General features: G+C 36.1%; 1 long non-coding RNA gene across 1 annotated transcript; it reads left to right on the top strand.

The window, feature by feature from the left end:
- The first annotated feature begins 35,696 nt into the window (after window positions 1–35,696).
- Window positions 35,697–48,171, top strand: LOC140604144 (uncharacterized). Its single transcript, XR_012007172.1, has 2 exons — window positions 35,697–35,860; window positions 47,880–48,171. It is a non-coding gene; the product is annotated as an uncharacterized lncRNA (long non-coding RNA).
- Window positions 48,172–72,089: the final 23,918 nt, after the last annotated feature.

The raw sequence follows: 72,089 nt of genomic DNA on the forward strand, positions 1-72,089 counted from the left end.
GGCAAAAAGAAAAGAAAAGAAAATATTTACCTCTGTCTAGTGCAGAGAACTCATCAGAAGAATGAGGTTTTAAAAAATCATTAAATTAGATAAAGGACTTTCCTCATTATATTTGGAGCCCATACCTCAAGAGAATCTCTGCACCATAGTTGTAACTCAGTGTTTAGAGCATGGTATCTCCGTACGTGCTAAGTATTTTTTATTATACTGATGTCATGGATAGTCAAACGTCTAAATCTCCAAGTACAGATTTAATTCTACATTGGACTGATGGTAAATACCTTCACTACTCTGCCTCTCAAAACAATGTGATTAACTTTGATGGAAACAATGAATGCTCAACCCTGGAGCAATGTCCACTTTCTTCTACTCTTTCTATGAGAATTATTGGAATGAAGGAAAAGAAATAGCCCAGGAGCCTTTTAAGCATCCTTATTTTTCTCTGTCACATCATTAAAGGTTCAATGAATCTCCAATTAAGTCTCCCTGGCTGCTGTCACCAATTTGATTGATAGATGTCCTTGGCTCACCCTCCACAGGACATGCCAGTACACCAGGCCCCCACCTGCCACCATCAATTATCACTCTCTTGTCATCAGTGCCCTAACTTGTCAATTTATTTGCCACAAAACCAGAGAAGACCTCTAATCAGGGAGAAAAAAGAAAAGGTATTCTTCTTTACTTTTAATGGTGGAATGGAAAGAAGTCTTAACAAACGAGATAGTGTTTAATCATAGAAGAAACTTTGCTTTAGGCTCTTCCTTTTTCATTCTCTTATCATTCACCAAACAAAGAAGCTGAGTGTCACTGGGACTCACTCATAAATGCATTAGAATTCAGTTAACCAAAGGTAATGAGAAGATGGGGGAACTATTAAAAAATATATATCTATAATTTAACTCATAGCTTTTTGACACTCTGAGAATCCACCTAACTCTTGCCAGAGAGAAAAAGAAAAAATAAACTCAATTTCTTCAAAAAAACTGATAGCACAGATTAGAACTGATTTAAAAGGATAAAGCAGTTCTTTGGTTATTGTTGGCAAACCTGGTAAACATGACAAATTTTACTTGTCTCCTGCCCCACCTGTTTAATGTTTAAACGTGAACTGATTGTGGTGCTTGATAACTGATTACCTGTCTAGGACACTGCAATCTTCTGTCTATTGACAGAAAAATATAGCCTCCCCTGGAGTGCCGATATCCATTCCTGCCTTTGACCATGAACTGCTCTGCGCAACCCCCAGGAGGCTCAGGTGCGTCTGACAGGATCTATGAAGGAGAGATTGATTCCATTTGGATGCCTGTTAGATAATGACCTTTAACCCCTGTACCTAAAGTGACAACAAAAAATGCCAACTCTTATTCATCTCATGTCCCCAGAAAGACAATTTATTTTTCTAAAAACAGTTCAGGAGATTTTGTGGGGGTTTTTCTTCTTCCTATTGAAGATGGAAGAGGAAGTAGGAGAGAGGTAAAAGAGAGGACATTTCATGGGATGAGGAAAGTTGATGGATCTTCATACAGGGGAGAATAGGAAGTTATTTTCCTGGTCTAAAGACTTCCCAGAATCACTGATCCTCTCCCTAATGCATCTATTTTGCCACTTTGGGAGCACATTATTTACCATACCATTAAATACATATTCTGAAAAGATGGTTTTTGTTCATTGGAAAAGGGATGAAATGGGCAGGGGAGAGGGGAGATTATCTCTTTATTCTCTATCCTATCTTTAAAATTGTCCCCTCCTGCCATGATCAAATCATAAAAAATGAACAAGCATCAGCAGTGCCAAAATATGTGTGTTGTATTACTAAGTGTCTACATGAGTAAGTAGATAATGAACCGGTATTTAAAGGACTATAGACTGCTACTATTTGATGAATATTATCCTTTGTAGTGCCATTATATCAATTCTTTCAAGGTAAATATTTTCCAAGAAAAAGTGACAATGGCTAATTAAATAGGTTCTAATATTTTTTGCTGTTTTGAAATACACACTTTGTTTTACCTATTCATGACTAGTCTAGGGATTCCCTTTCCAATGCTTTAAAACATTTGTCATCTTAATGGCCCCTATTAAAATGGCATATCCTTAAGAAGAAACATGCACTAAAAGGCAAAATTACCTGTAAATGAAACCAAATTATAAACATCCTTATTATTGAATTTTTCACAATAGCCAATATACTAGCCCTATTTATTCAGTCATAAAATTAGGTCAAGGACGGATGACCATGAAGTTGTTTGGCTTAGTGATTACAAACCTGATTTATAAAGCTCATATTTCACTCCTCACATAGGCATTTCTGGCAAAGAGAGGGAAGATTAATTCATATTTCAGTTGAAGCCTTATCCAGATCATTTGACTGCATGGTGACCAGTAACATTGCCAGTTATGCAAACTGAGTGGTTTAGAAATGGAATAAAATTTCCCTATCAGGACACATTTAATTCACCCCAGATATCCAAAACCACTGATCTTCCAGTTCATAGCTGAATAATTCCAAGGGGTTCTCCTACTTCCCCTGGGGAACTCGGACACTTCATTTGTTAAGTCTTCTCTTTACTATATCAGGCAAAAAATAAGCTATAAAAAAAAATGTAGCTCTCCTTTAACAACACAAATACATTGATTCTATTATGCATGTACTCTATTCTCTTTATCAAGTTTTTAACCACACAGACACACCTGTCATCTGTGATTTTTCCATATTTAATAAGCATTATATTCTGTATAGTTCACACTAGATAAGAAAGCTCATTTAAAAATTTAAAAAGTAATAATTCAAATGACTGTCTCTGTGATTCTATGGCAACACCATCAGCTCTGCTCACATACCTACTTAATGCTGACAGTGAATACTGCAGTCCTCAATCATCAAACCTCTTAATATTCAAGGGTTCACCATTTGCCCCTTAGTTATTGCAAGGACCAATCACTTCTGGTAACTATGCTTTTTAATATTTTAACTACAATAGGAATCCTCCTGTGTAAACAAACAGTTCTGAACCTATATTTAAGCTATACTTTCTAAAAATTACAAGGTTCTTAGAGCAATGCTTCAGAAACTTAATGTGCACATGAATGTCCTGGGCTTCTTATTAAAATGCAGGTTCTAATTCAGTAAATTGAAGGTGAGACCTGAGATTCTACATTTCTAACAAGCTCTGAGCTGATATTGATACTACTAGCCCATGGACCACACTTTGAATTGTTAGGAAATTCACAGTAGGCTTTTTTCACATTTTGCAAGATGACCATCACTCTTTGTCCTAGGTCACTGGTTTGCTTAATTCTCCAGATTAACCTATCTAAACATTAATTACTCAGATCTCAGACTCCTTTTTGACTCCAAACAACAAATAGTAAAATTATTTTCAATGAGAATCTAAGGTTTATATTTTTAAACTAAAATCTCAAAAAATAAAAATAAATAAAAAAATAAACTAAAATCTCTGAAAAAATGTCCAGGTAGCATAATGGCTGATAAATCTATGTTGACAAAATAACTTTTATCTTTTTTTAATCTCAGTAATTATGGGCCTCAAATATTAGTATGCAGAAGAATCTCATGAGGAATTTATCAAAGGTGCATATTACAAGATCCTAAGATTTGGGACTGAAATATTGTCTGTGCTTAGTAAATACCCACACAATTATGATGAATCCTTTTGTTAGCATGGGTAAAAGAAGCCAATAATGTGCAATTTACTATTGTGGATTAGAAAATATGGTGTTGGGTGGCCTGGGTGGCTCAGCGGTTTAAGCGCCTGCCTTCATCCCAGGGCATGATCCTGAATCCTGGGATCGAGTCCCACATCGGGCTCCCTACATGGGGCCTGTTTCTCCCTCTGCCTGTGTCTCTGCCTCTCTCTCTCTCTCTCTCTCTCTGTGTCTATCATGAATAAATAAATAAAGTCTTTAAAAAAAAAAAAAAGAAAATATGGTGCTGTTTTTTAAAGACAGCAGGACTGCTTGAGGGTAGAATAAATACTTCATTTGGCCTCATAACTAAATCTTAAAATTATTAGTTATTCAACCTCAGATTTTATTAAGATATTATAAAAGAAGCTCACAAGAGCCATTGAGCTGAATGCATCAGAGGATGGTTTTGGAAACCTTGTTTTAATTAGAAAATGACAGTCAAATATTATGCTGAAGGATAAATAGCTTACCCAGACTGATTGTTTTCAACTTGTAATGTGTTTTAATTTTATTTCAGGGGAGAAAAGACATGTATAAAAACCATACATAGACTACCTTGAATAATGTCAGCTAAAATACAGGACACTCCTGTTTGTTAGATGAGTCTGGGAGTAGAACAAATAAAGCCAATGATCATCTATTGTGCATGATAATCTAATAAAGAGACTACACTTGAATCCTGAAAGAAAATCATAGAAATAGAGGCAGGAAAATGTTATGAAAATAGTTTACATTAATAACTCATTTATCCAAAGGCCAATTAGTCTAACACTTTAAATATCCAAAATATAGCCAGAAACCCAGAAAAAGTAAAAAGATACCTCTGAGAAGTCAAAAGACCTGATAAATCTACTTGGTATCATTTATACCCTGTATGTGAGAGTGAGAACCTTACATCTGCATCAACATTTATTTATTCTTATTTTAGGAACAACGTTAATAAGCTTATCAGGTTTTCTCAAACTTGTAGATTAGAATTTTTCCACTGAAAATATATTAAGGTCTAAGATATTAGACAGCCTAATGTAGGTACATTATAAGGTACACTTATAATAACTGACCAAGAACAGAAAGGTGTTTAGTTACTAAAAAGATATATATAGATAGGTATATAGATTACATGTATATAATGTTAAATCTGAGCTTCTATATCACTTGCATCCTTTGAACAGGTTTTTGTGAGAATAGGAGTTAAGTTTTTTAAAGATCTTGGAAAGGTGGCTGCTTATCATTATTATTATTTTCATCATTATTTGTATTATGTATGTATTTATTACCTAAAGAGTTAAGCTTTGGCCATCATGTAAATGGGATGATTTTCAGATTCCATTCCATACTAAATGTTTGGCCTTGGGCAAGTTGTTTAACCAACTCTTTAATTCTCTGTTTCCTCCTCTGTAGAATCATAGTATTCACTTCATAGGGTTGTGACAAACTTTAAATATCATAATGCAAACTTCCTAGCCTTGTGCTTGGAACATAAGAAGTACTCAATAATACTTCATTATTATTGTTGTTAGATTTGTGGTTGAGGGGAAGTTATTAAAATCTCATGGTACAGATGAGAAGACCAAGGCTCAAAGATGTTAGATAACACACCCAAATTTATATATATATATATATATATATATATATATATATATATATATATATTAATAGAATGAATCAGGAGACAAATGTAGGTCTGTCAGAGGTCAAGAAGCTCACTCTTTCACTCTATCAGCCAGCCTTTCATCAGTCTCAACTATATTTTTTTAAAATCATTTATTTATCTAACAGAGCAAGAGAATGAGTGAGACAGCATGAGTGGAGGGGGGTTGTACAAAGGGAGAGGAAGAAACATACTCCCCACTGAGCAGGGAGCTCCATGCAGGGCTGGATCCCAAGGACCCTGGGATCATGACCTGAGCTGAAGGAAGATGCTTAACCGACTGAGTCACCCAGGTACTCCTCAACTTCATTTTAAAGACGTAAACTCAGCAATCACTACAGTTCTTAAAGTATAGAATGAACTCAACAAATGTTTGTGGATAAGTCTTAATAAGTAGAACCACACTTAGAAGTCAGCAATAAGCAGGCATGATTTCTGAGACCTCAAAAAACTCCTTCCTCCACAGATAAAATAAAAATTCACACTTCACCAGGGTGCCTGGGTGGCTCAGTTGGCTGAGCAGCCAACTCTTAGTTTTGCTCAGTGGGGAGTCTTCTTGAGATTCTCTCTCATTTGCCCCTCCTCTCATTTGCTCTCTCTCTCTAAAATAAACAAATCTCTTTTTTTCAGATTATTGATTGATTGATTGATTGATTGATTTACGAGAGACACAGGGAGGCACAGACACAGGCAGAGGGAGAAGTAGGCTCCATGCAGGGAGCCCGACGTGGGACTCGATCCCAGGTCTCCAGGATCACACCCTGGGCTGAAGGCGGCGCTAAACCGCTGGGCCACCCAGGCTGCCCCTAAAATAAATAAATCTTTAAGAAAAGAATTCACACTTCACTAAATAAGATAGAGAAAAAAACAAACACCATACAATTTCATTTATATGTGGAATCTAAAAACAAGACAGACAAAAACAAACTTTTAAATACAGAGAATAAACTGGTGATTACCAGAGGGAAGCTGGGTGTGGGAATGGGTAAAATAGGTGAAGGAGATTAAGAGGTACAAACTTCCAATTATAAAATAAGTCATGGACATGAAAAAGTACAGCATAGAAAATATAGTCTATAGTAATTTTGCACAGTGACAGGATGTACACCACTTATTGTGGTGAACACTGGGAATAATATAGAATTGTAGAATTATAATGTCATATATCCAAAACTAATTATAACACTGTATGTCACCCATACTTCATTAATTTTTAAAAAATTCACCCTTCACCAGTACATTATTATCACTATGACATTCCACAATTAGTAATTCTTTCCTTTGTTTCTAAAAAAATACAAGTACCCTCTATGAATCACTTATACTTTCATGTATAATGAGTTTATTATATTTGGGTTGTTTGATTCTTTATTGCTATTATTGTTGTTCTTAATTTATGTTGAATCTGAAAACAGCTTTTGGGTAAGATTCTTAAGACATAGTAGACAGTAGAGAAAGGAGTAATAAATTGAGCCTACACACTTTGATATGATCTATAAGACTCTACACCACAGCTCCTGCTAATTTCGAAAACTTTATCTCTTGCTACTCCTCTCCTTTCACTCTTATTTGGCAGAATGTATATTATTGTTCTCAATTAATCTATGCCTTTCCTTTAAGAAGAATATAACATCCTTGCCTGTTGCCATGGGACTTATAGTGCCATGAGGAGAATACTTCCCTCCTCTGTAATGACTACCTTGGCTACATGCCTGCCTAACCAGTGGAATATGAGCCAATGGGATTGTAATTCAATCATTTCTATCTCTTCCCTCTGTCATGAGAATGTCATGTCCCAATTAGGAATTGTGCCTCCAGCCTTGGCCCTAAAATGGAGACTCAGCGAGGAGCACCACAGCTCAATAGCAGATCACCTGCAATATGCATGAGAAATAAGCCTTGGTAGTAATAATCAACTGAGATAGTGGAGTTGTTACTGCACCATAACAGTGAAAGCTAACTCAACATTCCATCCTTGCTAAACTATTTTTTTAAGATTTATTTATTTGGGGGGGGGGGGAGAAAGAGTGGGGAGGGACAGAAGGAGAGGGAAAGAGAGAATATTCAAGAAGACTCCCTGCTGACTGCAAATCCTAATGCCAGGCTCCATCCCAGGACCCCCGAGATCTATATCTATATCCCCCCGGGAGACTGTTAGCTTCATGAGAGAAAGGACAGCGTCTGTTGTGTCTCTATTGTTCGCTCACTGCCAGGCCTAATTCCTGGCTCACAAGAAATTCGTGGTATAATTTACTGATCATTCAGTAATGAGCAAATGAACAAGTAAAAGAAAGAGAGACAATATGGTAAAAAGGTTAAGCATATAGTCTTTAGATGATCTGGATTCAAGTCCTCGTTCTTTCACTTCGAAGCAGGACCAGCTACACAATTTGTGGACCCCAGGGCAAAATGAAAATCTGGGACCCTTTGTTCAAAATTGATTAAGAATTTCAATACAGCAAAAGCAGACCATTAAATCAAGCATCAGGCCCTTCTAAACATGGTGCCTGTAAAACTACATAGCTGACCTGCCCATGAAGCCAGTCCTGCTGCCTAGCTATATAAACTTGGGCAACTATCCTACCTATGGTTCTGTTTTCTTGTGCGTAAAATGAGATTAAAATAGGATTTTTGTGAGAATGAAGTAAATTAATATATATCAAGACCTTATAATGGTAAATCCTACATAAGAACTATCATTACAGACAGAAGAAACTGTGAATGTCAAAGCAAATTTTAATTATTTCAAATTTGTCTGTCTAAGATTTTCGACAAACTACAGGAGATTATCCAAGCTGACCGACCTAGATCAGGGGTTCTTAACTGGATGTGATTCTGCTGCAGGGGACATTTGACAATATCTGGAGACATTTTTGGTTGTCACAACTGGGAAGTGCTTCTGGTATCTATGGCACAGAGACCAGAGATGCTACTAAAATTTTATAGCGCACAGGACAGTCACTACAACAAAGAATTATCTGGACAAAATGTCAATAACACCAACGTTGAGAAATCCAGGCCTAAAGATTAATTTCTGAGCTTCCAAGGAAAAATTACTGAATTTTTCAGCCTCTCAGTTTCTCCATCTGTAAAAGAGTGCCAGTAACACCTGAGCCTGCCCACTTTGCAAGAATGTTGTAAAGATAAATTTAAGAGCAAAGAGCCCAGCTCTCAAAAGGGAAAGGGTACTATTACAGCCCAAGGTGTTATTATCAAGCTGTGCAGCCACTTTCACTCTTAGGAAGCCAAATGTTCTACTTGGAAATGATAATTTCCCTCCACTAAATGAGCATTTTGCTTCCCAGAGGGAGTAATTTTATTCACCTTTTGCCATCATTGGATAGGACGCGTTATGGCTGTTGTTCTTCCCTTATTTGAAATTTCATAACACACATAACCATAGAACCTCTCCTGAAGGAATGTACAGCCCTGCAGTAACACACCACACACATGTACCCACGTGTAAACAATCTGCTAACCCACCAGCCGTGGGTATTTATAAATACCATCCTTATATCCAAATGTGTTTCAATGAGACTATTCAGTAGAGAAGAAAAAATAATGTTCTTATGAGTCATCATTCACATCAGCCACTCTCCCAAATCCCAATGTGAATTAACAAATAAATGGTAAAGCACAATTCTGATTTTCTATTTATAAAGTGAATGCTTTAGAGACTAATTAGAATGGCAGTAGGTGGTGGAGAGGTAAAGGAACATGAAAGTTCAAACAGGGAAAATAAAGAAAAAAAATCCTAGGGAACCACAAATACACTAGGCCAATACTCTCAAAAGCCTTAAATGTGCAATTAATCAATAGTTTATGCATGAAGATTGCACTGCTTGCATGAAATCAGAATGGAACCACATTACAGCAATTAGAAGAAGCTAATGTCAGTGCATGAGCCCCCAGATGTTCAGATCAGTCGCTTTTTAACAAAATCTGTGTTCACAAAATAATCCCAAGATAGAAAGTACTGACTGGGGAAAGATTTACCTAATATGAGTATTGTGTCAGGGTCCTGCTTTTTTCTCCCCCTTTGTCTGACAGCAGATTAGCAGCACAGCCACATGCATGCTGTGCAAGATGTTGACGGCGAAAGCTGAGAGGAAGAGGGCTGCTGAGAACTATCGAACATGAATCAATTCACCAAGATCTGTCAGTGCCTGTACAGGGAACTCACAGGTATAAGAACCACTTTCTATGGCTTCCTCTGACCGGAAGAGGTAGAGTAGTAGGCAGGCAATGGCAATGATGACAGCAAGCACTATGGAAAGCACTGGGTGCTCTGGGTCAGGAAAAAGGCCTTAGCTTTCCATTTTCCAGTGTTGGCACTGTTTCTGTTTGGATGTTATGAGGATAGGCCACTGTGATGCAATGGAAGTGGAAGAGGGACTGGGTTACCAGGGCCAAAAGGTGGACTCCAATTTTCATCCCTCTCCAGCTCTCTGACCTAGACTAAATACCTGAGTCTCAATTTCTTCCTCTATAAAATGAGGCTGGAAGTTCATATAGGACAAAACAATTGCAAAGATTAAAAGTTTATGAATAGAAAAACTCATAATGCTTCACTTATAGTCGTCACTCAACAGATACTTATTATCCATTCATTTATAAGAAAACCTTTTTTTCCTACTTAGGACTGCCAACAATCCTATGAAATGTTATTTCAAATTTACTCCTTTTCTAAAACTAGCCTCACTGCCTATGAAGTACTCAGAGCTCTCTACCACATTCTGTCATTTGCATGTGTTCCATCTGTGCCACAGCAATGCTGACATCCTGTTGACTGTAACTGACCTTTACCTGTTTTGGAATCATAAACAGGAGGACCTCAATGAATTGCTGTTAATAGTGTCAACTTTTACACGTGAAAGTTTTGCATTTCTTAGCTTGGTTAAGGGAAAAACAAGACTATGGGAGGCCTGGGTGGCTTAACATTCAACTCTTGATCTCAGCTCAGGTCTTGATCTCGGGGTCATGAGTTCAAGCCCCACATTGGGCTCCATGCTGGGTGTGGAGCTTACTTTAAAAAAAAAAAAAAAAAAACTGAATTGGTTCTATCTCATCATAGACCTCTCTCCTGTGAGCTGAGTTTAGAACTTGAGCCATGCTGGTGTAAGGCTAGAGTGAGGAAAGAATAAAGAAACTGAAAGGATTTTGTCAATTTAGATCCCCCCCAATCTATGAATAGCATGTTTATAGCTCTATCATATGTTCTTTTTCCCTCCTTTTGTTGTAATTCATGTTTTAAAAATCCATGGTGCCTTTTAGGTACATTACACTGATTCAATTATAGTAAATTCACTAATTAAGGGCACTTAATTTCGCATCAACTTTCTCATGTACTTAATATGCAAAGCCAAGTAAAAAAATATACAATCCAAAAGAGTGGGAACATTTATTATTTTGCCAAACAAGTAAGACTTACTACTTCTGTCAGATAATTAAGCTAAGCTACCAAGTGGCATTTGAAATTTAAATAGCTGAACACATGATACCAAGTCCTTGATTCATCAATGTAGCCATTTAATATCAATGAGAACCAGCTGAGGAGCCCTTTTTCAGCCCACTATCCCCCCCTTTTTTAAGATTTTATTTTTATTTATTCATGAAAGACATGAAGAGAAAGGCAGAGACATAGGCAGAGGGAAAAGCAGGCTCCCTATAATAGCCTGATGCAGGACTCAATCCCAGGACCCCTGGGATCACACCCTGAGCCAAAGGCAGATGTTCCACCATTGAGCCATCCGGGCACCTAAATCCCACTTTTTTATTTCATGTCTTCAGTGATTAGACTCACTTTTTTATTTGCTTCAGGAATAACACTTAAACATTCCACCCAGCAGTGACCATACCACCATCTCTTAGATGTTGACAATGTTGTTACTGATTCTATTCTGTATTTGAACCAAAATCTTTAAAAATATATAAAAGGAAGAACAGATTTTCAGTCTCATATGTGAGCTGTGCTCAGCTGTTTTCTTGAAGTCTTACTTTTTCGGGAGCCTCCCTATATCTTCTTTCTTCCCCTGTGTTCAGATGTAGAACTGGATAGAAATGCACCAGAAAGCAGCTGCATAATTAGCAGCAATTAACCCTGAATAGAATTCAACAAAGACAACACAATACTCAATTTTGCCCTCTATTCCCAACAATCCAATCAGAATTCTAATTCCGTAATGCCAAGAGATGCTAAAACAGGGACAACCATCAGAACTGACATAGAGAACATTAACAGAGCAAACTTAGATTTGATTCAAGGCTTAGAGCTGGTTGCTATTTCAAAAATGCTCCATCCATTGCTAATAAAAGCAATGCTTCAATGACTTTCCTTGATCAGCTGCCTAATGACAGGATTAAAAATCAAGATTGTAAGGTTATAAAGAAGAGTTGTTATTTATGTTTTTTTTAATCTATCCACCACCATGTCATGTTGATCATAAATGACCAAGTCATCTGAGGCTAATGCTGGACAACAGACAATCAGTGCCAGGCAGGTCCTGCTACTTTCAGGCGGCACTTAGAGCTCACCTGACTCCCCCCAGAGATAACAGCAGTCATATGTTGTCCAGCTGCCCACTTCCAGTTTCTACTCTCACACTCACCACCAAGAGACTGAGTGAGGGTGCTAGAAAAGCTCCCATCCAATCAGCAGAGTCGAGGCCAGATGGCCAGATGGTGAGTTTTGCTGCAGGGAAAGCTAATGGCCTCATATGATAGTGAGATCATCCTCCAGCCTTTCGGGAGAGGAGACAGTGCTATTGAATTAACTTTGCAGAGGATCCTCTTTTAGCTTAATCAACATTTGTGGCAAAAGGAATTAGATTGTACTGTCTGTGGATATGGCTAGCCACCTTTCATAGGCATTGCTGCTCCTGGTCACCACGGAAAGCAGACTTTATTTGTACAGCCAGCTCATATCTGGGAATATATTTATCAGCAATGATGATGGTTCACGTCCAACTCCTAGCATGTTTGCTCTGGGAAAGAAAATAGGTAAAAACCCAAAAAAGTTAAAAGTGAAATTGTCTCCCAAGTGCCGACTCAGCTGTAAGACACAATTGTTCCATTGTTGACCTTTAAATTCTCAGTTGTTGAAATCTGTGGAGTCTGTTGAAATTTGTGAAATCTGTTGAGTTTGCTTTTCTCCTAATCAAAAAATATCTTCAAAGTCTGAGATTGTTTAGCTCAGTTGATTAGAACACAGTATCAGCCCTACGGAGTATTAACTGCCTTTGTTCCATTCCATAGCCATGAATTGCACCTCTATACCTAGCCAGGGAAGGTCCCATTGCTATTCATAAATAGTATGGCTCAAACAGCTCAAAACTGTAGTTACCTCTAGGAGAAAAAAAAAAAAAAAATACAATGCTAAGTAACTGCTCTGCCATAAACAGCAGCTTTGGGTTTTGTGTACAATAAAGTACTTTATTATACTAAATAAAAAGTACTGAATCCATTTGAGATCCTGAAAGATTGATTTTAAAACATCTTAACTGAATTCTGATTTTCAAGTGAAAATATCCACACATAAAAAGGATTTAATAAATGTGTGTTGAGTAAATGAGAAAAAGAATTTGGCAGCTCTATTCAAAATCATGGAGAAAAAAAAAGGAGACATGTTTTGTTTAAACATACCTATTGGGCAGCCCCGGTGGCTCAGCAGTTTAGTGCCGCCTTCAGTCCAGGGTGTGATCCTGGAGTTCTGGGATCGAGTCCCATGTCGGGCTCCCTGCATGGAGCCTGTTTCTCCTTCTGCCTCTCTCTCTCTCTGTCTCTCATGAATAAATAAATAAAATCTTTTTTAAAAATAAATAAAAATAAACATACCTATCATATAAATATAGCACAACTGGCACAACTGAAGTATATGGTATTAAATGTAGATATTTGGAACTATTTTTAAGGCCCTTAGTTTTTTGTTTTTTGTTTTTTGTTTTTTTATTTAGTCATGAGACACAGAGGGAGAGAAGCAGAGACACATTCAGAGGGAGAAGCAGGCTCCCTGTGAGGAGCCCGATGTAAGTCTCAATCCCAGGATCATGACCTGAGCCAAAAGCAGACAGACACTCAACCACTGAGCCACCCAGGCATCCCAAGATCACTTAGTCTTAAAGAGAAGTATAATATTCTTTCCACAGCAGGATTTATCCCCTTGAAAAGCAGGGTAAGTCAATTTTTGCTAACGGACATTTTAAATCTGAATCAAAATCACATTTTGTAAAGATTTTATTTGTTATTTTATTTATTTATTATTATTTTATTTATTATTATTTTATTTATCTATTATTTATTTATATATGTATGTATGTATTTGGAAAGGGAGAGAGATAGAGAGAGAAAGCATGAGTAGGGGAGAGCAGAGGGACAAGTGGACTCCCCAATGACTACAGAGGTCTACACAGGGCTAGATCTCAAGCCCCTGAGACCATGATCTGAGCCAAAGTCTGACACTTAACTGACTGAGCCACCCAGGCATGCCCCAGAATCACATTTTTATTTTCTCCTTCCAGTAATTCATCTCCATACACTGCAGCCAAGGAAGCAGGGGCCACACCCCCAGACCTCATGTGGACCTGGTGAACTGCACTCAGACCTTCATCTTCATCATTACCCATCTTTCCTTCAGTTTGTCCTACTACTTCCCACACTTTAAATGAATGGAGACAAATGAACACTAATTCCTGACACAGGTTGAAAAACGTAGAGAACTTAGTAGAATGGGGATTTAGAAAATTCCAAATCCCAGAAAGTGTGAATTATGTTAAAGAACATTTAAAAGCCTTTTAATAAGGTGAGAGGGATTTCGTTTTCAGTAAAATTCAAGGTACTTAATTTCTTCCCAGTCTCTGCAGTATACAATGATAAATGTTAGCAAGATATAAATGAGCAAATATGCAGACAGAAAATTCACAAAGAATTCAGAACTAAGACTGAAACACAGCTAATATTTTAAATAGTTATCTACTAAGTCAAAATGAAAAGAGAATACTTTTTCTTATGTAGCCTATTATTGCTTTCCTTAAAATCTAAATTAGTAAAAATTATAAGACACTGGCTACTTTAAATTATGATACTGTTAGAATTAAACTGTTCACTTCAGGCTCTTATTTCAGATAAAAACATATATACCTGTAACATTTATCTAATTTCATTGAACAGAGATATTTAAGATACTTTATATATATATATATATATATATATATATATATATATTCATTATTTAGTCATCTTCACTTATTACCTTTCATTACAATTGAAGGTATATGAAAAAAGAGAAGTGTAGCCTCACATCATCCTTGTCATATTTATCATCATAGGCATCAATGATTGTCATCATCATCATAAAAGTCAATGTTTATCTAGCGTTTTGTAAGCACCAAGCACGATGATTATAAAATCCCTATATGTTAGGGATCATTATTATTGCAACTGACCCAGAGTCACCGAACTTGTTAGTACAGAGTTGGAATTTAATTCAAGTCCATTACACTCCAAAACCCATGTATATACTGATAATTAAAATTTACAGTGTACTTTAAAATGCAAGATAATGTATTACACAATACATTAATAATGTATTAAGATGAAAGGAAAATATATTCTTTATATAAAATAGTAACACAATAATAAAGCCAACAATTCAATAGAAAGGTAATTGGTTTTCCAATTGATGTGTACTAAAATTAGATAATTGGAAGCAATTTCTGTCATTTAGTTCTAAATAAATAAAATCTATTCCCTATTAAGAGTTTGATAATATTCAAATGGTCTTTGCCAGTGGTCCTTGTATTCAAAAATATTCATTATAACTAACTGAGTCTCCTTTGGTGTTAGACCCACTGGGTTACCACTTCCCTCCTCTAGACTTATCCCTGGATAAGCTATATGTGTAAAAGAAAACCATGAAGATCTGAAAAACCAAAGATCCTGAGGCATCCCTGGAGAGACAGAAGGTTATCGTGACAAAGTGTGGAGAGGAAAATGAAGTCTGGAGCAGATGGGGTATGGATGTCATATGAGAGGGATAGGCACAATGACAGAAAACAAACTAAGCAATCTAAACTAAATTTAACACAAACATTAAAAATGTAAAGTGAGAATAAACACACTATAAAAGATTTAAGGAAGAATAAGATCAGCCTGAAGCAGCATGAAATTGTTATAAAAACAAAAGAAACTGGAATTACAGGCAGGAAAAGGGTTACCTATAGACAGAAGAAATATAGTGAAATGATCAGAGACAGAAGATGGACCTAAGTATACCTTGCTGTACCTACTTGGTTTTGACATGATGTACACAATCATGTGTACATGATTTTATTATTTACACCCTAAATAATAAAAATGCAATCTAGAAATTTTAAGGCAAAATTACAAAAATGTACCTAAACATATATCCAGTTCATGACATAATCAGAATGAGAGGAGCCCTTCTTAATGACACTAAAACAAAGAAATTTTATTATACATTCTAGGAGCAATATATCATAAAAACAAAAGGACTGAAAATAATTTTCAGTAGTCATACTTTACATGGTAGTATTGATAATCAATAATTGTAGTAATATTGAAAATAAAGCAAATAAATTTTATTAATGTAAAGATACTAGAATTAGAAGCATGGGAAAAGGAGAAAATCAATGTAAATGGATGAGCTTAACTAGAAGCTCTATAGTCCTTAATTTAAGTTGGAAAAATAAATATTAATTCATAATATATTTATCTAAAAATATATGTTTTCCCTAGGTATAATAAAGACCAACCTAGTAGCAGCAAGCTCCCTTGGTGCCCATCTCATTACTGAACCAAATGATCTCTAAATATCATTTTTCACTAAAAAGAACTACAGCTTCTTAAAGAAATACATAATTTGAGGTCTGGACTAGGAATTGTATAAAATGAAGCTGAAATATCATATCAGTCACTAAACAAGGAAGTTATCAAAGACTTCCAAGAGTGAGCCAAAAAGACTTAGCAGCCAATTGAAAGGCTCTCCCTGGGCAAATATAGAGCAATATGAACTTCCAGAAAAACTGCAATGTATTTAAAGACATCAACTATTTTTAAATCCATGTGTGTATAATGATATTTAGAACAAAACAAAACAAAACAAAATGAAAACAAGCTCATTCATGACTTTAGGAAGATGCCAGGTTTTGAAATCATTGCTTAGAAAAGTGGCAAACAAATGAAAAGAATCAAGCAGATAGTCTTCCTTTCCAATGTTGACTAAGAGTTGATCAGGGAAAATTTTTACCTGTAGACCTTTAATTTCTGAGGCTTGCCGTAAAAAAATTATAACAGAGTAGTGTAAAAACATAAGAAATTTACTCTACAAAAGTTCTGGAGGCCAGAAAATCAAAGTCAAGATATCTGTAAAGCTATGTTCCCTTTGAGAACCTCTAAAGGCAGATCCTTGTCTCTACCAGATTCTGGTAGCCCCAGGTATTCTTTGACTTGTAGCACCATAACTCCAATCTGTTTCTTCTTCACATAGACCTCCATCAGTGTCTGTGCCTATGTCTAAATTTTCCTCGTCTTAAAGAAACATGCCACATCAGATTAAGGGCCAACCTTAACAAAGTCATCTTAACTTGACTACATATGCAAAGTTGCTACTTCCAAATAAGATCACATTTACAGGTACAGGGATAAGGACTCAATATGTGTTTTGAGGGATACAATTCGACCCATAACATAGAGTATTCCAGCAAATAGATGAGAATAAATGAGAAAATATCGTCATTTTGCAACTCTTAATGAAACAATGAACCTAAACAATGATGATTAATGACTGGCATCATCTAAAAACTAAAAAGGCCATTATGGTACTGATAAAAGTATCCACCCATTGAGAAATTTTGTCCAAAATTCTAAACTGTTTCTTGCTACTAATTTGCAGCAAATACAGGCATCATAGAAACAATTTTAAAGAACACCACAGGGATGCAATCAACAATATTCAGACTCTAGGAAACTATACAAAACAAATAACTGATTTTTCCAATAAATACATTAAGGAAGACCTATAGATTTAAGATATGGAAGAGAAACTCAAGCAATTGCAACATATGCTCCAGATTTCAATACTAATTTTACCAAATAAACTATAAAAGATAATAAATAAAAGATTTAAATGATCACTAAATTATTATTTAAAAGATTAAACTATAAGAGATTAAATAAATTACTAGATGTAAATGCCAATTTTTAAGTATTTTAAGTATTGATCAGATATTTATTAATGTTGAGGAATTAATGTTAAGTTTTCAGAAAAGGTGATGGTTTATGTTTTTGCTTGGAATTGAATAATTCAGATCTCTAGTGACACATGCAAAAATATTTACAGATGAAATGTCATGAGAGTATTAGTTTACTTTAAAATAATTTGAAGGGAAAGAGAAGTAGGTAAGTATAAAAATAAGATTGGCCATGAGTTGATCATTTTTTTAAAGATTGTATTTATTTATTCATGAGAGAGAGAGGCGGAGACACAGGCAGAGGAAGAAGCAGGCTCCCTGTGGGGAGCCCAATGCAGGACTCGATCCCAGGACCCTGGGATCATGCCCTGGGCCAAAGGCAGACGCTCAACCACTGAGCCACCCAGGTGCCCCAAGTTGATAAATTTTTAAGCCAGTGATAAATTCTTGGTGGTCTATTTTTCCATTTTGCCTACATTTGTGCATGTCTGGTATGTTTCAAAAGGAAATATTTTTATGTATAAAATATATATAAAATATATACATATATGTATATATATGTTATATATATTATATATATATAAAATATATGAACCATAAATTCAACAATGAGGATAAAAAGATAACCAATAAAAACCAAAAACAAATTAGTGGCTTACAGATCAGATTGAGGAACTCTTCAGAATACACTGAGAAGAAAGAAAGTGACACAAAATAGAAAAGAAATGTTGAGAGGTATGGAGGATGGAAGAATTTTCAGCATTTATATACAGATGTCCCAAGGGTAAAGACAAAATAACTGAAAGGAAGAAGATATTTGAATAAATAATGACTATGAACTAAAGAAAGATGTGAAACATCAAATTTAAAAAGAAAAATGGAGTGCCAAACAGGAGAGATTATCAAACAAATTTTCAAACAACAACAACAACAACAACAAAAAAAAAAAACAGTACTAAAGTGAAAGAAAAAAATTGAAAAGCTTTTAGAGAAAGAAAGATCACTCATAAAAGATAATTATGAGATCATTAAATGTTTCAAGAATAATGGTAAATATAAGACTTGAGCAATATGTTAAAGTTCTGAAAGAAAATAAATTTCAACATAAAATTTTATATTCTACTTAAACTATTATTTAAATTTTATGTCTATAGAGTTGTCTCAATCTCTACTGACTTTTTTTTTTCACTTAGCAAAATATTTTCGAGGTCCATCCATGTTTTAGTATAGCTCAGTATTTTATTTCTTTGTATGGCCAAATAACATTCCACTGTGTAGATACACACCATATTTTGTTTATCCATTCATTAGTTGATGAACATTGGGTTGTTTCCACATTTTGGCTATTATAAATAATAAAAGGACACCATAATTACATATCATTTATTAGGGCACTATAATTACATATTATTTATTATATTATAAATGCTGCTATAGACAATTATATTCAAGTTTTTGTGTGGATATAGGTTTCCCTTTGCTTGGATATATGCCACAAAGTTGAATTTCTAAGTCAAATGGAAACTCTATGTTTAACTTTTTGAGGAACTCACATGTTTTTCCAAGTGATAGCACCATTTTACATTCCTACCAGTCATGGTATGATGGTTTCAATTTCTCCACATCCTGATCAATACTTGATACTCTCTTTTTCAATTATAACCATCCTAGTGGGTTTGAGGTGATATCTCACTATGGTTTTAATTTCCAATTCCCTGATAATTAATGATACTCACCATTTTTTCATGTATTTATTGGTCACATATATCTTCTTCAAGAAATTTCTAAACAAATGTTTTAGGTTTTTTTTAAATGTAGCATTTGTCTTTACTGAGTTCTAAGAGTTCTTTATACATTTTGGAGATAAGTCTTTATCAGTTACAATATTTTCAAATATTTCCCCCCATTCTATAAGGCGTCTTTTCATGTTCATGGATCCCCTCACATAAAATTTTAATTTTAACAAAGTTCAATTTAACTATTTTTTCTTTTATGGCTTGTATTTTTGCTGTCATATCTAAAAGCCATTGCCAAATCTAAAGTCATAAAGATTTACACCTATATTTTTCTTCTAAGAATTTTATAATTTTAATTCTTACATTTAAGTCTATAATCCAATTTTAGTCAATTTTTGCATTTAATATGAAGTAAAGTCCAATTTCATTCTTTTGCATATGGATAGCCATTTGTCCCAGGACTATTTATTGAAAACTCTATTCATCCTCCTCTGAATTGTTTAGGCACCATACTTGAAATTTAATTGACCTTAAACATAAGCATTTGCTTTTAGACTCTAAATTCTATTCCACTAATATGAATGTCTAACGTTATGCTACTACCACACTGTATTTTTTGTTATTTATTTATTTATTTATTTATTTATTTATTTATTTATTTATGACATAGAGAGAGACAGAGACATAGGCAGAGGAAGAGGCAGGCTCCCTGGAGAGAGCCTGATGTGGGGCTCAATCCCAGGACCCCAGGATCACAACCTGAGCCAAAGGCAGAAACTCAATCACTGAGCCACTCAGGCACCCCTACCACACTGTATTGTTTACTGTTGTTTTGTAGTAAGTTTTGGAATCAGTAATATAAGTCCACTAAATTTGCTCCTATTTTCCAAGATCATTTTATCTCTGGATCCTTGAATTTCAAAATGAGTTTTGTAGAAACAAAAAATAAAGTTGAGATTCTGACTGAAATTGCATTGAATCTGTAGATCAATTTAGAGAGTATTTTCATCATAAGAATATTAATCCTATAAACATGAGATGTATTTCCATTTACTTTAGATGTTCTTTAATTTCTTTCAGCAATGTTTTATTATTTTCAGAGTATAAAATTTCTTCTTTTAAATTTATTCATAAGTATTTCAACTTCTCTATGTTATGCTAAGTTCACCACAAGTATGGCTATCATTTGTCACCATATAATGCTACTACAATAGTACTGACCACATTCCCTATGCTGTTAATACCTATTTTCCTCAAACTATTCCAAAAAATAGAAGAGAAAGGAAAGTTTCCAAATAAATTCTATTTGGCCAGCATTACTCTGACACCAAAACCAGACAAAGATATCACAAAAAAATAAAACTATAAGCCAATATCCTTGATGAACATTGTTGCAAAAATCCTCAACAAAATATTAGCTTGCTGCATTAAATGATGCACTAAAAGGATCACTGGGACACCTGGATGGCTCAGTAGTTGAATATCTGCCTTTGGCTCAGGGTGTGATCCTGGAATCTTGGGATTGAGTCTTACATCAGGCTCCCTGCAGGGAACCTGTTTCTTCCTCTTCCTATGTCTCTGCTTCTCTCTGTGTGTCACTCACGAATAAATAAACAAAATCTTAAAAAATAAAAAAATAAAAGGATCATTCACCAAGATTAGGTGTGATTTATTCCAGAGATGCAAGGATGGTTTAATATTCACAAATCAATGTAGTATGCCACATCAACAAAACAAAGGATAAAAATCATATGATCACCTCAATACATGCAGAAAAAGCATTTAACAAAATTCAACATCCATTCACGTTAAATATTCTCAACAAAGTGTGCTTAGAGGAAACATAATAAAGGCCATATATGGATAACTCGTAGCTAATATCATACTCAATGGTGAAAAACTGAAAGCATTTCCTCTAAGATCAAGAACAAAGCAAGGATGTCCATTCTCACAACTTCTATTCAACATAGAACTGGATGTCCTATCCACTGCAATCAGACAAGAAAAATAAATAAGAGGCATCCATACTAGTAATGAAGTAGTTAAACTATCACTATTTGCAGATGACATGATACTAAACTTAAAAAAACAGTAAAGACTCCACCAAAATTCTATTAAAAGTAACAAATGAAATCAGTAAAGTTTCATGATACAAAATTAATACCCAACAATTGGTAGTGTTTCTATACACTTATAATGAAGTAGCACAAAGAGAAATTAAGAAAACAATTCCATTTACAATTGCATCCACTAGGATAAAATACCTAGCAATAAACTTAACTGAAGAAGTAAAAGACCTGTACTCTGAAAATTATATGTTATTTTAAGTAAAATTGGGTTATTAATTTCATTTTTGGATCATTGATTGCTGGTGTACAGAAATACAGTTGACTTTTCTATATTGATCTTGAATTTTATAACCTTGCTGGACTCATTTATTGCTGCTAAAAGTTTTAATGGATTAAATGCAAGATCATGTCATCTTTGAATAGGGATAATTTTACTTCTCCCTTTCCAATTTGAGTGCCTATCATTTCATTTTATTGTCTAAAATTTCTCTGCTAAAATCTCCAGTACAATATTGAATAGAAGTGTCAAGAGCATATATCTTTGTCTTATTCCTTATCTAAGGGGAAAGTATCAGTCTTTTACCATTATGTATGATATTAGCTGTAGTTTTTCATAGATAGCCTTTATCAGGTTAAGGAAGTTCCCTTATATTCCTAGTTTGTTGAAGATTCTTATGAAATGGTATTGAGAAATGTTTTTTTCTGGATATATTAAAATTATCACGTAGTTTTTTATTCTTTATCTGCTGATATGATGTATTACATTCAGATGCTAAACCAACTTTGCTTTCTTGGGATAAATCCCACTTGGTCTTGGTGTGTAATTAGTTTTTCTATATTTCCAGACTCTTTTGCTGGCATTTTGTTGAGCATTTTTCATCTATATTCAAAGGAGATATTGATCTGTAGTTTTCTTTTTGTTGTTGTTGCTTTTAAATGTTTTCTTATCAGAACAACTTACATTCTTAATATAAAATTTTAGATGCCTTTCCTTTAAGATAAGGAAAATATCATATGTCCATAAATACCATTACTATTTAAACATAATATTGGAGGGCCTAGCCAATTTTTTGTTGTAATAAAAGGGTAAAAGAGTTTTATGAACTAAAAGAGAATAAATTAAACTTCCATTTTTTGCAGATGTTATCATCATTTACATAGACACTGAATGTACAGCCTCTTAAAACTAATATGAATACTTAATAATACTGCAAGATGCAAGTCCAATTTAAAAAATGAATACTATTCCTCTATGCCTGTAGCAGCTAACTGGAAAATCTTGTGCAATCTGAAATATCATCCAAAATAGCAATACAAAATTTAAATAATCTAATAATTGCCCAATAACCTTTTAAATCAGTTACAACTCATTTCAAATGCATGAAATTAGACTATATTTTGTTTGTTTTAAAAAAGCATAAAGGAAGATTTGAAAAACTAGAGATACACATACATGGAGAGAATGATTTAACACATATTAAGTCAATAATCACAGATTAATTCACATATTCAATGCAATTTAGATCCGTATTATAGTCAGATCTTTTGAAGAACTTGAAAAACCTATTCTCAAATTTAAATGGAAGGATAAACACCATTGAATGATTAAGTCAACTTAGAGAAAGAAAAAAACTTAAAAAAGAAAAATACAGAGATGAAACATTTTACCAAATATCAAGGCATACAACAAATGCCACAATATTATGATGCTTACGATGCTTACTCAAGAACAAACAAAACAAACAATGGTACAAAATAAGGCTTAGAAATAGAATCATAATTTTTACTTCTACATTTAGATCTTTAATCGAACTGGAAGATTATATTTATGGTGCCAAGTAGGCATTTAGCTTTATTTCTCTACATTTGTTGAGAAGGTTTTCCCTACACCATCCATCAAACAATCTGTCCTTCACCTACTGACAACTGTATTATATATCAGACTTTTATATACACATGGAATATTAAAATATAATCAATTTATAAATATATTAAAAGACAGAAACATTTGTAAGGAAATCACAATTTACCTGGGATCTGATATCTTTACTTCAAGGTCTCTGTCTCTTTATTAAAACTTTATTAAAATGTTCAGGTGTGTAAAATATGAGCAGAGGAACTGAATAGACATTTTTCAAAAGAAGACATACAAATGGCCAGGTATATAAAAGGTGGTCAACATCACTAAACAGGGAAATACAAATCAAGACCACAGTGAGTTATCTCTTCACATTTGTTAGAAGGGTTATTGTCAATAAGACAAGAGAAAACAAGTATTGGTGAGGATGTAGAGAAGAGAGAATACTTGTGGACCACGGCGGGCGGGCGGGGGGTTGGGGGAGACATAATTAGTGCAGTCATTATGGAAACCAGTATGGAGATTCATCAAAAAATTGAAATTAGAACTACTATATGATCCAGCTATTCCACTTCTGGATATATATTCAAAAGATACAAAAATAAGATATCAAAGACATATCTATACCTTTGTATTCGCTGCATTATTTATAATAGACAAGATATAGAAGCAATCTATGTACCTATCGATGGATAAAAATATATATGTAGACATCATATCTTTTATACACACACAAAAAAAATGAAATATCATTCAGCCATGAGAAAAAAAAGAGATCTTGCCATTTGTGACAACATGGATAGATCTTGGAGGCATTATGCTAAATGAAATAAGCCAGACAGGAAAAGATAAATACTGCCTCGTATCACTTATATGTAGAATCTTAAAAAACAACAAATGTCAAACTCTTAGAAACAGTAGTTGCCAGAGACTGGGACCTGAAGAAAATAGAAGTTAGTAAAGGGTACAAATTTTCAGCTCTCAGATAAATAAGATCTAAGGACCTAATATAAAACATGGTGACTATAATTGATAACACTGTATTATATACTTGAAATTTTCTGAGAGTAGAACTTAAATATTCTCACCAAAAATAAATAAATAAATAAATAAATAAACAAACAAACAAATAATGAGGTGATGGATATGTTAATTAAATAGATGGTTGGAATCCTTTCACAGTATATCACAATTCAGGTCACCATTGCACATTTTAAATATCTTACAATTTTATTTGTCGGTGATACCTCAATAAAGCTGGGGAAAAAATGTTCAAGTGTGAATACCATTAGGATGATAGACAAAAAAATCAAGGTAAAATGATATAAGGAACACCAAAAATAATATTGTTAGAAGGTGGAGGAGGGACAGTAAAAACTGAGAAGGCAGTTTGAGACCAGAAAATGAAGAAGACTTCTCTAAACAGTTAACACTACATGTGTTTTTTTTCAGGGTACCTGATGGGGGGCAATCAGACAGAGGATAATCCACAGTAACTGCATAGTTATTCTTCACAAAGTCCAGATCTTAGTCCATAGATTTTACAGAGTGAAGCGACATGTAGAAGAACACTGTAGTGAGATCAAGGGGTCCACATGCACTCAAAGGTCTTGCATACACCTAAGTGACAGCTAACCTTTAATTAGATCTTGTGGCACCACCTGTGCATCAGGAAGGGGAAAGACTACATTATCTTTAACAGATTCATGGGAGGCCAAAAAAAAAGCCTCCTTTGTCCCAGCCTTGGAAGGCATATATATTAATCTTCAAAGGCCCTGGAACACATAGCCCCAAGAGAAGTCATCAAGCAAACATGAACAAGATAGAGGGCCAAAGACGGAGTCAGTATTGTCAGCACTCCTACAATCATCAGAAGAGTATTTCCAATTCATTTATTTATAGTTCTTGTTAAGGAAAACTATATATAAACTAGGTGTGATATTTTTAAAAAGATCCTGAACTAGATAAAAGTGAAAGAAACATCTTGTGTTGAAACATCTAACCTCTAACATCTACCACAAAAGAAGAAAATCTGTTCTTGCATTCAGTAACATTTATTGAGTATATTACATAAGGAGATCCAAAGTAGCCCTCCCTGAGCTCAGAGACCACTAAAGAAACAATTATGTCTCTGAATGGTAAGTAGCAGCAGCACAGAGGTCTTTGAAAACACTAAGAAGAGCACCTAATGTGGCCTGGCATTAAATATTAAACTGAAGAGTTTGTCCTGAAAAGTTGAAGAAGGATGTTCCAGGTAGAGAAAATTGTTAAGTGCAAAGGTATGGAAATGAGAGACAAAATACAATATTTAGAAGAGAGAAAATAAGTAGGTATGGCCTAGAGGGAATATGACATGTTCAACTTTTGTGGGACACAAGCAACCATATTTAGAAGTCAGTGTGGCTAAAAACGATGTTTCACTGCATATAATACAATTGTATAACTGTGAACAGTATATATTTGCCTGAGACCTTCAATTTCCAAAGAAATAAATACTAAAGTGGGATCTGAGGCTGATGGAACACACACTAATTACACCTACCTTCAGCTCCATACTTTTATGCCTTGCTAAGCCATTCCTTGGAACAGTTTGAGAACCAGGGATTAAATAAACATGCCCTAACTTGACTTGCTTCAACTCTAAAATACCAGAATACCAGCAGCAAGATGGTAGAAAAAAGGAAAGAATATACAAATGACTGGCATCAATATAAAACAAATGATATGCATGGAAGACTAAATATCAGAAGAGATCCAAAATAGTGTCCAAACTGTATGGTGAACTCAAGTTCAGTATCTGCATCGGTCTATGATCCTGGACATCCAATACAGTGGGGGAGAAACAGAGGAAATTCTCAAGAAATGAAAATATTAGAGTTAAGCAAGTGAGAATAGGACCCAGACACCATGGAAAAGAAGAAATGTTGACAAAGGATAGTTATACAGTGTCACAGCCCTAACCTAGAGTAGTGAAGTCCCACAAGGAGAAATGAAGGAAAAAAAAAACAAAATCAAAGCATAAACCTAGCCACGTAAATTTGGAAAATATAATGGGGTTTACAAAAGCTTGCCTATCAGAGACCATAAGGGGCCCAGGATTAACTTCATGCACTATAAACACCAGGTCTATAGCAGTATTATGATTAAGAGCCTCCACCTATGGCTGGCCATGAGCTTCCTAAAATAGTGACTGCCATCAGTGGTGTAGGGAATTGTCAACACTATCTGCAGGCCCAAAACAAAGCCTAAGGAAAGCAGAGGTATATAACAAGGTAAAACCATACCGACTGTATTTCAGTGAGATTTTTTAGCTATCCAGATATTTATTCTATCTGAACAAACACATAGAATAAACTTGAAATGTGCAATAGTTCAAGTCAAATGTTTCTAAATATATGTGAAGTAAAGTTGACCAATCAATGATGGATTGAACCTTCACTGTTGGTCTAGACATGTTGGTGCTATTGTAAAATAACTGCTGAATACATGCTGCATAACTGTGACTCTCTTAAACACACTGTGTTACACTCAAATAATTTGTAAGTGCCTCCCTCAAAGATGAAAAACAGGCCACCTAGGAAGGAAAAAAATTGATTTACCATCTACTCATGGAAATTCATTTTCAATTATTTTATAGTGTCTTTGTGCTATAACATTACTTCTTTATATTAATTGAGTGAAATCAGAGTGAACAACGGGATTGTTTTTTTAAAATAAATGTATAACCTATCAAAGGTCATTCTCATCTAATTGACAGTGACTTTCTAGGAAACTGTCTCACTCATTTAAAGATTCTCATTCAAGTTCCATTTCCAACTCTATGGTAAAATCACACATTTTGGAAATGACAAGACCACCCATCAGAAAGCCCTCTTTTGAATACCTGTTCCACAGGCTCCTGCTCACTGAGTTAGAAAAAGGAAGCCTAGGAGGACAATTACCTTAACTTCTAGAGAAAAAGGTTCTGAGGCCTTTGAGCACATACTAAGTTGTGAGTTTGCTGAATCATAAGTGAACCTATATCTCCTTATCTTCACAATAGCCTCATTAATATTGCAAGAATAGGAATCATGGAAAACATTTTGGAAATGAGATAGGAAGAAAGACTGCCATCTACCTGCTTTTAAAAGAAGGTTTTGATAAGAAGATAAATACAGATTAGAAAACTATTAAAACTCTAGCTACAAAGGAAATAAAAAACGTGAATTGTCTGTGTTCCTGTCATCTCCTCATCCATCCATCTTATAATAGCCTTATTGCAACTAGACATGGGGTGATGAACGCAGAAATGTCAGACAAAAAGGAACATGTAAAGATAAAAGAATAAAGTGGGGAAAAACCCACACAACAAAGAAGTGACTGCATGTTGCTTTTGTTATCATTTTGTTTCCAAAAGCTGCCTGGGTGCTAGTTAAAAGCCAGAATTCCATAAAGACAGAAGCAATCCACAAAAGAACCCTGATGTGTCTGAAAAAAAAAAATTATAATACAGAAAAAAAAATGGATAAAGCTACCACCAAAGGTTCTCTCTCCCTTTAAAGGAAAGCTCTAAACTCACACACTGAAAGCTTTTATTTAAGGATCTCAAGGCACTTTACCAGCAAGTAATTATCCTACCATGTCCTACTAATAGTTGAAAAGTTGGAAACCTTGAGGCTCAAGTTCAGCAGGAGCCTCCAAATTCTATAATGCAGAAATATAGAGTTTAAGTTACTTACTTGGGTGCCACATTCATCAATAAGAAACCCATTGTTGCTTTGCTTCCCTCTGCTTTAAACCACTCTTTTCTTCCCAAAAATTGCTCATTACAATCTGCCAGAGATTTGAAGGGGGAAAAACAAAAACAAAGAAAAAAACAAAAAAACCAACTCACCTCCTAAAGAGTCTTTTCTCTGCCAAGGCATTAACAGTACACACCAAATATGTATCATCTCTCCTACTATAGAATACATTTTAGTTAATGGAGAATAATTTCTCACTGCTTAAAAAAAAAAAAAAAAAAAGTCCTAAAAACCATCAGCAATTTGTTTGTAAGAACTCTGCTCCTTCCACATTTTCATTGATCCATGAAACAAATATTCAAATAGACTTTTCCAGTTTTTCTCCTCCTAATTATACCAGAATTATCTTCTATTAAAAAATAACACTATTCTGTTATTTTCCCAGGTGGTACCACATATCCTCTTAAAGGAAAATTTTTTTTAGGAGAAATTCATCGATTTGTAATAAGAATAGAAAGTCTTCCACAAGAGACTGAGTATAATTAGTTGAAGTAAAAGTTCAACAGTAAGGGGATACATCTCTGCACAATAGAAAGAGAAGTCTCTAGAGCTTCTGGAGAATATCTAGGACTGAAAGACTAAGAAGGGAAAAGGGAGAGGGAGAAAGGGGGAATGAAACCAGGCTAGTGACAACAGTCTACAGATTATGAGTTGTTACCCATTCCTAAAATCTCACTTTTCAAAAAAACTTCGCCAAAGTCAATTTGATTGTCCACTCTAGGAAGAATACTAAGTGCACTGTCACTGATCCCTTCCTTTGCACCCAACCCACTTGATGAAGAATCAGAATGAAGATAGAGCATAGTTGGGGCAGTGTGGAGGGGAGAGTAGAACTAAAACTGACAGGGAGTTGAGGCTTTTGCTTTTTATTGGTGGAAAAAATAGGTACAACTATTCTTATAGTGGTAATGAATTGACAAATAAAAGAGGATGCATTAAAAAAAAAAAAAAAAAAAGGATGCATTCCTTCCAACCAAGGAGCTAGGAAATAAATAAAATCTGAACAAAGAAAATTCTATCTCCAATCAAAAGTGGGAAAGAAATAAAGCATGGTAATCATGAATGCAAAATCAAATGTCAGAAATAAGTCCTTATTTATATTGATTATAAAAATAGTTAAATTCACCTTTTGTGAAACATAAACTCTCAAAATACATTTTTCCAAATAAATCCAAAAATATGTTATTCTAGAAGGCTAAACAACAAAGACAAAAAGATGAAAAACAAAAGGATTAAAATATATGTTAAGCAATATGTACAAGCCAAAATATAAATTAAGATAAAAAATCCCATAAAAGATAAAGATGATCATCTCATATTAGAAAAATAAAGTGCTAATAACATGTAAAATCATAGATATATATTTCTAATGATTGGGTCTCAAATCACACAAAGCAAAAATGAAATACCAGGAAATAAAAACAATCTTTAGTTTTAGTAAAGATTCAAACACATTCCACCTAAAAACTAGTAAATCAAAGAAAAAAAGGACATAGAAGAAGAAAATTATACTTTTATGATTTTTTTATTGAAGTTAGTTGACACACTAACTATATTAGCTGTAGGTATTAGAATTATATCTTTAATTTTGACCTACTGAATATAGCAAAAATATAATGCAGTAAATTTGGAATGTACATTCTTTTCACATACACAGAATACACCAAAAATCCATCATGAATCAGGTTATAAAGATAATGTGATGAAGTAAGCATTACCTAATACCAAAACCAGACAAAGACATTACAAGAAAAACTACAGACCAATATCTTTCATGAATAGAGATGCAGAAATCCTCAACAAAATATTAGCAAATTGAATCCAACATATATAAAAGGATTATACAGCATGATTAAATGGGATTTATCCCAGGTATACATGGCTGGTTCAACAATCAAAATATAATTATTATAATCCATCACATCAATAGGCTAAAAAAGAAATATGATCATATCAGTAGACGCAAAAAAAAAAAAAAAGCATTTGACAAAACTAATACCCACTTCTGACAAAAATTCTCCATAAACTAGGAATAGAGGGGAAATCCTCAACCTGATAAAGAATATCTACTAAAACTGATAGCTAACATCATACTTAGTGGTGAGAAAAATCAGAACTTTCCCACTAGATCAGGAACAAGGCAAAAATGTCCTCTCTCACCACTCCTTTTCAACACCATACCAGAAGTTCTAATGCAATAAAACAAAAGGAAATTGAAGAAATACAAGTTGGCAAGGAAGAAACAAAACTGCCTTTGTAAACATTATCATATGTGTAAAAATTGTGAAGGAATCAACAATAAAACTATTGAAACTAATAAGTGATTTAGCAAGAACAAAAGATACAAGGTTAATATACAAAGTCAGTCACTTTCCCATTTACCAGCAATGACAAATGGATTTGAAATTAAAAACACAGTACCATTTACATTAGCACTCACAAAAATGAAATACTTAGGTAAAAATCTACCAACATGTATACTATCTGAGGAAAACTACAAAACTGAGGAACAAAATCAAAGAACTAAATAAATGGTGAGCTATCCCATGTTCACAAATAGAAAGATTCAATATTATCGGGATGTCCATTCTTCCCAATTTCATCTTTGGATTCAACAAAATCCTAATCAAATTCTCAGCAAGTTATTTTGTGAATATTGACAAAGTAAGTCTAAAGTGGATATGGAGAGGCAAAAACCCAGAATAGTCAACACAATGTTGAAAGAAGAAAAAGGAGAAAAAGTTAGAGAGCTGAGGCTACCCGACATCGACACTTACAGTGAAGCTACAGTAATCAAGACAGTGTGATGTTGGCGAAGGAACAAATAGATCAATGGAACATAATAGAGAGCTGAGAAATAGACTCACATAAATACTGATCTTTACAAAGAAACAAAAGCAATACAATGAAAAAAAATGGCTTTTAAACAAATGAGGCTGGAACAACCAGACACATTAAAGAAAAAATGAAATCTAGACACAGATCCTACAGTCTTCTAAAAATTAACTCAAAAATAGATCACAGGCCCAAATATAAAATACAAAAGTATAAAAATTTTAAAAGACAACATAGGAGAAACCTCAATGTCCATTGGTATAGCAACGCCTTTTAGATACAACAGCAAAAGCATAATCCTTGAAACAAACTGGACTTCATTAAAATTAAAAACTTCTGCTCTTTGAAAGGCAGAATTTAAAAAATAAAAGACATTTAAAAGAATGAAAAGACAAGCCATAGTTTGGCAGAAAATATTTGAAAAAGCACATCTGATAAAGAGGACTGTTATCCAAAACATACAAAGAACTCATAAAACTCAACAAGAAAAAAAAAAAAAACACAATTAAAAATGAGTCAAAGACCTTACTAGACATCTCACCAAAGAAGATATATAGATGACAATGAATATATGAAAAGACCCTCCACATCATATGTCATCAGGGAAAGAAAGAAAGAAAGAACCATATAATTGAAAACCCATTATGCTACATCCCCAAATCAATCAAAGAGTAAATGCTCAAATTATGAAATACTTATGGTTAAAAGATCATGAAATCACTTCACACCATAATTCTGAAAGCAAAGTTATGTATATAAAGTCAAATTTACAGATGTTAAAACATCTAATAGGGAATAAAATGTCTAAAACTAGTTAAACATTCAACTCAAAAATTAGAAACTAAACAATGGAATATTTTTTTGCAAGAATACTTTTTAAAACCATATAAGAGGGCAATAATTAAGAGTAAAAATCAATGAAACAGAAAAAGAAAAGAAAGGATTAACAAAGCTAAATCTATTTTTAAAAGACAAATATAGGCAATTCTCTAGTAAGATTCACAAAGAGAGAAAACACTGATAAATAAGCAAGATTCAGAATGAAAGAAGGAAATTCCCTACTTATAAAGCAGAGATTTTTTTAAAAGATTTATTTATTTATAATTTATGATAGACACACAGAGAGAGAGAGAGAGAGAGAGAGAGAGAGAGGGAGAGACACAGGAGGAGGGAGAAGCAGGCTCCATGCCGGGTGCCCGACGTGGGACTCAATCCCCGGACTCCAGGATCGCACCCTGGGCCAAAGGCAGGCACCAAACCGCTGAGCCACCCAGAGATCTCCATAGCAGAGATATTTTTAAATTATAAATTAAAGATTGGCCAGGAAATATTTCCTATGAAAAAGGACTGGACTATCTCAAAAATCATTAAAAGTAATAGGATGATAAATCAAACATCTCTCCAAAAATTACCACCCAGATAGTTTATCCTGGCAGTTTGTACTAACCATCCAAGTAACACATAATAACCTACAGCTTCTATAATGTTTCCTAGAGTACAGAAATAAGGCAAACAGCCTGTAATTTTTATTTTTTTCAGCCTGTAATTTTTATAAGGCCAGTGTAACATTCCTAGAGTACAGAAATAAGGCAAACAGCCTGTAATTTTTATAAGGCCAGTATAACATATATTACAAAATTAGATACACATTCAAAAAATTAGGATTCTAGATCATCTCCATTTGTGAATATATTCACAAAAAGTCTACGTAAGGATCACATAAATGAGTCCAACAATATTTCGTAGAAACACACCATAAGTTCAATTGTTTTTACAAATTATATTAATTTTACAAATTGAAAGATACTTCAAAATTAGATAATTTATTAAATTATGTTAAGTGACTAAAAGGGAATATATCATTTCCAATTATGAAAAAATAGAAACATTCAATAAAATGTAAATTTCACCTATTTTTTAAAAACCTTAGCAAAGTAGACAAAGAGGTAATTTTATTTAACTGTATAACAGGTGAATAGCAAAACATACCACAAACATCATGCATATTTCATGGAGGTCCTGGCCAATACAATCACACAAGATAAAAAAAAGACTTAAATATTTAAATAAAGAGCCAAAATGTCATTTGAAAAAGATATGATCATGAATTTCCTTTTTTCCATAAAAAAAGGAAAATCAATAGACAAACTTCCATAATTAATGACAATGCAACTATAAAATACATGAACCTCATATCAAAAAATAGTTGTTTTTTATGCCAGTAATTATCATTTAGAGAGTAATATGCTAGTCAAAATAACAACAACAACAACAAAAAAAAAATAACAACAAAATCTGTAAGAGTAGGACTTAACCTAGCAAACCTTTACAAAATCATTCTGGAAAACAGGTAAATGGCATTAAATGACATTTAAAAGACATCCGGATATACTACAATAGATGGAGAGATATTTCATACACATGAATGAATGAATGAATGAATGAATGAATGAATGAATGAATAGGTGGGTAGAAAACTTTATCTGTTCATTCAGAAATTATTTTTTGAGTTCCTGCTGTATCAGACTCTCATCTAGGTTGCAGCAGTAAAAACACAAAGGAAAATTTGTATCCTTACAGAGTACCTGTAAGTATATAATTACATGAAGCCTATAATGAAATAAATATGTCTACTACTGCCAAATTAGCCTGCACATTCAGTGGCAAATGCAGTGGCAAAAAAAATATTTAAAGAATTTAAAGGAATTTACTACAGGACCATATCATTGCAGTTTGTATTCTACATGAATGGCGACCTTTGGAACTTGTATAATGTGGCAGACATCATTTGCAAATTTTAAAATTAATAAAAAATGAAATTCTAAAAATAACTGCATTATTTCAAAAAAATAGAGCAAATAATGGAGCTTAACTCAACAAGATATTAACATATTTTACAAGTCTATAGTAATTAAGGCAGTGTTCTAATAATAAAAAAGAAAGCCAGACTTAGAAACATATCCACGTATGTATAGAGATTCATGTATATCCACTTTATACCAATGTGACTAACGAATATAAAAATATAGACAATCTGAAATATTATAGAGGACTGTGGGATTATGAATTATTGGAATCATTTTAGGGTACAATTTGGTAGACTAGTGAAACCAAGTATATGCGTACCCTGTGCCCTACTCCACTTTCGGCTACAAACCACCAGAGAAAGTTTTATATGTGGATTCAAAGACAGAATTTTATACACATGCTCTTTGAAGCATTAGCATCTTTTTTTTTTAAGTTTTTATTTAAATTCTGGTTAGTTAATATACAGTGTAAAATTAGTTTTAGGTGAACAATGTTGTGATTCACACGTCCGTATAATACCCAGTGCTCATCACAAAATATACTCCTTAATCCTCATCACCTTTTTAATTCATCTCCCCCTGACCTTCTCCCTGGTAACCATCAGTTTGTTCTCTATAGTTCAGAGACTCTTTCTTGGTTTGTCTCTCTCTCTTCCCTTTGCTTGTCTCTTCTGCTTCTTAAATGGAAGCTTCTTTAAATATCTAAGGTAAAAAAGTGTTAAATTAGGTATGACTGCTAAAATTACATCTATCAACATAGATCTTAGATACTAAAGTTTTATGAAAAGTATCAGAAGTAGAATGAGAAGTACATCAAAATGCTACTAGTATAAATGCTTTAAATACAAAACATGTATATTAAATATACAAACATCAAATATATTACATACTACGTATATACTACATAAACATATATATTAAATATTACAAACAAAATATATTACATTACTATATATTTATGATATATTTATATAAAAATAAGGACATACAATATAGATACACAAGGAAAGTAGATGTAAGTGGGAAGTTTTATTGGAAAATTTTTTTTTAATTTAAGGAAGAAATATAAATAAAGTCTATTAAATTCATGAATGCTTGCTTGAGTGATATTTGGCACTGAAAATCAATTAAAGAACCAGTTTTCACTTGGAGCGATACACCACAGGACAGAAACAAATAAGGGGCAAAACTAAATAATACCAGCCTATCTAACTAAGTTTTTTATTACCCTCTTTACACAAAGAATAGACAAAAATATTGATAGAGGCTCTGGACTTCTACAGACCATGGAATGAAGAATTTAAGTTGTCATTCTTATCTATATAACACAAGGTTGGCTATAGAAGCTCCCAACTGACATCTCCCATTTATAACAATCATTTTATTTATTGAGGGCAAGGGCTGTGTCTTAATTTAGTTAATCTCCTCAACTCATAACGTTTCTTATGCATAAGATATTGTGCTAGTTGATAGAAGAGACAGAAAAGATATCTTTTTAATTGAATCTGTAGAATTCTAATTTAATGTTTAGAATGTTCAAAATCACCTCACATGCTAAGTATCCATCACACTCAGAGAAATTAAATGATTTGCCCAATATCCCACCATTAATAAAGGGAATGAAAATGAGAGTTGAGATACCCAAAGTTCCAGGAAATTTAGATAAATATAAGGATAGGATCAGAAGAATCAGCTCATATTCTACTTAAACAAAAATAAAAAGAGAATACATGGTATTTATGGAAGTGGATATACTAAATGATATGAAAACTGTGGAAAAATATGATATTGGATAGGGACAGAAGATGAGCCACTGTAGAAGTTACAGTAAAGACTATAAAGCACAGCAATAACACATCTACACTAGATGACTTGTTTTTTTCTATCTCTAACATAAATGGTTTGACTTCACTGGGATGCCTGGCTCATACTCAACCTGTCATCAGTTGAGCACTCTTTCAGCACAAGGCCTGGATCAGCAGGGTCTTTTCTTAGAGAACACCGCTATTCTTTTATCATGATCCACAGCTGTGAGGTCACAATGGTGACTTTTTTGGGCAGTTACAATTACATTATCAGTGCCAGCAATAATTATTCAAATGATCATCTAATTGTTAAGTGATCCAAACTTAGAATGGATAATACCATGTGACAGTATTTCTCAACTTTCCACCAGGAGTTTGGAAATTATGGATTCATTGGTGAGGAGGTGAGCATCATTTGAGAATGAACAGTAGTTTCAGCTTTCAGCATAGGCAGACTCTGGCAGTATTTCCATCCTTTGGACGGGAAATAGAAAATTGTATTCTCATTTCCAGCTCTGCCCAGGGCCACAAGCAGAAGTGTGAAGATTATTGTTCTCTAAAAAAAGAGACATGAATATAACCACAGGCCAACAACATCATTAGCCACCCATTCAATACTGCAGTAATGATTGATGGAAAAAGGGAAGCTTTAGTCTCCTGGGAATGTCCAGAGTGGCTCATGACAGTAACAGCATTATTGCAGCCAGCCATAAATCACCAGTGTTACTGCACTTCTCTTGGAAAACTCTATAGCCATGGTCTCAAGGGTTTGCACAGTGAGTCTGCCTTGCATATTTAACATTGGCATTTTGATTCAAAATCTCTGAAAGAGGTCATAGCAGAATAGAAGTAAAGTTTACTTCTGAAAAATATATTTGGGATACTTCGGACCTGAATTAGAGTGTTTTTCTTAATTGAAACAACTTTTTTAAAAGTTCAAAAAAAATAAACAAATAACAAATTTTCTATAATGCCAGAGGTGAAAAATATAATCTATGAGCAGTAAACACATTTTTTTCCCACTAAGACGCTATAAAGGTGATAGGAAAATTGATGGCCTCATGGATGGTAATTTTGAGGTTGTTTGTTCTGAAGAACAATTAAAATATGATTGGCTTGGTGGAGCCCCTTAAGTTGTCAATTAAGTAAAGGGGGGAATCATGTAAGAAAGAAAGACATCTAGTTCAAGAAAGAGTAAAGAGCAAATGTGTTTCCTTCCTTTCCTTTCGAAAATCTCATTGAAATGACAGAAAACATAACCAAAATTAATTCATATGGTCTTTCCAAAATAATTACCCAGGCAAGAAATTAGGAGAACTTTTTGGAAGAGAGAGAGTACCTGACATCAGCTAAATGTAGAAAAAAAGAGTCTGGAAATCTGTAGGCCAAAAACAGAAAAGACCTGAGAAACCTAAGAGCCATTCTTTCCAGCAAAATTCTAGATTAACTTCTCATAGAGTCAGCAAGTATAGAAGGTGGTAGCAAATTGTGGGTAATTAATAATAATACCAGTGGAAATTTTGAACTAGTAGTCCCACTTCTCCAGTATGGAAAATGGGTGGAACTGTGAACTGCAATTTGGCCCTGGACAAATACAAAAGAAAAGGTCAATAAATAAGTAAAGTTGATGGAGCAGTTATTTCCTAGTATAAATGTATATTACACACACACAAACATATATATTCTCATACTTATAAAAGAGAAGTTTGTCATTTTCTGTTTTATAAAATGGGACAACATTGTGCAAAATTTTCTAAAGCATTGAAATAAAAAATAATTTTATTTTAGAATATATAGGACACATAAGATGTCGGTCATGTACCACAACTCAGGATATGTGAAAGAATTTCTAGTGAATAAGAAATTTGGCTGTGATTAGTTCATATGAAATGAAAAACTATTACTGTTACATCTATTTAACAAGACTCACTGGTTGATTCTTAAGAGAAGCTTTTTAGGTAATTGTGATGTGCAATTCAATTAAGAAAAAATTAAAACTACCAGTTTAACCAAATAGAAAACCTTGAGGTCACCAAATGTGAACATTATACAATTTTAATCATGTTATAAGAATCAAGATTGCAATCATGAGCTAAGAAAAAACTCTGGGTCATCATGCTGGCATAACCTCCAGGGGCTCATTCTTTCATTGTGATGGTTGAAGAAGAATATAGTTTGAAATTATACAGCTAAATCTATGATGTATCATTTAGTCTTCACCTCGGTGCAAGTAACAAAATCCCAGCTAACAATAGGCTAAGTGATAAAGACATTTAGTTCTCTCACACAAGAAGTCTTCAAGTTGGCAGTTCAAGAATTAATGCAGAAGCAATGACTCTAGATGACAAATTTTTTTACACAAATTTATGTTATTATTTAAATATGTGATGACACTATTACATAAAAATAACAGAGGCGATGTTCCAATAAATAACTTCAACACATAGCTAAGGTCTACATCAACTTGGCTATATATCATAACTCACTCTTCTGCCTTCTGTTTGGTAATTTATGAGGTTTTGTTAATGATTAAATTTTGCATGCTGATTTCTAGAATTTTAAAATGTGAAAGAATTTGACCTTATATAGAAAGAAAAAAAAAACAAATGGATAAATATAGTACATTATATCTTAGTTCAAAATACTATTTTCAGATAGTCAAGGACCCAGAAAGTTCACCATCCATGTCCTCCTTCTAAAAAACTTGATTATAGGACAAACTGCAGTTGTGGAGGCGGAGAAAAATCAAGGCCATCCCACCTCAAGTTTAGCATTAGCACAAGTACAGCCATCTTAGGCCTGTGAATAAGAGCTGAACTTTACAGGAAAAACTGCAGAATGTCCTCAGCAGAGAATCCCATATCAGAAAGACAACAGAGCCCACGCCTGTGGCAGAAAGTCCCATATTAGAATGAGAACAGAGCTCAATGCCCTTGAAAGCCCCATATCAGATTGTAAACAGAACTTGAGAAATTTCTCCCCCCCTTCTGGAGGTCCTCTAGACCAGCCCATAAAAAACCCAGCTGTAACCCACTTCGGGGTCCAAGTCCCTGCTCCACTGTGTCAGGTAAACTTGGACCCAAGCTGGAGCTTGCAAATAAACCCTCGTGCGCTTGCGTCGGTGTCGGCTCCTTGGTGGTTTCTCGGATTCGCAATCTTGGGCACAACACAGTAAAGTAAAAATTCAATCCAAAAGACAAAAATGGGATCCAAGAAATGGTGAAATCACTTCATGCATCAGTCAGCTGGGGCTGCCATAACAAAATACTATAGACTGGGTGGCTTAAACAATAGAATTTTATTTTCTCACAGTTCTGGAGGCTGGAGACCTGAGATCAGGGAGCCAGCATGGTGAGTCTCTGGTGAGAACTCTTTTCCTACCTTGCAGATGGCCACCACTCCTATAATTTCACTGAGTACCACAAAGAGAATGAGCTTTCTATTGTCTCTTCTGATAATGACACTAATCCTGTCTGATTAATGCTCCACCCTTAAGACCTCATTTAACCTTAATTACCTCCTAAGGTCCTATATCCAAACACAGTCACAATGGGAATTAGGGTTGCAATATATGATTGGGGGGGTGGGGACACAATTCAGTCCATAGCACCTAAGATTTGCAATAAAAAAAAAAAAAACACCTCTGTATGAACACTGTGTCAATGCAAAACATGGTTCACATCAGAGCAGGAAGTCTGAGAACTTTGAAAAACCACCTTCAAAATTAGACTAGACACTACTGTGCAAATTTTTTAGTAAGAATGTATAAATCATAACAGACTCTTAATGAGAAAGTCTTCTTATTTAACATGAAAAGAAAGTTTTTAATTATCAGCAAATAAAAATAGAAAGTTATGATCCAAAGTAATATGTGGTATGATTTTGAGCAGCTGAGAAGAATATAAGAGATAACACTTTCTGAAATAATGAAGCCAAAACACTTAGGTAACTCAGAAAAGATCAATAGGATCAAACTAGTACTCTGAATTTATAGTTGTGTTTCCTAAAAGTGATTTGTCATTTTACCATACATTTTGCTTACAAGTCTGTATTCTCTTTTTAAAAAAAAATTATTTATTCATTCATGAAAGACACAGAGAGAGAGGCAGAGACACAGGCAGAGGGAGAAGCAGGCTTCCCGCAGGCAGCCCAATGCTGGACTTGATCCCAGGACACTGGGATCACGACCTGAGCTGAAGGCTGATGCTTAACCACTGAGCAACCCAGGCGTCCCCGGATCTGTCTTTTTATATTAATTTCTCCTGAAGAGTGATTCTAAAAGTAGTCTTGAATTTTAAACTTGATTTTAAATTACTGAAAGGTGAACCAATTTTTATAAATAATTAACAGTACATTAAGTTTTATTATCTGGAAACTTTAGTCTACACTAAGAAATGTGTAGTTCCAAGTCACAATAATAACCACCACCACAACAATAAAACATTATCTAAAATATTTTAATATTTTTTCTTAATCTGTTATTTTAACTTGGGTGGAACTTCTGGCAACTGATAATACATATTTTTTCAAGTAACTGAAGTTTAGTATCCCCTTCAGTTACATTTTAGTATCTTTTTTATTCTTTCAAATTAAAGTTAAACTTAATGTTTTTGTTTTAAAATGTCAACTATCATTCTTTACATAAATATGAATGATTTCAAATTTATCCTTTTTTTTCTTTTCTTTGATGAAGGATAGTTAGAAGAAAGGCAGGCAGGGACAAGGGACTCTTGCCCTAAGGGGAAACCAAACTTAAAAGGATTTAACACCAACCTGGAAGGAGTCCTCCACCCTTTCCCACGTGATAGGTAGATGACAAAAATCTGATTGGGTGACAAGCACAGGAAGGGTTAATCAGATTAAAACAGCCCACCAAAAAGCCCATAAAAACCCCTAGATTTAGAAACTGGTGCAACCCTCTTGGGTCCCCTCTCTCTTTGGGAGCTTTGTACTATCGCTCAATAACTTCACTATCACTCAACAAACTGCTTTGTTGCCCGACACTCTTCATCTCCTCTACCTTTTCATTCCTCACAGCAGCCTGGCAAAGAACCACGGGTACTGAAGGAAAAGAAATTCTGTAACATTATTTTCCAAATTTCCCACTATAAACATATCACTCTTCAAATAAGAATAATCTAAGGAATGCTATATTTATTTAAAGTGTAAAAAAATATGGATATTAAAAATGAAATATCTGAAGGGTGCTATGATGTGATCATGGATCTAAATGATCTCTGAAGACAAAGGAAAGCAGGATGTCAAGAAACAAGAAAGGGAGAGAGCGCACTAGACTAAATGTTTTCCACCGTTAGAAACAACCGAGTAGACTAGAATCCAACCTCAAAAATGTGTGAATGTTAGCCATTTTGGTAAATAAAACATAAATGCCCTAGACGCTTTTATACTTTGGACCATTTCCTCATTAATTTTATCTTTTGGGGGGGAGTTATCTTTGATATTTCCTACAAACAATTTGGATTATTTATAGCAAAAAAATATAAGAAAGTTGCCAAAGTCAGTCCCTGAGGTTTATCCTAATTAAGTAATAATAACAACAGCAACTGACTTTTGCTGAACACTGACTAGATGACAGGGATTATTCTAAACACTGTTCTTCAGCTAATTTAATCCTCCCAGCGCTGCCCTGAAGTCAGGGTGACTACCCTCTCCTTCGAGATGAGAGAACTGAGAGGTAAAAATTTTGTCACTTGCCCAGGTCACTCAGATCAAGCGGGAGTTCAGCACTAATCCAGACAGTCTGACTCCTGAGGCCAGCTCTAAACGACTACACTAAACTGTCCCTTTCAGGACAAACAATGCTGATCAATACTTGCTCCAGGATGAATCGAGAACCACATGAGAGTAAAAGGGAGGCTCGGTTTTCAATTTCCAACTTGGTTTATTAAAAAGGCACAAAGCTTCTCAGTGTGAATAAACTTGCTACAAGGAAAATGAAATTGGTTAACGTTGGAAAAGCATTTTACAGTTTACAAAGAAGTATTACATGTTAGAACTCACTTACTTAATGGGCCTCAAAATTGGGAAGCATTGGGAGGATCATTATTTTAGAGCTGAAGAATATGAGCATCCAAAAGCAGAGATGACTCCACTGATTATAACAGAGTCAGAACAAACGCGTGCTTTCTAACCTGGATCTTATGCTCCTTCCATCATTATTTCCAAGATGAATGCCAATTTTTAAAAAACGAAACAATTCTTCAAAAATCCATCTTTGTTTGAGAAATGCCAGGAAGAAACATGGAATTCTTTTTATTTGTTGCTGTGATAGGTTTTTCCCTTCATCCTTGCTCTCCATTCCAGTCCCCACTACCCACAGCCCCTCCCCTCAGGCAGCTACCCCACTGTGTTCAATATTTGTCCTTAAACTAGCACATTTCCTTACAAAATTAAGTATGGGAAAAAAACTCCCTTATTTCTCTTCTGCTACTCACAATACTTCTGACCAAGAAATGTGTGGGGTTTTGCCCCATCTCAACCAATCCTCTAACATCAGGTGGGTGCCCTACCATTCAATGAAGTTATGACACTACCTATCTGGAGTTAACATCAGATCCCACAAGGATCTGACAAGACCACTCCCACTTCAGATGTCAGTTCCAGGTCACAGGTTGTCACCTGCACTTCTGATCAACTGGTTATAACTTAGAGATCTTTCTGTCATTTATGTATGGGGGTGAAGGGATCATAAAGCATGCATATTCTTTTTTATAAGTATTAATAATTTATTCAGATGTCCTTCCTTTTTAAAAAATATTTTATTTAAATTCAATTTAATTAACATGCAGTGTATTACTAGTTTCAGAGGTAGAGTTTAGTGATTCATCAGTTGCATAGAACACCCAGTGCCCATTAAACCATGTGCCCTCCTTAATGCTCATCACCCATTATCTCATCCCTCCACCCATCTCCCCTCCGTTGGTTTCCTAGAGTTAAGAGTTATGGCTTGCCTCCCTCTCTGTTTTCATCGTATTTTATTTTTCCTTCCCTTCCCCTACATTCATCTGGTTTTCTTCTTAAATTCCACATATGAGTGAAACCATATGATAATTGTCTTTCTCTCACTAACCTTTTGCTTAGCATAATACCCTCTAGTTCCATCCATGTCATTGCAAATGGCAACATTTCATTTTCTGATGGCTGAATGATATTCCGTTGTATATATATATACCACCTCTTCTGTATCTATTCATCTGTCTATGGACATCTGGGCTCTTTCCATAGTTTGGCTACTGTGGACAGTGATGCCATAAATATTGGGGTACATGTGTCCCTTCGAATCACTACGTTTGCATGCTTTGGATAAACACCCAGTAGTGCAATTGCTGAGTTGTAGGGTAGCTCTATTTTTAACTTTTTGAGGAAACTCCATACTATTTTCCAGAATGGCTGTGCCAGTTTGCATTCCCACCAACAGTGCAAGAGGATTTCCCTTTCCCTGCATCTTTGCCAACATCTGTTATTTCTTATTAATTTTAGTCATTCTGACTACTGTGAGACGGTATCTCATTGTGGTTTTGACTTGTATTTCCCTGACACTGAGTGATGTTGAGCATTTGTAAGTCTTCTTTGGGAAAATGTCTATTGAAGTCTTATACCCATTTCTTGATTAGATTTTTGGGGTTTGAAGTGTTAAGTTTGATAAGTTCTTTATAGATTTTGAATACTAGCCCTTCGTCTGATAAGACATTTGAAAATATCTTCTCCCATCCTGTAGGTTACTGTTTAGTTTTGTTGACTCTTTCCTTTGCTGTGCAGAAGCTTTTTATCTTGATGAGGTCCCAATAGTTCATTTTTGCTTTTGTTTCCCTTGCCTTTGGAGGCATATCTAGCAAGAAGCTGCTGCAGCTGAGGTTACAGAGGTTGCTGCCTGTGTTCTCCTCTAGGATTTAGATGGATTCCTGTCTCGCATTTAGGTCTTTCAACCATTTTGAGTTTGATTTTGTGTATAAGAAAGTTGTCCAGTTTCATTCTTCTACATGTGGCTGCCCAATTTTCCCAGCACCATTTGTTGAAGAGACTGTCTTTTTTCCATCTGATATTCTTTCCTGCTTTGTCTAAGATTAGTTGACAATAGAGTTGAGGACCCACTTCTAGGTTCTCTATTCTGTTCTGTTGATCCATGTGTCTGTTTTTGAGCCAGTACCACACTGTCTTGATGATCACAGGTTTGTAATACAACTTGAAGTCCAGAATTGTGATGCTACACCTTTGGTTTTCTTTTTCAACATTCCATTGGCTATTTGGGGTCTTTTCTGGTTCTGTGCAAATTTTACAATTGTTTGTTCCAGGTCTGTGGAAATGTTGATGGTATTTTGATAGGGATTGCATTGACTATATAGATGTTTCAGGTAGCATAGACGTTTAACAATATTTGTTCTTCCAATCCACAAGCATGATGTTTTTCCATTTCTTTGTGTCTTCCTCAATTTCTTTCATAAGTGTTCTATAGTTTTCAGAATACAGATCCTTTCCCTCTTTGGTAAGGTTTATTCCTAGGTATCTTATTGTTTTTGGTGCAGTTGTAAACCGGGTCGATTCCTTGATTTGCCTTTCTTCTGCGTCATTGTTAGTGCATAGAAATGCAACTGATTTCTGCTGCATTTGATTTTATATTCTGCAACTTAAGGCATGCATACTTTTAATTTCACCAAGGACTGGAACTCTGCTTCCAGGGGAAAAAAAATGTACCATTTACATTCTCAAGCAGAGCATAAAAATAATTATCTCTCACGTCCTCTCCAACCTTGGTAGCATGCTTCTTTCTCTTTCTTTCTTTTTTTTTTTTTTTTTTTTTTAGATTTTATTCATGAGAGACACACAGAGACAGAGAGAGAGAGAGAGAGAGGCAAGGACACAGGCAGAGGGAGAAGCAAGCTCCATGCAGGGAGCCTGTTGTGGGATTCAATCCCGGGACTCCAGGATTACACCCTGGGCCTAAGACAGGCGCTAAACCGCTGAGCCACCTAGGGATCCCCAGTGTGCTTCTTTCTAATTACAACTAAACTGATATATATGTAAAATTGTAACTCAGTGTGTTAATTTCTATTTCTTGGATTACTACTTTATGTACTGATTGACAGATCAGGCTTTTCCTTATCTATATTGCCAATTCCTATCCTCCACCTTTTTCCCATTTAACTCATTGCATTTTTCTTGTTACTTTTTAAAGAATTCACTTCATATTTTAGAAACTAAGCCCCTCTTGATCTTACAAAATTCAGATGTTGTCTTCCGAGGACTCATTTATCATTTCATTTAGTCAATGGCATCCTTTATTGAGCAAAACGATTTCCTTTCAGTGTAAATATACCTATTTCCCCTCTTAGAATTTGTGCTTTGAGAATCTCGTTTAAAAGCCTTTCTCCTCTCCTAAATTACAGAATATTCCTTACATTTTCTCCAGAAGTGATATTTAAGCTTTCATAATAATCTTTAATCCATCTAATCTACTGTTAGATTGAGTAAAATGGGGATCAGCTTTACTTTTTTCCGATATGGGAAGTCAGATTTCTAATATGATGCATAAACCATCCCTTCCCCTGGCTTTCTGGTCATTTTTATTTTGCATCATATTTCCAAATACAAACAGATATGACAGCAGAGGGGAGAGATAGCAGCTCATGATGGTAAAAGGTTTTCACCAAGACACTAGCCATGGTTATTGAATCATATGTGAAGGAAATTAATTAGCCAATGTTTACTCTTATTGTTTGGGACACAGCCTTCACTTAAATCTAAGAACTACATTTTATCCTGTGGTGTTTAATTAGTACTAACCTGCTCCTCTCCTCAAATTCACTCATCTTCTCACATCTCCAAACTTCTTTGTAAGAGCTTCCCTTTAGAAAACACTGGTCTGCCCAGCGTCTACTTCAGGGCTTCTGAAAACCCAATGGATTTCTTGGCAGACCTTGCCACTAACTTGTTCTTCCTATGCAAAATATTGGTCTTCCTGAGCTAAATTGTGAGACTCCCTTTTTTAAGAAGAGTTGCATGAAGTGACAGTCAAAAACATTACACAGCATGCATAATAATAATATGTGGGTAATCAAATCTCATGCTTCAAGAAATAAAGTAATTACTGCAGGATTTAGGAACGAGAGCCTACCTCTTCCATAAATAGCTCTGTTCAAATCACTGGAGGCTTTGTGTATAAATGTGTGTGTGTTTAAATATGAGTGTTTATGTGTGTTTATGTGAGGGAGAAAGACAAGTCATGTATACTAACAGAGGCCTTGGAGTGAGACTTCCCCCTTCTTCCTCCTAAACTTCTGGTATTAGCCAGTAGAAGAAATCAGTCTAGAACACATAGGGTTATAGTCTACATGACTGTAATAAATCTATCTCAGACTTTCACTGCTCATCCATGCTGCATTGCTTACCAGAGAATAATCTCCCCTGAGGCCATGCCCAGGTAAAAAATGCCAACCAGCATTCACAAAAAGGATTGCTTCTAGAATTCCTCTTGCAAAACAGTTGTTTCTTCATCTTAACATTTGATAGATTGGGAGCAAATCTAACATTTTCAACTGTATCACCCCTGCATAGAATACTATCAAAAGCAAACAAAAACTATTTTGCCAGTATTTTTCTCATAATGCAATCCTACTTCATTTAAGGCTAATTCAGCTATATATAAGAACCACTTCAATGACAAAATCCCTTTATGGTAGAGTTATGATTCTGAACTCTAATCCAGATACTCTGAATATCTTTCACCATCACAGCTTGGCTAGTAATAACCAATCCAAAAACAGATATGAAGAGTTTTAATCCAATTTCAAAAAATTTAATGAAAATCAAATTTATCTAATAAAGGGCTGTATTACAGCTTAAAACAAATGAGTTCACTTTGGGATTATATTATATGAACTCCGTGTATATTGATATATCTCTTTCCCACTAGTTTATAAACTCCTTGAGGGAAGGGCTATGCTTTTTACCTTTACATGCTCAGTGCCTGGCATGTTACAGAAAAGTAATAGATTAAACTGTTATTCAATCTGGCTTTTAATATTGATCATATTATGATATTGATATATTGATCAGAAGCTCTGATTGGCAGTTTGATATTTTATTAATGATAAAAATATGGAACGACAAATTAATTATTACTTTATAAAGACTATCTGAGAAACAGAGACCACATAAGAGGATTGATTTAAGTCAGAAATCACGCAATTATACTGATCACTGCATCACCCCAACTTTGGATTTCTCCAATGTGAGAGTGAATGTTGAATACCACAAAACCATCAAATGGATTTAAGAATAAAACTATAATAAACATGGCTCCTGAAATGGGTAGGCTTATTTTCTTGGTAATTCATCTTTAATGTAGTTATGAAGATGTGGGTAGAAATTATGAGGTTACAATACATAAGAAAATAATATGCAATCCTGAGCAGAACTAATTGTACCCAGAAATACTCCATCAGGAATTAAATCTCTTTTCTACTATCACCAATTATACTGCTAGACTTTTTAATTGCCACCAAAGAGCCAGAAATACTCAGGGAAATAGGAATGCACATGGCAGACCAGGTGAGAGAGAAATGACAAGAGAACATGCTAGGAAAAATTTCATAAATAATTCAGGAAGAAATGTGGCATAATACATAGAAAAAATCACTCCATTTCATGGAAGACAATCTCATAGATAGGAATCCAGGCTTATCTAATTAGCTAGTACTCTCAGATGATAGATGATAGATAGATATAGATAGATGATAGATAGATAGATAGATAGATAGATGATAGATAATGTTCTTAATGATATTATATGCTTGAATCTTTTTACTTATTCCTGTTCTAAAGTTCCAGTTTAGTCAAGGTTAGGAGAGTAGAATCCATGTGGGAAAAAAAATATATTAATTTACCAATCTCAGTTTTCAGGCACTAAAAAATGTCAAAAGCAGTAATCAAATGGCTATAACATGATTATTTTAAAAGCAGTTTTCCTCACAAATTCTCCCAAAAAGGAAAACAATAATTGGCATATGGATGCAGGTCAACAAACATTTATTAAGACATAAGATCAAAGTTGGTGAAAGCTCTTGTCTATTTCCAGTGTGTTCTCCCTTTACCTGGATTTCTAAAAATAACATTCTGTTTGCCAAATAAGGAACAAATTCAGGTGGGGGACATACATAAAAGGATGGTGATCCCTGTCCCCAAACCTTTCACTACTTTCTACCACTACCCTCTCAGTGAATTCCATCTTAAAAGAGTTTCCTCCAGGCTCAAACTTTTTGAGATTTAGACTTCATCAATTACATAATGGCATTTACTCTTCTTAAAATTATTCTTACAAATATTTTTAGGGGGGAAAAGTCATTTTTAAGAGGACTATGTTAAGACATGGACTATTCAGCCCATATCTTGTTCTTTTTATTCTAGGAACTCAGAACTGAATCTGGCCAACAAAGGAAAGAGAACCTACCCTGAAGACCTAATTGAAGTTAGTGCTATACAAACATATTCTTATGTTGGTGAATATATACTTACTGGCTGAAGTAAAGCACTCACAACCGATGAGTGGGCAGATCTACTTAAGTTTTCAAACTCATGCCTTACTCGGGGACAGAGACTATATTTTCCTTATAAATGGAACCAGAACACTCCTGACTCAGGAATTTTGTACAGCTTCCTGATGGGAGAGGCAGTATAGTAAATGTTATTTGGATGCTTAGGACATTTCAGTGATTTGTGAAACTGCAGGGAGAAATTGGGACAGTTTTCAAAAGTCTGGGATAAATGATCTTTATAACTATGGGGAATTGCAAAGTTAGAGTCCATGGCAGGGAGAACCAAAAGGAGAAAGGAAATTTAAGAGTCAAACTGACTAGGAAAATGATATTAAATTCAAAAGCTTTGGAACATCAGTATTTGGATACAGAAAGTCTTCTAATACACTGAAAATGTGTTACCTTGGGAAACCTGCAATTAACCAAATCAATTACTGAAATATCTCATGTGCCACAAATGGGCAGAGGGATTTTTATCTAGGAACACTAACATAATTTTATAGATGAAGCATTTGTCTAACTAATCCACTAAAGCAAGGCTGTGTCACCCAGAGTAGAAAAAAAAAAGGGCTAATGACAGAAAATGTAAACCAGCTAAGACAAGGCTTAAATGGAGTTTGCACATTCTCCAACCAAATACACCTTTTCTGCTTGCCCTTTCTCCCTGCAAAAAATGAACAAATAGAAAAAATAGATTCTTTAAGAAAGGCACCCTAGCAGGCTTGCTTGTGTGAGAGCAGCCAGAGAGCCAGTGGTCGTCAATGTCATTTCAGTCATTCTGCCAATACGTGCTTTCTCTGCCTCACACTGATTGGAAGGGTTTTCTAATTTCAGTCACCACTTAGCCTGCTCATCCAGGCATCCTCCTTCCATACGCGAATTCCTCCTTATTACAAGGTCACTTTCACCTTATATTTCTGCCTTCTCTCTGGATGTGAAATATCCAGGTGTTCTGGATTATTAAAACATACACACTGCTTACCCTGCTTGGCAAAGATTATATTCATTGTTCATGGAGTTTTACATCTCATAATAAGCTACTTGTGTGATGATCCATTTTCGTTTTTAATTAGGATGTCCTCTGAATTCCCTTTTTGCTCCTGCAGACAAAAAAAAATTAATCAAGAAATATCTGTGAGCTCAGAAACAATTAAAATGCAATTCTTGTAGGAGTGTTATCAAATCAAAAGAATCTGGAATTAGTTGTTTGGTGTTATCATAATCAAAGCCAAACTTTCACTCTAAATGTAAAACATGTCTAGATAAGCCTTATTACATAGTTAAAATAGTGTTTTTAAGAAAGAAAATGGATCCCAGAATCTGGTTATAGGTATCCAGTATCAACATAACAGAGTGTCTATTATCAACGAGTGATTATGATAACTGCTGCCTTGGAAGGGAGCAAATCCTGAAAAGTAATTGGATTTGCTAAATCCAGACTTGCTTTGGCTTTGGTTCTGGCACCTGCAACAGAGGAGGACAGCTGTTCTGGACAGCCACCAAGTAAATACTATTAAGCTCATTAACACAAACCTTTTGGCTATGATCAAGTGAAGTATCAGTTTAATCCATTATATGTCTTCTGTCAAGGGACTCACTCGGGCTTGCCCTGCTGCTCGAGAGGTTGTAGGGTGGGATTTGGCAAGCCAACAAAATCTTCTCTGTCTTTATCAGCTATGAGTTTTATTTATGATGGAAGGGAAATGGCGTGATAATGATAATGATAATAATACCTTGGATGGATAAACACCTCAATCCTAAGGAGCTCAGGAGGCTTTGCTGATATTTATCTAATTAATCCTCACCACATGCTTGTGAGTGGGCATGTAGCATTATCCCTGGTTTACAAATAAGGAAAACAGAGTAAAAGTGACCACCCTGGCATCACTAAGTAAACTACTTTGGAGAAAATAATACAGCCAAGATTCTTATCACTCAATGCAATCCTGTGATTAAAATAACAATTGTTACAATTTTTAGATTTCTGGTAGTAACAATATATGTAACAGTGAAATATTACTACTTGGTAATTGCATGAGATTGTTTGGGTAACATTAACCAGTTAGGATCAACTATTAGACAACATAATGGGGAATGTGGATGTATTATATCCTCAGATGATCTATAAATCCCTTTTTATCCACACAGGTTGATCATTGTTTTTGAACTAAATTCCAACCTAATTCAAAGGAAATAATACAATAATAACTTAGGGAGACTTTGGGGCATTATTCCAAAAGATTTGAGAGACAAGTAAACCAACCGATACAGGTAACCCCAGTGCTTTCCAAACATTCACATTATGTCACTTCACTTTTATGAAAGACCTAACATTAGTACCTGTTTTCTCTGACTGAAAGAAATCTGAAGAGTATTTTCATTTTTTATGAAAAAATGCAGAAAGCAAAAGAGCATTCATCATTTGTTTTGGAGCAACCCCTCACAGAGGCAGTGCTCACTCACCAAGCTCCTTCCCCAGGAACTACACTCAGCATCTCAGCATCCAGCCATCGTCTCTTTGAACTGTGTCTGTAAGCATCTGGGCTTTATCTTGATTTATTTTGTGCATCCATTTAGCAAGATACATCATAAGGTATCAGAAAAGCCTAAAAGGGGTTTCTTTTGGGGGGCGGGTGGGGTGTCTGGGAAGGCTCAAAAGATTTGTCATATAAATTAATGTTAATTGCTTCTTCATTTTATGCCATTCTGGCTTACAAAAGGTTTCATATGAAAGTTCTGTGTTCAGATAGCAAGGGAAATCCGTATATTCTATGACCTGTTTTATGTTTATTAATCAAGCCTCAAAAGTTTACCACTTTAAAACTGTATGAAGTAAAACAATGATTTTTGTCTAAATTACCAAAACATTATCATAAATAAAACAATCTGCACATCCTATCTGAGTATAAGAGTTTTTTAAATTTCAACTTAGAGAAAAGTGACCATATAGACTGAGCTCTGAAAGTCAGATACAGAAACATTCAGAGCCTCCATTCTGTGAATCAACCTTTCCTCATTCTTATCTAGGGTCAACTGGGCATTCAGTAGCCAGTGGAGCTAATCAGCTGGATATTCAATGTGATACTGACAGCCCGTTAAACAATTGAAATTTGACCAATTGCAAACTATAAGAAACCTATGCATATCTTCCTGAAGCTATTTTTCCATTCCTTTTGCAGCAATGAGGAGATTTCAGTGCTTACCCTTTTGTAGCCCAGACCTCTAACAATACCATAAATAAGCAGAAAGAGCAGAATTGAGTTGAAGTTCAGAAAGAGGATTTTCTTCACAGTCCAGAAGCCAGATGGCCCACAATTTAACTTTGTTGGAGGCCTCTGTTCCTGAAAGAGATAGCAAATAAAATATAGAATGAACAGAAAATAGACATAGTTTTATAACAGAAGATGTCATATCTAGCAAAGGACCAGTAGCTGATTCATGTTAGGAGATTATTTTTAGCTTTGGTACTCAGAACTCTGGGAGTCCCTAAACTATCTACTTCCAGGTAACTTTTAATCATAGGATAAGACTCTAAAAAATATAATTATTAGTTAAATGTTGGTCTTTTTTCAATGCTAATACCATGAAAATATATATCACTTTTCATAGGCTAGGCATTACCTTAGGCACTTTACACAATTATGCAAATTCTCCACAAATAGGCAGCTCATTTTTAAAAAATACATTTATTTAAGGTAATTCCAGGATGCTACCTGAGTTTCATTTCAGAGTCCCTAACAATATAAATGGGAGACAAGTGACATGTAATCTCATAAAATCATAACTAAGTCCTAGAAAAGGAGTTCAGTTAATAGCTTAATTCTTATCTTCTCTATTCCTTTTAAAACAGACCTTTTGTTCAATAAATATGGTATTACCATAATTATAGGGAAGAAACTGAGGGTTGCTGGAGGGGAATTGGGTGGGGGATGGGGTAACGGGGTGATCAGCATTAAGAAGGGCACTTGATGTAATGAGTACTGGGTGTTATATGCAACTAATGAATCACTAAATTCTACCCTGGAAACTAATAATACACTATATGTTAACCAACTTGAATTTAAATAAAATTTAATAAATAAATAAATAAGTTTGATATTAAGAGAACAGAGATACTGACATTTATCCCCAGATCCATCTCTATGACTATTAGAATACCACTGAAACTCCTCATGCCTCTTATCCCCAGTAAGTGTCCAGAAAATGTAACTGCTTCTTACATCTGACATCTGGAGAAGGCTGGCAAATTGGTGAGCCAATAAAAGGGGTCACTACCATAAATGAAAGGAATTACAAATGAAGGAAGGAAAAAGAAGACCAGAGACAATAATGAGCAATGTTAATGTTTTGCTTCATTTTAAACCACCATTAATGGACAGCCCTTTCAGAAATAGTCTTTGAAAAACCCAAGGCAAAATGGATGGCAGGGAATGGAAGTTCTATATTTAAACTCATCATAAAATGTTCAAAGTTTGGTGTGCATGCTTATTTATCACATTGAACTTAAAAAGATAACTTAAATATGATATTTAATTAAAATATGATGATCTGCTTTTACATAATTATAGAACTACTATATTGAACCATTAATATTGCCATTATAATTCACAGAGGAATATTAACAATTGAACAAATTCTGTTTACACATCAGATTTATGCTCTTATATCATTACAATGTCTTGGTCCATTTTGGTGAGGTTCAGAGCTGACAGTATAGGATTTTATGCAGTGTTGAAAATCTCTATGAACTAACTAATTGTGCATCCCTAGAGCATACTCAACTCTCCACAGCATGTCTAGTATAAACCCCTCAGGTAAAAAAAGGCTTCAGTTTTAGTAGACTCCTGAGTGCTGATAATAGACCCAACAGAAATATTAGGACTAAGTCATTATAAGATTTTTAATGTGACCTTGATGCGGATTATCATCCTATGCATTTTTTAAACATTGTCTAAACAGAATCCTAACAAAATACCATAAACTACATGATTTAAACAACAGAAATTCATCTTCTCTTAGTTTGGAGGCTAGATACCCAATTAAAGTACCAGCATGGTCAGTTTCTAGTGAGAACCCTCTTCCTAGCTTTTGGATGTCCACCTTCTCACTGTGTCCTAATATGGTGAATAGAGAGAGAGCAAGATCTCTGGTATTTCTTCTTATAAGGATGCTAATCCTATCATAAGGGTCCACCTTCATGACTTTATCTAAACCAAATTATCTTCCAAAAGTTCCATCTCCTTATACCACCACACTGAGGATTAGAGCTTTAACATCTGAATTTGAAGGGGACACAATTCAGTCCATAGCTGAGACCTGAATGATAGCAATGTGTGAATGTCAGGTGAGGCGAAAATATTCCAGATGGAGGACATAATAAGTGTGTATGCGCTAAAGCAAGGACCAACTTAGAGTGTTTGAGAAATGAGAAGGCCAAGATAGCTAAAATAGAATGAGCCAGTGAGAGAGTGGTAGAAATGAGGTTGGAGAGACAGATAGAAGATTATGTAAGACATAACTAAAGCAAATAAGGAATTGAGAGATTATTCTGAATATAATATAAAGATATAGAAGGGCTTTGGGAGATACTTACCTGATCTAATTTATGTTTAAAAGAAAATCACTCTCTCCATTCCGTGGAGATTGGGCTGAAGGGACAAAAATGAAAACAGCCTGGACTGGAGGCTCTTGGAAAATTCTAAGTGAGAAATAGTGGTTTTAGTCTAAGAGTGGTGGAAATGTGAAGAGGTGGTTGGCACTTAGTACAAAGTTTGAAAGTAGAGCCAACAGGACTTGCTGATTAGGTACCTAAAGTAAAATGAAAAAATAGAGAAGAAGAGAGGGGAATAAAGACTTTTAAGTTTTTACTGCACAACTACATGAACGGTGATACCATTTACCAAAATTGATTAGACATGGCGAGAAGTGGTAAGGTGAAAATTAAGAATTCAGTTTAACCTATAACATTTGATATGCCTATTAGACATTCAAGAAAAGGTTAGATATAGAGAAAGCCAAAGGAAAGGCTGGGGATGGACATATAATGTGGAAATCATTGGCAGAGACATGGTATTTAAGGCAACAGAATTGAATGAGACAACCTAAGAGAGAGTCCAGGAAGAGATCTATAGCTGAATTCTGGCTCTACACATCTAGAGACTTGTTTCAGGGGGAGAAGTTATCAAAGAGGCTGAGGAAAGGCTAGTAGAACTGTAGAGAGAAAATTCGGAAAGTGTGGTTCCATTCCTTCAGTAGAACTGTATTTATATTCCATGTTATATTCTGCTGAGAGCTTAAGTAGGAAGAGGACAGAGAATGGGTCACTGGACTTGACAAGATGGAGATCAATAGCTATGTCCAGTTTTAGTGGGATTTTAGTGAAGACAAAAGACTAATTGGAATGGGGTAGAGAAACAATTAGAAATTAGGAACTGAAGAAAGCAAGTAGAGACAATTCCTTCAGGACTTTTGCTTTAAAAGAGATTAGAGAATGTGGCAGCCACTGAAGAAGGACAATGGGTCAAGGAAGAATTTCCTTAGTGGAAGATAATAGCAAGTCTGTGTGCTGATGAGAATTATCCAGGAAAGGAGAAAGTGATTAAGGCAGGAGAGAAAAAGGGGGAATAACTACCAGAGCAGACGCTTTAAGTAGACAATAGAGATGAAATCCTGTGACTAAGCAGAGAGATTGGCCCATGCAATAGCAAAGAGAATTCCCTGAATCTAAGGAAAACCAAGGTGTGAGTTCATAGGTAGGTATATTTTGGAAATTTGTGGGGGAGTATGGAGTGGTTCTGAGTAAAGAGAGAGAGGATGGAATTGGAGGTTTGAAGAAAGAATAAATGTGATATAATTATCACAGTGAATGAGAAAGTAAATTTTTATTTTATGATACAACAAAAGTAAGTTTCTCTTGGAACCAAATTCTCATTGGTAACATTGTTTGCATGGATAATTATTTCAAATAATGCCATTTATAATAAAGCCTAAAATTTCCAGAAAATAAAACCCTGATATTACTCAAATAAGTAAGAGTATTCCCTTCTCACAAAACTAATACTATGCTAATGAAATTTTGCTAACAAAGTCCAAGTTGCTCATTACATCCTATTAAGAAAGACATTTTTAAGTCTAATACTCTCTCTTTTTATTAAGGAACTAAAACTAAAACCCTATTAAACCATGGTAACTTCTTATTTTGGATAACAAAAGTTCTGATTTTTCAAGCAAGAAGCAATTTCTTCATAGAAAATGAGGTTGGCACAATGAGATACCACCTCACACCAGTGAGAATGGGAAAAATTAACAAGGCAGGAAACCACAAATGTTGGAGAGGATGCGGAGAAAGGGGAACCCTCCTGCCCTGTTGGTGGGAATGTGAACTGGTGCAGCCACTCTGGAAAACTGTGTGGAGGTTCCTCAAAGAGTTAAAAATAGACCTGCCCTACGACCCAGCAATTGCACTGCTGGGGATTTACCCCAAAGATACAGATGCAATGAAACGCAGGGACACCTGCACCCCGATGTTTCTAGCAGCAATGGCCACAATAGCCAAGCTGTGGAAGGAGCCTCAGTGTCCATGGAAAGATGAGTGGATAAAGAAGATGTGGTCTATGTATACAATGGACTATTCCTCAGCCATTAGAAACGACAAATACCCACCATTTGCTTCAACGTGGATGGAACTGGAGGGTATTATGCTGAGTGAAATCAGTCAATCAGAGAAGGACAAACATTATATGGTCTCATTCATTTGGGGAATATAAAAAATAGTGAAAGGGAATAAAGGGGAAAAGAGAAAAAAATAAATGGGAAATATCAGAAAGAGAGACAGAACATGAAAGACTCCTAACTTGGGAAATGAACTAGGGGCGGTGGAAGGGGAGGTGGGCGGGGGGTGGGGGTGACTGGGTGACGGGCACTGAGGGGGGCACTTGACGGGATGAGCACTGGGTGTTATTCTGTATGTTGACAAATTGAACACCAATAAAAAATAAATTTATTAATAAAAAAAAGAAAATGAGGTTGGTAATGAAAGATCTCAAAGTTGAAAAATAACTTCTCACCATATCCTAACATGATCACGTGAAAGAACATGGATGGAAAGTGGCAAGTCCCACCTTTATTTCTCAGGACAAGCATTTAAAGATCAAACTACAAATTGGAGGACAACCAGGCTAACACCTCTGCTGCACCCAGTAAGAGTCACTAACCTGGTCCTTTCCCTCAGAACACTGAGGATTATCAGGGTAGCACTCCTCTGTTGAGGATCTAGAAAATGTGACTCCGACAGTACTAGTGATGGTGACAGTAGTGGTAGCGGTAGTTGTAGTAGTAGAGGTAGCGAAACCACTTATCAGGTAATAAATACTTTCTCTGTGCCAGCCATTGTGTTAGGGACCCTGCTAATAAAGAGTAAAGAGCAAGACTTAGCTTTGGATACCTATCTATCTAACTCCAAAATATTCTTTGGGGTGCATAAATAATGGTCTAGAGAAAAGGTTACAATGTCACATACTAAGAAAGTCACGGAAATAATAATGAGTGAAGCAGACTGCACATCATTTGTAATGCATATATTGAATGAGTAATGAAAGCTCTGATAAATCAAAGAAAGGGTACAGTTAATATTCAGTTCCACCCAAGTGCTATCATTTAGAAATGTGAGCCCAATGTGGCCAAACATACCAATTTTTCAAGAAAAAAAAATGTATAGTATTAGGTGAATTTCTCTAATGTCTGTAGTTTCAGATTAATTTTTTAAATGAATACATAATGCCTTGTGAGTCAAACATAATATGTCTGGAACAGGATTTTTCTGAATCAAAAGAATTTGTTCTTCTAAATGTCAATCTGTTCTTGATTAGCTCTGTAGAATTATAAGCCTAAAGCAAGAACCTTTCAAATCTACTTGGTGCACACTGATGGAATGAAGGGAAAAGGAAAAGGGGCTTGGCAAGAAGCATCCCTTATGTTAAACCCGGGGTAAAAAGCAAAACCACTGATTAGACCTCAGTGGGTAGACAACACTACTAGTCACCCAGCATCAATATCAACAAACTTAGCTAAAAAAACAGACAGTATCAGTCCAGCACTAATAAGACTGAAGCATAGTGAACACTGGAGCAGTAATTTGGGGAGTTGAAAGACTTTTCATATTTATCCTTAAAGGACATTGCCCATGAGAAGGGAAAAAGTTTCAAGAGTAGATCAATCAAATCACATGAAGATTTGACAGCTTTGAATATGGCCCCAGAAATTAGTAGTAGAAATTGACAATTGGGTTGTTACCTTTTGAGTTAAAACAATCAGGCTGAGATAGGGGAGGAGCAAGACGGCGGAAGAGCAGGGTCCCCAAATCACCTGTCTCCACCAAATTACCTAGAAAACCTTCCAATCATCCTGAAAATCTATCAATTCGGCCTGAGATTTAAAGAGAGACCAGTGGAACGCTACAGTGAGAAGAGTTCGCGCTTCTATCAAGGTAGGAAGACGGGGAAAAAGAAGTAAAGAAACAAAGGCCTCCAGGGGGAGGGGCCCGCGAGGAGCCGGGCTGAGGCCGGGGCGAGTGTCCCCAGGACAGGAGAGCCCCGTCCCGGAGGAGCAGGAGCTGCACCGACCTTCCCGGGGGAAAGGGGCTCGCGGGGAGGTGGAGCAGGACCCAGGGGGGCGGGGATGCCCTCGGGCTCCCGGGGACACTAACAGACACCTGCGCCCCAGGAGAGCGCCCCGAGCTCCCTAAGGGCTGCAGCGCCACGGCGGGACCCGGAGCAGCTCGGGGGGGCTCGGGCGGCGGCTCCGCGGAGGGGGCTGCGGGGCGGGAGCAGCTCGGGGGGCTCGGGGGCGGCTCGGTGGAGGGGGCTGCGCAGCCCCAGGAGCGCTAATGAAACAGCGCAGGCCCCAGAGCACTGGTCGCCCGGACACAGCCCAGGATCCGGCCTCCCCCGGGACAGGCAGAGGCCGGGAGGGCCCAGGACAGCGAGGACGCTCCTGCCCCAGCTGAGCAGATCAGCGGCCCCGCCCGGAGCCTCCAGGCCCTGCAGACGGAGAGCTCCGGAGCTGACTCCAGGGCTCCAGAGCTGCCCCGCCACTGGGGCTGTTCCTCCTGCGGCCTCACGGGGTAAACAACCCCCACTGAGCCCTGCACCAGGCAGGGGCACAGCAGCTCCCCCAACTGCTAACACCTGAAAATCAGCACAACAGGCCCCTCCCCCAGAACACCAGCTAGACGGACAACTTCCAGGAGAAGCCAAGGGACTTAAAGTACACAGAATCAGAAGATACTCCCCGGTGGTTCTTTTTTTGTTTGTTTGTTTTTGTTTTTGTTTTGTTTTGCTTTTTGATTTGTTTCCTTCCCCCACCCCCTTTTTTTCTCCTTTCTTTTTCTTTCTCTTTTTCTTCTTTTTTTTTTTTTTTCGTTTTTTTTTTTTCTTTTTCTTCCCCTTTTTTTTTTCTCTTTCTCTTTTCTTTCCTTCTTTCTCTCCTCTCTTTTTCTCTTTTTCCCAATACAACTTGCTTTTGGCCACTCTGCACTGAGCAAAATGACTAGAAGGAAAACCTCACCTCAAAAGAAAGAATCAGAAACAGTCCTCTCTCCCACAGAGTTACAAAATCTGGATTACAATTCAATGTCAGAAAGCCAATTCAGAAGCACTATTATACAGCTACTGGTGGCTCTAGAAAAAAGCATAAAGGACTCAAGAGACTTCATGACTGCAGAATTTAGAGCTAATCAGGCAGAAATTAAAAATCAATTGAATGAGATGCAATCCAAACTAGAAGTCCTAACGACGAGGGTTAACGAGGTGGAAGAACGAGTGAGTGACCTAGAAGACAAGTTGATAGCAAAGAGGGAAACTGAGGAAAAAAGAGACAAACAATTAAAAGACCATGAAGATAGATTAAGGGAAATAAACGACAGCCTGAGGAAGAAAAACCTACGTTTAATTGGGGTTCCCGAGGGCGCCGAAAGGGACAGAGGGCCAGAATATGTATTTGAACAAATTCTAGCTGAAAACTTTCCTAATCTGGGAAGGGAAACAGACATTCAGATCCAGGAAATAGAGAGATCCCCCCCCTAAAATCAATAAAAACCGTTCAACACCTCGACATTTAATTGTGAAGCTTGCAAATTCCAAAGATAAGGAGAAGATCCTTAAAGCAGCAAGAGACAAGAAATCCCTGACTTTTATGGGGAGGAGTATTAGGGTAACAGCAGACCTCTCCACAGAGACCTGGCAGGCCAGAAAGGGCTGGCAGGATATATTCAGGGTCCTAAATGAGAAGAACATGCAACCAAGAATACTTTATCCAGCAAGGCTCTCATTCAAAATGGAAGGAGAGATAAAGAGCTTCCAAGACAGGCAGCAACTAAAAGAATATGTGACCTCCAAACCAGCTCTGCAAGAAATTTTAAGGGGGACTCTTAAAATTCCCCTTTAAGAAGAAGTTCAGTGGAACAGTCCACAAAAACAAAGACTGAATAGATATCATGATGACACTAAACTCATATCTCTCAATAGTAACTCTGAATGTGAACGGGCTTAATGACCCCATCAAAAGGCGCAGGGTTTCAGACTGGATAAAAAAGCAGGACCCATCTATTTGCTGTCTACAAGAGACTCATTTTAGACAGAAGGACACCTACAGCCTGAAAATAAAAGGTTGGAGAACCATTTACCATTCGAATGGTCCTCAAAAGAAAGCAGGGGTAGCCATCCTTATATCAGATAAACTAAAATTTACCCCAAAGACTGTAGTGAGAGATGAAGAGGGACACTATATCATACTTAAAGGATCTATTCAACGAGAGGACTTAACAATACTCAATATATATGGCCCGAATGTGGGAGCTGCCAAATATATAAATCAATTATTAACCAAAGTGAAGAAATACTTAGATAATAATACACTTATACTTGGTGACTTCAATCTAGCTCTTTCTATACTCGATAGGTCTTCTAAGCACAACATCTCCAAAGAAACGAGAGCTTTAAATGATACACTGGACCAGATGGATTTCACAGATATCTACAGAACTTTACATCCAAACTCAACTGAATACACATTCTTCTCAAGCGCACATGGAACTTTCTCCAGAATAGACCACATATTGGGTCACAAATCGGGTCTTAACCGATACCAAAAGATTGGGATTGTCCCCTGCATATTCTCGGACCATAATGCCTTGAAATTAGAACTAAATCACAACAAGAAGTTTGGAAGGACCTCATACACGTGGAGGTTAAGGACCATCCTGCTAAAAGATAAAAGGGTCAACCAGGAAATTAAGGAAGAATTAAAAAGATTCATGGAAACTAATGATAATGAAGATACAACCATTCAAAATCTTTGGGATGCAGCAAAAGCAGTCCTAAGGGGGAAATACATCGCAATACAAGCATCCATTCAAAAACTGGAAAGAACTCAAATACAAAAGCTAACCTTACACATAAAGGAGCTAGAGAAAAAACAGCAAATAGATCCTACACCCAACAGAAGAAGGGAGTTAATAAAGATTCGAGCAGAACTCAACGAAATCGAGACCAGAAGAACTGTGGAACAGATCAACAGAACCAGGAGTTGGTTCTTTGAAAGAATTAACAAGATAGATAAACCATTAGCCAGCCTTATTAAAAAGAAGAGAGAGAAGACTCAAATTAATAAAATCATGAATGAGAAAGGAGAGATCACTACCAACACCAAGGAAATACAAACGATTTTAAAAACATATTATGAACAGCTATACGCCAATAAATTAGGCAATCTAGAAGAAATGGACGCATTCCTGGAAAGCCACAAACTACCAAAACTGGAACAGGAAGAAATAGAAAATCTGAACAGGCCAATAACCAGGGAGGAAACCAGGGCCAGATGGCTTCCCAGGGGAATTTTATCAAACTTTTAAAGAAGAAACCGTACCTATTCTACTAAAGCTGTTTGGAAACATAGAAAGAGATGGAGTACTTCCAAATTCGTTCTATGAAGCCAGCATCACCTTAATTCCAAAGCCAGACAAAGACCCCACCAAAAAGGAGAATTACAGACCAATATCCCTGATGAACATGGATGCAAAAATTCTAAACAAGATACTGGCCAATAGGATCCAACAATACATTAAGAAAATTATTCACCATGACCAAGTAGGATTTATCCCTGGGACACAAGGCTGGTTCAACACCCGTAAAACAATCAATGTGATTCATCATATCAGCAAGAGAAAAACCAAGAACCATATGATCCTCTCATTGGATGCAGAGAAAGCATTTGACAAAATACAGCATCCATTTCTGATCAAAACTCTTCAGAGTGTAGGGATAGAGGGAACATTCCTCGACATCTTAAAAGCCATCTATGAAAAGCCCACAGCAAATATCATTCTCAATGGGGAAGCACTAGGAGCCTTTCCCCTAAGATCAGGAACAAGACAGGGATGTCCACTCTCACCACTGCTGTTCAACATAGTACTGGAAGTCCTAGCCTCAGCAATCAGACAACAAAAAGACATTAAAGGCATTCAAATTGGCAAAGAAGAAGTCAAACTCTCCCTCTTCGCCGATGACATGATACTCTACATAGAAAACCCAAAAGTCTCCACCCCAAGATTGCTAGAACTCATACAGCAATTCGGTAGCGTGGCAGGATACAAAGTCAATGCCCAGAAGTCAGTGACATTTCTATACACTAACAATGAGACTGAAGAAAGAGAAATTAAGGAGTCAATCCCATTTACAATTGCACCCAAAAGCATAAGATACCTAGGAATAAACCTCACCAAAGAGGTAAAGGATCTATACCCTCAAAACTATAGAACACTTCTGAAAGAAATTGAGGAAGACACAAAGAGATGGAAAAATATTCCATGCTCATGGATTGGCAGAATTAATATTGTGAAAATGTCAATGTTCCCCAGGGCAATATACACGTTTAATGCAATCCCTATCAAAATACCATGGACTTTCTTCAGAGAGTTAGAACAAATTATTTTAAGATTTGTGTGGAATCAGAAAAGACCCCGAATAGCCAGGGGAATTTTAAAAAAGAAAACCATATCTGGGGGCATCACAATGCCAGATTTCAGGTTGTACTACAAAGCTGTGGTCATCAAGACAGTGTGGCACTGGCACAAAAACAGACACATAGATCAGTGGAACAGAATAGAGAATCCAGAAGTGGACCCTGAACTTTATGGGCAACTAATATTCGATAAAGGAGGAAAGACTATCCATTGGAAGAAAGACAGTCTCTTCAATAAATGGTGCTGGGAAAATTGGACATCCACATGCAGAAGAATGAAACTAGACCACTCTCTTTCAGCAGACACAAAGATAAACTCAAAAGGGATGAAAGATCTAAATGTGAGACAAGATTCCATCAAAATCCTAGAGAAGAACACAGGCAACACCCTTTTTGAACTCGGCCATAGTAACTTCTTGCAAGATACATCCACGAAGGCAAAAGAAACAAAAGCAAAAATGAACTATTGGGACTTCATCAAGATAAGAAGCTTTTGCACAGCAAAGGATACAGTCAACAAAACTCAAAGACAACCTATAGAATGGGAGAAGATATTTGCAAATGACATATCAGATAAAGGGCTAGTTTCCAAGATCTATAAAGAACTTATTAAACTCAACAGCAAAGAAACAAACAATCCAATCATGAAATGGGCAAAAGACATGAACAGAAATCTCACAGAGGAAGACATAGACATGGCCAACATGCACATGAGAAAATGCTCTGCATCACTTGCCATCAGGGAAATACAAATCAAAACCACAATGAGAAAAAAAAAAAAAACCACAATGAGATACCACCTCACACCAGTGAGAATGGGGAAAATTAACAAGGCAGGAAACAACAAATGTTGGAGAGGATGCGGAGAAAAGGGAACCCTCTTACACTGTTGGTGGGAATGTGAACTGGTGCAGCCACTCTGGAAAACTGTGTGGAGGTTCCTCAAACAGTTAAAAATATACCTGCCCTACGACCCAGCAATTGCACTGTTGGGGATTTACCCCAAAGATACAAATGCAATGAAACGCCGGGACACCTGCACCCCGATGTTTCTAGCAGCAATGGCCACGATAGCCAAACTGTGGAAGGAGCCTCGGTGTCCAACGAAAGATGAATGGATAAAGAAGATGTGGTTTATGTATACAATGGAATATTACTCAGCTATTAGAAATGACAAATACCCACCATTTGCTTCAACGTGGATGGAACTGGAGGGTATTATGCTGAGTGAAGTAAGTCAGTCGGAGAAGGACAAACATTATATGTTCTCATTCATTTGGGGAATATAAATAATAGTGAAAGGGAATATAAGGGAAGGGAGAAGAAATGTGTGGGAAATATCAGAAAGGGAGACAGAACGTAAAGACTGCTAACTCTGGGAAACGAACTAGGGGTGGTAGAAGGGGAGGAGGGCGGGGGGTGGAAGTGAATGGGTGACGGGCACTGGGTGTTATTCTGTATGTTAGTAAATTGAACACCAATAAAAAATAAATTAAAAAAATAATAATAATAAAATAAAAACAAACAAACAAACAAACAAAAAAAAACCCAAAAACAATCAGGCTGAGAAGATTCCGGAGCAGTTGCCATTTGGAGACTTCATTAAGCACTCTAACACAGGAGGAAAGCCTGGGCTTTGAACCCAGGTAAATACCAGCTCATCATAGCTAACTTACAGGGTATTAGAGGGTTAGAAACAAATGTGGATAAAGCTCCTTGAATGGAGCTTGAACAGGCTAGCACTTGGCTAAGATTCAGTAAGTGGTGTAAGACAGGACTCCCGCAAAAAAGAAAGGAGACCATCCTGAGAAAGAAGAGAGGGATAAAAGTATTTCTTCTGACTCAAGACCTGAAATGATAAAGTCCTAATCATAGGCATAAAAAAGTCTAAGCACTATGATAAGGGAAAGCAACAGATTAGCTGATTAAAATGTTAACAGAGGTTAATACAAATTACCTGTTAACTACCCTCAGCTACAAACCGTTGGGCACTCCCAGAAAAAAATAAGACAAGAGACAGATACATTTTAAGTGGGCAAGATGGTCAAGAGGCAAGGTTTTTCCTCCAGGAATAGAAGATCTTAACCATTCTTTTTAAATATATATATATATATATATATATATATATATATATATATATATATATTTTTTTTTTTTTTTTTTTTTATTCATGAGAGACACACAGAGAGGCAGAGACACAGGCAAAGGGAGAAGCAGGCTCCCTGTGGGGAGCCTGATGCGGGACTTGATCCTGGGACTCCAGGATAATGCCCTGGGCCAAAGGCAGGTGCCAAACCACTGAGCCACCCAAGTGTTCCAATCTTAACCATTCTGGTTACACTATGAAGACACTAGGAGTTTGGGCTCAGTGTAGGGATAGAGAGAGGTTGAAAAACTAAAAGAAGACTAGTGGCCAATTTCTCACACTAATAATATTGTCCAAGGATAGTCAAATAATTGCTTTTGATAGCCATACTCAATAGATCAAGAGTACAAGAATCATCCAGGAATATTTCATCGTTTTTAAGGCTCTACCCCTAACAGACATGCTGAAAAATAATGGATATAGTCCTAGACTAAACATGAGGATACCTGGTTCTAGTCCTTAGTGACCACTCACTAGTCATGTAGCCTCAGACAACAGACTTAGCCTCTTGATCCTCAGTATTTCTTTCTTAAAAATGGAGAGAATTACACCTGCTTGACTTTCTTACACAGTTATTAATGAGGACTTTGTTAAATAATATATTCAATAACTCAGAAAACACAAAATCCTGTACCAGTCCTTTATTCTAACAGTTATATTCCTTTAAAATCAATTTTCTTTGATACTATCAGTCATACTTCATACATTTTCGTACATTCAAGGACTCTCCATTGTCTAGAAAAGAAAAAGCATCTTGAACAGAACTAGCTACATTTTTAGCTCCAACTTCTGAATTCTTCATCCTAGCAAAGTGCTTCATCTAGTGCTTTTGCTCACTCTGACTTCAGAGGAAAAAAATCCTTTAAGACAACTCAAGGTTTGTCTGCCCTCTCAGATAAACCCTATCCATAATGATCTCTTCTCATGTGAACTCCAACATCCTTTCCTATTGATATCATCAACTTGGTAATTAATACTATTCTAGTTTTCTACCATTGTTTTTAATGCTGTGGGCACATTTATCTCATATGGAATTAAAATCTTCCCTTGTCTATGTCTGATCTCAACCATACTACCCATAAATGGAGGCCAGCAGGGACTATGGCTTTGGCATATTTGCATTTCCTTCATCATTAGGTGGTAGAAGGCTCTGTTAAACAACTGAATCAATCTCCCCACTACTGCTGTGATCACTATACTGCTGTAAGTCTGCCTTGCACTGCAAGGCTCCCAGCCTTACAGTCACAACCCACTGCAGCTCAGCCGGGCCTTCCAAGTGCAAAAAATAATCAGTCACAGTCCCGTTCTGAGTCAGACTTACTCCAGGACTCACTTCACTCTTTACAGCCCCACCTGTATTATAGACACAGTTAATATGACAGGGTTATCCGTGATCATTGAGCTTGCTCGCACTACTTCTACCCTATACGGAGGACCTCTCAAGGCAGGAAATCTGGCTCGAGCAACAAATTTTGCCCTGCAATTCAACTTTTCTTGCCATCTCTTTCAATATTTTGCTGACACAGATGGTTGTCAAGAAGCAATCATTTATGGTCTTCTCTTTTCTCCTCCATGGGTAGAGTGGAGACAAGTGGCCTGCTAAGTTTTTAATGAAACTAAGCAGGTGAAACTAAGTAGGAAGTCCACGGGCACGTACTTCCTAGCCCTGTGATGTCCAATACCACCACCTGCTAGACACATGTGGCTGTTAAGTACTTGAAACATGGCAGTGCAAAATTCTGAACTTTTAATTTTATTTAATTTTATTTATTTTAATTCATTTTTAATGAATTCATATTTAAATTTAATTCACTTAAATGTATAAACCGAAGCAGAGTAAAATAGTTCCTCATTAAACATAACTTTATTGTTTTGCCAGGATGACTTTTCAGCCTTGAAAATTTAGCATTCAGGTTGAGATGTGCAACACCTATGGATCTTTTTTTTTTTTTAATTCTTTTTTTTTTATTTATTTATGATAGTCACACAGACAGAGAGAGGCAAAGACATAGGCAGAGGGAGAAGAGGGCTCCATGCACCGGGAGCCCGATGTGGGATTCAATCCCGGGTCTCCAGGATCGCACCCTGGACCAAAGGCAGGCGCCAAACCGCTGCACCACCCAGGGATCCCAACATCTATGGATCTTAAAGATGATACTAAGGGGGCAAAAAGCAAAATAGTTATTTAATAATTTCCTTATCAATTACATGTTAAAATCATACTTGAACATAGTAGAATACATAAAATATATAATAAAAATTAATTTCATCTCTTTCTTTTTCACTTTTTTAATGAGGTTACAGGAAAATTTAAAATTTGTGCCTTGCATTTTTTTCCATTGGACATAGTTGTTCTAGCCCAATACCTACTATGTTATAAAGTGTTAATCGCTAAGAATATTATGTACATTATCTAATTTCATGCTCACCACAGATTTTTGAGGTATCATCCCTATTTTATAGATGGTGAAAATGAGGTATAGCAAGATTAAATGACTTGTCCAATATCCACAGCTGGTAAGTGATAAAGCCCAAGATTCATACTTAGACCAGACTCATACCAGAGCCCACACTGAATAATTGATTGGGATACTTACCTCCCTTGATTTATAAAAATATCAATCAAATATGCTCAGAAATTTATTTTTGGAATACAGTTTAAGTCATCTAGCCAATTATAAACATTGAAAAATTCAGGCAGAAGATAAGCAAAATTCATTCTCATTTATTTCCAAAACAGAACCCAAACTGGGCCTGCCAAGTATGGTAATGGCAAAATAGGGAGACAACTGATAGGATCACAGAGGAACCAAAACTCAAATTAGGCATTGGTTTAAATATTTCCCAAAGTATTGTGTCACAAAATATATTTAAACAATGAATACAAATTATTCATTTTTCACAGTTTCTTCATTTCATCCCTGAAGGAATTTTTTTCAAGCAATTCAAAGTCTTGCTCAATTGGCCTTCATCAAAATAATAGAGAGAGTATGGGAATACTTTTTGAAGGTGAAGAATTGCTCCACAGGAGGCTAATTATTTGAAACTTGAATTTATACTCACTGTACATTAATTTCTGCACCTTATCAAGCTCTCAAATTGCCTTTAGAAAATAATAGTGACAGTGAAATCCAACCAGATTCCCTGATGCAGCTTTAGAGACCTATTAGCATCTCAAAGTAGAATATGATTCTGTCTCCCATTTTGTAAATCTAAATAGTTTGTACAACTATTAAAAGGTAGGAGGAAGACTAACAAATGAGATTGGCTGTATAATTCATCATGCTCTTGGATGTGCTGATTCTCCAGGTTTATTTCCTGAGTAAATAATATACTATAGGGATCCCTGGGTGGCGCAGCGGTTTGGCGCCTGCCTTTGGCCCAGGGCGCGATCCTGGAGACCTGGGATTGAATCCCACGTTGGGCTCCCGGTGCATGGAGCCTACTTCTCTCTCTGCCTGTGTCTCTGCCTCTCTCTGTCTCTCTCTCTGTGACTATCATAAATAAATAAAAAAAATTAAAAAAATAATAATAATATACTATAGTAGTATAATAGTGCCTGAAACTCTCTATACCTGGGCTCTGTGAATTATTGGTCAGACCAACAAACTCAAAGAAACCTCTCTGAACTTTTTCCTCAACTACAAACACACACACACACACACACACAAACTTATTTTCTGTATATCTTTACACATTTATGTGCCTTTGCTTGTATAGGTTGCACTTTGCATTTGGATAAAAATACTTGTATGCAAATGAATCAGATGTAGCATTTGAAATCAGGTTACATGTCAGTTTTTACAGTGACAGCAAGTGAGACCAGATTCTCTTTGTCCATGCTAGCTCTATCCAGCTTGTAAAATAGAAGGAGCTGCTCCTAACTCTTTTGAGTGGATTGAAATCAATTCTCCTCTTGAAATCTGAAGTATACCTACCCAGATATCTTATCTGTGTCCCTTTCCAAAATGACCCTGCAGCTAACTAATGGTCAATTAAAGTGTAAGTTACACATTTAGTTCAGGTGCTTTCCCTCACGAGAATTATTTGCATTTTTATAAGAAACTCTTCAAGTATGAAAAGATTTATGTCACTTTGAAATAAATACATTACAGTATATGTTTCACAGAAAGGTATTGTGGAGAAAATACAGAAAGAGTTCACTTCATCAGATGCTGTCATTATGCCTGCAACCTTCTCACTGCGCCAGTCTTGGTCTTAGGAATACTGCATAGCTGGAGATCAACATGGAAGTTTTACCCTCCACCCAACTTTCCCTCCCAGGTTCCATCTTTCCCTCCTCCAACAAATATTTATGGAGAACACCAAATATTTATTACCTGTACCAGGCACATGTCAATGCATACCTTTTAGATGTGGGCTTAGGTGGCATGTATAAGCATAAGGAATAGTCGGTCGGCAAACGCTAAACCCTTTGGAAATAATGGCAGAGACAGAAAACTGGATGCCCAAACCTGTCCTGTTGGAGAAGGGACATAAAGCTGGAATCTTTCAGCTCTCTTTGAAGCCACTGCTGCTTGTTTTGCTCCCATAGCTTTCTCCAGCTGCTGTCACATCTGTCTGAGATCACAGTCAGCTTGGCTGCTTTAATACCCTGGTATCTGTTATGTTAACTCCTGCTGGAAGCTGGCATCTCCACTCTTCTATCAGCCCAGATCATCATCATTACCACCCAGGCTGACCCCAGTCCCAGCCAGCGGCTCTCATGTGGACTCCCTGTTCGAGGCGCACCTCAGGCAGCAGACAGTCACAAACTACTCCCCACGGCTGTGGGAAGAGGTGACGAGCTGCTAAGCTCAGTCATATTTTATCAAAGTCTTTGATCTCTGGTTTGATCTTTGCCAAGATCTGTGACACAAACAGGTCTCTACTCACATGGCAACTGGTGCTTACTAACTCAGTTCCCCCTTTTTACTTTGAGCACCCTACCGCCTATGTATTAATGCTGTCTAACAGGATCCAAGGTCAAAGTAAATAAAGTAAAAATAGGCACTTTGTGAGACAGAACATTTTTCCATTCATCCTCTTGGCTCATTTCAGAGCCCTGCGCTTGTGCGAGGGCTTTTATTTGTACTTGCCTGAAGGGCATCACTAGGTTATTTTCTGTCAGTTCCTTTTTGGCTAGAAATAGGTAAGTTCTAAGAGGAGCCATAAGGTAAAATAATTCTAACTGTGCTGCACGGTCATTCTATCAGATAAACATTTAACATGGTAAACACATATCGTGAGTAATTAACTTATACTTCAGCAAGAAATGTCAAAAATAGTCTCGCTGTTTTCTGCATATTTTCAACGGCTCTTCTTCAAAAACTGGCCTGGTTAAAAGGAAACTTGAATTGTGAACAAAAGAATTCTGAAAACCTAGGAAAAGTGAAAGACATCAGACATGTTGAACGAGATGAGAAAAAAGGAAATCATTTAGAGCTGGAACACCTGACAGGGTGAGGACCATGAACTTGATTCTTTAGGGAACGGGAAGCCCCTGTGGGATTTAAGAGTCAGAATGGAAATGCCAGAACCTCAGAAAGAATCATTGGAACAGTGGCAGTAGGCAGAAATGGAACAGATGGACTGCTTACAAGCAAAGTGTTTCCATGAAGAGAATCATTCAGGTAGAGACTAGGGCAGCAGTGGAGGCAGAGAAAAAAAAAAAGCTACAAATAGAAAGTGAAGCAGCAAGATTTGGCGATCGATGCAACAAGTAAAGGGCAAAGATATATAAAGCTATTGCTGAGGTTTGGGGTTTGGATGTCAGAAAGACTAAAACTCGAAGCTGCTGCTGCCTGTGAAATACTATTAAGGAGATAATTACAGCAGGACCGGCAGAAACAAGAAAAAAAATAACACCTTACTCAAGTTCCAAACATCACCAGACTGACCATCACCAGGCCTTAATGGGCACATCAGAAACAGACCAGGAGACATTCCGAATTCAAGAAATGTAGTTTCAAATACATGAGAAAAATACGACCAAAGTGCGACCAGAACAAGATCAAACAGCACGTCAGGCAATGACACTGGGCAGGAGAATGTAGGTTAAAGATTTAGTCACTGATTGACTCAGCTTCTCACTTTTTATTTTGCAGTAAAATATAAGCCATAAACAAGAATTAGAAAGAAGAGCAGCCTGGCGTTAAAGATGAGACTGGTCTAAAAGTTAAACCTAGGACTTAATGTCTACCTGTGGACCACCCTGATGTTATTTCACTTGGTTTTCTTTCTACCTCAATATCTGCTATTCCTCAGCCTTTACTCTTGGCTATTCCCTCAGCCCCAAATCTGAATTTTGGAGGGGCCCAGGACTTGGCTTGCAGATCTCTTTTCTATCTGCTCTCCCTCCCTAAGAGATCCTATCTTGTCCCAGGGCTTCCAATACCCTAGGTATGCAGATGATTCCCAAATTTCTTTCTGTAGTGCTGACCTCCTCATTCAGGGCCACACTTAGACTCCAACAGCCCAACAGCCCATGAAAATCCCTATGGAGATACCTTACAGGCATCTCCTAGTTATGTGTCCACAACAGAATTCTTAATTTTTTTTCTCAATCCATTTATTCTTTCTTCACTGCACCCATCTCAGCTTTCCAGCATCCCCAACACCCTAGATCATAAGCAAAACCTAGGGGGCAACCTCGTTCCTCTTTGCCTCACCTTGAGATTCAAAATAAATCATAACCAACCTTTCACTTGATGATACAGTTGACCAACAGAGAAGTTAGAGGCACCAGCCCCCCACACAGTTGAAAAGCCATGGATAACTTTCAACTCCCCCTAGATATAGCTACCAATAGCCTACTATTGACTGGAAGTCTTCCCGAGAACATAAATAGTTGACCAACACATATTTAGTTTGTTGTAGGTACTCTTACAGTAAACTAAGCCAGAGCAAAAAAAAAAAAAAAAGAAGAAAAGAAAATCATAAGGGAGAAAAATTACATTTACAGTCTTGTACTGCATTTATTTTAAAAAATATATTTATAAGTGGACTCACATAGTTCAAACCTGTTTTGTTCAAGGGTCATTTGTGATAAGCTATTAGTGATCTCCCTCTGCCAGAATGATATTTCAGAAATATACATCAGCTCTTATTCTCATGCCATGTATATGTGTATATATACTTGCCCTGTAAAATATGCAATAAATATAAGTGTAGATATAAATATATTTCCACAATAAAAAACAAACCATTCACCAAACCCCAAAAGGCCTCCGTGATCTGGCCCTTCCCACCTCTTCAACTTCATCTGGTTGCTTACTCCTTGCCAGAGACACAGGCCTTATTTCTGTTTCTCCTGCATGGCGAACTTCAGTCTTCACACTTGCTGTTCCACTGCTTAAATACTGTCTGCCTCATATATCTTTGTAAGCCTGGCTTCTCCTTTTCATTCAGGTCTCCATTTGTCACCTCCTCAAGTAGAATTCCTTAAACACCAACTCTCAAGTGGCTGATCCCCAACCATAGTCCCTCTACCAGATTCCACTATTTCTTCATCTTCTTGGCTCTCATCACTATCTAAAATCTTGCTTTCTTCCCCCCGCCCCCACTCTTAAATGTACGTTCCATGAGAAGAAGTTTCTTCTTGTGTTTCATATATTCACCACTCCATCTCCAGTACCTAAAAAAGGTACTGAGAACATAGCAGGTGCCCAATAAATATCTGTTATTTAATCAGTCTGGGTCTGTTTCTTCATTTGTAAAATAAAGGACTTTATTAGATGACCTTCAAATTTCTTTCCATCTCCATGATTTATTTTAAATAAAATGGAGTATGTAATAGGAAAAATTTAATGGACTCCCGGGTTAATACGATGTAGATATTTAATAGGTGGTTGCTAAACAAATAAAATGATTTCTAAGCTGTTCCTTTATATATATATGCAAAGATGCAATCACCAGAGC

Source organism: Canis lupus, chromosome 14, assembly GCF_048164855.1.
Source record: "Canis lupus baileyi chromosome 14, mCanLup2.hap1, whole genome shotgun sequence".
Taxonomy (NCBI): Eukaryota; Metazoa; Chordata; class Mammalia; order Carnivora; family Canidae; genus Canis; species Canis lupus.